Source organism: Rutilus rutilus, assembly GCF_951802725.1.
Source record: "Rutilus rutilus genome assembly, chromosome: 10".
Classification (NCBI taxonomy): domain Eukaryota; kingdom Metazoa; phylum Chordata; class Actinopteri; order Cypriniformes; family Leuciscidae; genus Rutilus; species Rutilus rutilus.
Window position 1 is genome coordinate 41,584,774 of NC_140215.1, and position 72,089 is coordinate 41,656,862.

The following is a 72,089-nucleotide window of genomic DNA, read 5'->3' on the forward strand; positions in this document are numbered from 1 at the left end:
ACCTAGTGGTGAATTTATTTTTTCAAATGCTTATAACTTTGGGTGTGGTCAACTTATTTTCACGAGACTCATCTAATTAGACTCCTGAAACCTTGCCGAGTCCTACGATACCAAACATGCTAGGTTTTGCCTTACGGTTTGTGTAGCGTTGTGATTTAGCGCTTAAAAAACATTTGGCTATATCTTCGAAACCGCTAGTCCGATCGAGACGAAACCACCGTCAGAAGTTTGGAAACATAGGTCGATAGCTATACGTCAATGCCCAAATGCGAAAATATTGATGTTTAGGGGTAGTAAATTCCAAACAAAGTCATGTGTCTGTCATTTTTTACGTGTTTTTTCATATAAATGCCTATAACTCTGAAGCAAATTGAGATTTTTTCACCAAAACTGACACACATATGTATGGGCTCACTCTGAGGACACGTAAAAAAAATTGTGAGACTGAGCCTCTTGGTGGCGCTATAATAGAACAAAACATAAAATTCCCATTGACTTCAATACAGTTTTGTGAAATAAAATGCTATTTTCATTAAAAACCTACTTTTTCGAACTCCTCCTACACCGTTTGTCCGATTTTCACCAAAATCGAATCATATCATCTCCAGACCGTGCCGACTGAAAGTTATGGATTTCGTGTCGATTGACGAAACCGTTTTCGTATAGCGCAGCAGCAAATTTGAGGCATGATGCTAAAAGCATTATTCAGGCTTTATGTCTGCAATGCCTTGACATATTGACACCAAACTTTGCATGTGTCATTGTCACTTCACTCTGACCACATCACATCAGTTTTGTAACTGCACCACCTATTGGTCGAAAGTGATAATCCATTACATCATATTTTTAATTATTGTTTCTATGATTTTTCAGCCATTTTGCCTAAAATCCTCTTTAAATGTCTTTAATTGCTCATTGTTGCAGTTGGTCTGACACTTTCAAACATGTCGAAATGTCTTGTCGTCTTATTCTGCTTGGCCCCGGTAATTGCTGCTTGCAGCTATATTTATTATTATTATTCTTCTTCCGACTGGGCGTCTATGGCAGCCCATAGAACCGATTGCGGGAAAGTTGTTTTGGTTTGACATTCTGATAGAGGACAGTCCCAACATTAAATACACCAATTTTTGTGTTTCTAAATCATTCCCTCTAGCGCCACCACCTGTCCAAAGTTTCACTTTTATTTTGCTAATAACTTTTGAACCGTAAGGCCAATCAACAAAATTCTTTTTTCCTCTTATTTCTGAGCTCATGCCGATTTGATTGCACCCTATGATGTCATTTTCCGTCATATAAATATGGCCGCCATTTTTAATTTTCTGAAAAAGCTACTTTTTCGAACTCGTCCTAGACGGTTTGTCCGATTTGCACGAAAATTGAACCAGATCATCTTCAGGCAGTGTTGACCAAAAGTTATGGAATTCAAATTGATTCGTCAAACCGTTTTTGATAAACGCACGAATACATTTTACGTAGCTCTAGCAAAAACAGTCGTAAGGCTGTATCTCCGCAACGGTTTATCGTATTCAGACCAAACTTGGTACATGTACTCACAAGCATGACCTGAGGCTACATGCTGCGTTTCGGCGCAGCGCCACCTACTGGTCCGGAGATATGAAAAATGGCTATTTTTGCTTATAACTTCTGAACAGTTTGTCCAAAAATCATAAAATTGGTATCGTTACATTCAGGGAAATATGCCGATTCGTATGATATCCAGTTTTACCATATCGGCCCTTTTGACTGTCGGCCATTTTGAATTTTGTGCTAAAATACTGTATTTTAAGAATGCATGAACGAATTGTTACGAAACTTGGTATGGGTCATCAGCACGTTGTCCTGAAGGAGCGTGAGAAGTTTCGAAACAGCGCCACCTAGTGGTGAATTTTTTTTTTCAAATGCTTATAACTTTGGGTGTGGTCAACTTATTTTCACGAGACTCTTCTAATTAGACTCCTGAAACCTTGCCGAGTCCTACGATACCAAACATGCTAGGTTTTGCCTTACGGTTTGTGTAGCGTTGTGATTTAGCGCTTAAAAAACATTTGGCTATATCTTCGAAACCGCTAGTCCGATCGAGACGAAACCACCGTCAGAAGTTTGGAAACATAGGTCGATAGCTATACGCCAATGCCCAAATGCGAAAATATTGATGTTTAGGGGTAGTAAATTCCAAACAAAGTCATGTGTCAGTCATTTTTTACGTGTTTTTTCATATAAATGCCTATAACTCTGAAGCAAATTGAGATTTTTTCACCAAAACTGACACACATATGTATGGGCTCACTCTGAGGACACGTAAAAAAAATTGTGAGACTGAGCCTCTTGGTGGCGCTATAATAGAACAAAACATAAAATTCCCATTGACTTCAATACAGTTTTGTGAAATAAAATGCTATTTTCATTAAAAACCTACTTTTTCGAACTCCTCCTACACCGTTTGTCCGATTTTCACCAAAATCGAATCATATCATCTCCAGACCGTGCCGACTGAAAGTTATGGATTTCGTGTCGATTGACGAAACCGTTTTCGTATAGCGCAGCAGCAAATTTGAGGCATGATGCTAAAAGCATTATTCAGGCTTTATGTCTGCAATGCCTTGACATATTGACACCAAACTTTGCATGTGTCATTGTCACTTCACTCTGACCACATCACATCAGTTTTGTAACTGCACCACCTATTGGTCGAAAGTGATAATCCATTACATCATATTTTTAATTATTGTTTCTATGATTTTTCAGCCATTTTGCCTAAAATCCTCTTTAAATGTCTTTAATTGCTCATTGTTGCAGTTGGTCTGACACTTTCAAACATGTCGAAATGTCTTGTCGTCTTATTCTGCTTGGCCCCGGTAATTGCTGCTTGCAGCTATATTTAGGGGCCAAGCACCGAAGGTGCGGAGGCACCTATTGTATCCGTTCGCGTTCTTATTATTAGGGGCCAAGCACCGAAGGTGCGGAGGCACCTATTGTTTTCGTTCGCGTTCTTATTATTATTATTATTATTATTATTATTCTTCATTGTTCCGACTGGGAGTCTATGGCAGCCCATAGAACCGATTGCGGGAAAGTTGTAATGGTTTGACATTCTGATAGAGGACAGTCCCAACATTAAATACACCAATTTTGGTGTGTCTAAGTCATTCCCTCTAGCGCCACCAACTGTCCAAACTTTCACTCATGTTTCTGCTAATAACTTTTGAACCACAAGGGCTAGAAACAAAATTCTTTTTCCCTCTGATTCGTGAGCTCATGGCGATTCGATTGCACCCTATGACGTAATTTTTCGTCATAAAAATTTTCCGCCATTTTGAATTTTCCGAAAAACCTACTTTTTCGAACTCCTCCTAGGCCGTTGGTCCAATTTCCACGAAAATTGAATCAGATCATCTTCAGACCATGCCGAAAAAAAGTTATGGAATTCGTGTTGATTCATCAAACCGTTCTCGAATACCGCGCAAACAAATTTTACGTAGCGCTTGTGAAAACAGTCGTAGGGCTGTATCTCCGCAACGGTTTATCGTATTCAGACCAAACTTGGTACATCTCATCACAAGCATGACCTGAGGCAGCATGCTGCGTTTCGGCGCAGTGCCACCTACTGGTCCGGAGATATGAAAAATGGCTATTTTTGCTTATAACTTCTGAATGGTTTGTCCAAAAATCATAAAAGTGGTCTCGTTAGATTCAGGGCGTCATGCTGAGTCGACTGATATCCAATTTTCCCCGATCAGCCATTTTGACTGTCGGCCATTTTGAATTATGTGCTAAAATGCTGTATTTTATGAGCGCGTGAACGTATCGTTACAAAACTTGGAATGGATCATCAGCACGATGCCCTGAAGGAGCCTGAGAAGTTTCGAAACAGTGCCACCTAGTGGTGAATTTTTTTCACCAAATGCTTTCAAATGCTTATAACTTTGGGTGTGGTCGACTTATTTTCACGAGACTCATCTCATTAGAGTCCTGAATCGTTGCCGAGTCCCACGATACCAAACATGCTAGGTTTTGCCTTACGGTTTGTGTAGCGTTGTGATTTAGTGCTTAAAAAACATTTGGCTATATCTTCGAAACCGCTAGTCCGATCGAGACGAAACCACCGCCAGAAGTTTGGAAACATAGGTCGATAGCTATACGCTAATGCCCAAATGCGAAAATATTGATGTTTAGGGGTAGTAAATTCCAATCAAAGTCATGTGTCAGTCATTTTTTACGTGTTTTTTCATTTAAATGTCTATAACTCCGAAGCGAATTGAGATATTTTCACCAAAATCGACACACATATGTATGAGCTCACTCTGAGGACATGTAAAAAAAATGGTGGGACTCAGCCTCTTGGTGGCGCTATAATAGAACAAAACATGAAATTCCCATTGACTTCAATACAGTTTTGTGAAATAAAATGCTATACTAAACAAATGCATTGGTGTAATATTAGGAAACTCATAATGTGCCATCAGCACCATCCCCTGAAGGTACCCAAAATATTTCGAGACAACGACACCTAGTGGTCAAAAGTTATAACAAAATTTCCAAAACTGCTAATAACTTTTGAATACAGTGGCCTATTGTAATGCAACTGGTCTTAATAGATTCCTTGGGTCAAGCTGAGAACATAGATACCAAGTTTTCCTTATTTGGCCAAACTTCCTGTCCGCCATCTTGATTTTCATTCAAAACCTACTTTTTCGAACTCCTCCTAGACCATTTGTCTGATTTTCACCAAAATCGAATCGTATCATCTCCAGACCATGCCGACTGAAAGTTATGGATTTCGTGTGGATAGACCAAACCGTTTTCGTATAGCGCAGCAGCGAAGTTGAGGCATGATGCTAATAGCACTATTCAGGCTTTATCTCTGCAATGCCTTGACATATTGACACCAAACTTTGTATATGTCATTGTCACTTCACTCTGACCACATCACATCAGTTTTGCAACTGCGCCACCTATTGGTCGAAAGTGATAATCCATTAAATCATATTTTTAATTACTCTTTATATGATTTTTCAGGCATTTCGCCTAAAATCTTCTTTAAATGTCTTTAATTGCTCATTGTTGCAGTTGATCTGACACTTTCAGCAATGTTGGCATGTCTTGTCGTCTTATTCTGCTTGGCCCCGGTAATTGCTGCTTGCAGCTATATTTATTATTCTTCTTCTTCTTCTTCTTCCGCTCTTGGAGTCTATGGCAGCCCATAGAACCGATTGCGGGAAAGTTGTTTTGGTTTGACATTCTGATAGAGCACAGTCCCAACATTAAATACACCAATTTTGGTGTTTCTAAGTCATTCCCTCTAGCGCCACCACCTGTCCAAAGTTTCACTTTTATTTTGCTAATAACTTTTGAACTGTAAGGCCAATCAACAAAATTATTTTTTCCTCTGATTCCTGAGCTCATGCCGATTCGATTGCATCCTATGACTTTATTTTCTGTAATAAAAATATGGCCGCCATTTTGATTCATTCGAAAAACCTACTTTTTCGAACTCGTCCTAGACGGTTTGTCCGATTTGCACGAAAATTGAACCAGATCATCTTCAGGCAGTGCTGACCAAAAGTTATGGAATTCAAATTGATCCGTCAAACCGTTTTCAATAAACGCACGAACAAATTTTACGTAGCGCCTGCAAAAACAGTCGTAAGGCTGTATCTCTGCAACGGTTTATCGTATTCAGACCAAACTTGGTACATGTCATCACAAGCATGACCTGAGGCTACATGCTGTGTTTCGGCGCAGCGCCACCTACTGGTCCGGAGATATGAAAAATGGCTATTTTTGCTTATAACTTCTGAACAGTTTGTCCAAAAATCATAAAATTGGTCTCGTTAGATTCAGGGCGACATGCCGAGTCGACTGATATCCAATTTTACCATATCGGCAATTTTGACTGTCGGCCATTTTGAATTATGTGCTAAAATGCTGTATTTTATGAACGCATGAACGGATTGTTACGAAACTTGGCATGGGTCATCAGCACGATGTCCTGAAGGAGTGTGAGAAGTTTCGAAACAGCGCCACCTAGTGGGGAATTTTTTTTTTCAAATGCTTATAACTTTGGGTGCGGTCGACTTATTTTCACGAGACTCATCTAATTAGACTCCTGAAACCTTGCCGAGTCCTACGATACCAAACATGCTAGGTTTCGCCTTACGGTTTGTGTAGCGTTGTGATTTAGCGCTTAAAAAACATTAGGCTATATCTTCGAAACCGCTTGTCCGATCGAGACGAAACCACCGTCAGAAGTTTGGAAACATAGGTCGATAGCTATACGCCAATGCCCAAATGCGAAAATATTGATGTTTAGGGGTAGTAAAATTCAAACAAAGTCATGTGTCAGTCATTTTTTACGTGTTTTTTCATATAAATGTTTATAACTCTAAAGCAAATTGAGATATTTTCACCAAAACTGACACACATATGTATGGGCTCACTCTGAGGACACGTAAAAAAAATTGTGGGACTGAGCCTCTTGGTGGCGCTATAATAGAACAAAACATGAAATTCCCATTGACTTCAATACAGTTTTGTGAGATAAAATGCTATTTTCATTCAAAACCTACTTTTTCGAACTCCTCCCACACCGTTTGTCCGATTTTCACCAAAATCGAATCGTATCATCCCCAGACTGTGCCGACTAAAAGTTATGGATTTCGTGTCAATTGACGAAACCGTTTTCGTATAGCGCAGCAGCAAATTTGAGGCATGATGCTAATAGCACTATTCAGGCTTTATCTCTGCAATGCCTTGACATATTGACACCAAACTTTGTATGTGTCATTGTCTCCTCACTCTGACCACATCACATCAGTTTTGTAACTGCGCCACCTATTTGTCGAAAGTGATAATCCATTAAATCATATTTTTAATTACTGTTTCTATGATTTTTCAGCCATTTCGTCTAAAATCCTCTTTAAATGTCTTTAATTGCTCATTGTTGCAGTTGGTCTGACACTTTCAGACATGTCGGCATGTCTTGTCGTCTTATTCTGCTTGGCCCCGGTAATTGCTGCTTGCAGCTATATTTATTATTATTATTCTTCCTTCTTCCGACTGGGAGTCTATGGCAGCCCATAGAACCGATCGCGGGAAAGTTGTAATGGTTTGACATTCTGATAGAGGATAGTCCCAACATTAAATACACCAATTTTGGTGTGTCTAAGTCATTCCCTCTAGCGCCACCACCTGTCCAAAGTTGCAGTCATGTTTATGCTAATAACTTTTGAACCACAAGGGCTAGAAACAAAATTCTTTTTTCCTCTAATTCCTGAGCTCATGACGATTCGATTGCACCATATGACGTCATTTTCCGTCATTATAATTTTTCCGCCATTTTGAATTTTTCAAAAAACCTACTTTTTCGAACTCCTCCTAGGCCGTTGCTCCAATTTCCACGAAAATTGAATCAGATCATCTTCAGACCATGCCGACAAAAAGTTATGCAATTCGTGTTGATTTGTCAAACCGTTCTCGAATACCGCGCAAACAAATTTTATGTAGCGCTTCCGAAAACAGACACAAGCCTGTATCTCCGCAACACTTTATCGTATTCAGACCAAACTAAACACATATCATCACAAGCATGACCTGAGCCTACATGCTGCGTTTCGGCGCAGTGCCACCTACTGGTCCGGAGATATGAAAAATGGCTGTTTTTGCTTATAACTTCTGAATGGTTTGTCCAAAAATCATAAAAGTGGTCTTGTTAGATTCAGGGCATCATGCTGAGTCGACTGATATCCAATTTTCCCAGATCAGCCATTTTGGCTGTCGGCCATTTTGAATTATGTGCTAAAATGCTGTATTTTAGGAATGCATGAACCTATCGTTACGAAACTCGGTATGGGTCATCAGCATGATGTCCTGAAGGAGCCTGAGAAGTTTCGAAACAGTGCCATCTAGTGGTGAATTTTTTTCCCCAAATGCTTCCAAATGCTTATAACTTTGGGTGTGGTCAACTTATTTTCACGAGACTCATCTCATTAGAGTCCTGAATCGTTGCCGAGTCCCACGATACCAAACATGCTAGGTTTCGCCTTACGGTTTGTGTAGCGTTGTGATTTAGCGCTTAAAAAACATTTGGCTATATCTTCGAAACCGCTAGTCCGATCGAGACGAAACCACCGTCAGAAGTTTGGAAACATAGGTCGATAGCTATACGTCAATGCCCAAATGCAAAAATATTGATGTTTAGGGGTAGTAAATTCCAATCAAAGTCATGTGTCAGTCATTTTTTACGTGTTTTTTCATATAAATGTCTATAACTCCGAAGCGAATTGAGATATCTTCACCAAAATTGACACACATATGTATGGGCTCACTCTGAGGACACATAAAAAAAATGGTGTGACTGAGCCTCTTGGTGGCGCTATAACAGAACAAAACATGAAATTCCCATTGACTTCAATACAGTTTTGTGAAATAAAATGCTATACTAAACAAATACATTGGTGTAAAATTACGAAACTCAGAATGTGCCATCAGCTCCATCCCCTGAAGGTACCCAAAATATTTCGAGACAGCGCCACCTAGTGGTCAAAAGTTATAACAAAATTTACAAAAAGGCTAATAACTTTTGAATACATTAGGCTATTGAAATGCCACTGGTCTTAATAGATTCCCTGGGTCAAGCCGAGAACATAGATACCAAGTTTTCCTTATTTGGCCAAACTTCCTGTCCGCCATCTTGATTTTCATTCAAAACCTACTTTTTCGAACTCCTCCTAGACCGTTTGTCCGATTTTCACCAAAATCAAATCATATCATCTCCAGACGGTGCCAACTAAAAGTTATGGATTTCGTGTCGATTGACGAAACCGTTTTCGTATAGCGCAGCAGCAAAGTTGAGGCATGATGCCAAAAGCACTATTCAGGCGTTATCTCTGCAATCCGTTGAAATATTGACACCAAAATTTGAATGTGTCATTGTCACTTCACTCTGACCACATCACATCAGTTTTGTAACTGCTCCACCTATTGGTCGAAAGTGATAATCCATTAAATCATATTCTGAATTACTTTTTATATGATTTTTCAGCCATTTCGCCTAAAATCCTCTCTAAATGTCTTTAATTGCTCATTGTTGCAGTTGGTCTGACACCTTCAGCCATGTTGGCATATCCTGTCATCTGCTTGCGCTTGGCCCCGATAATTGCTGCTTGCAGCTATATTTATTATTCTTCCGCTTCCGACTGGGAGTCTATGGCAGTCCATAGAACCGATTGCGGGAAAGTTGTTTTGGTTTGACATTCTGATAGAGGACAGTCCCAACATGAAGTACACCAATTTTGGTGTGTCTAAGTTATTCCCTCTAGCGCCACCACCTGTCCAAAGTTTCACTTTTATTTTGCTACTAACTTTTGAACCGTAAGGCCAATCAACAAAATTCCTGTTACCTCTGATTCCTGAGCTGATGACAATTCGATTGCACCCTATGACGTAATTTTCCCTCATAAAACCATGGCCGCCATTTTGAATTTTCCTAAAAAGCTACTTTTTCGAACTCGTCCTAGACGGTTTGTCCGATTTGCACGAAAATTGAACCAGATCATCTTCAGGCAGTGCTGACCAAAAGTTATTAAAAGAAAGTTGATTCGTCAAACCGTTTTTGATAAACGCTCGAACAAATTTTATGAAGCGCTTGCAAAAACAGTCGTAAGGCTGTATCTCCGCAACGCTTTATCGTATTCAGACCAAACTTGGTACATATCATCACAAGCATGACCTGAGGCTACATGCTGTGTTTCGGCGCAGCGCCACCTACTGGTCCGGAGATATGAAAAATGGCTATTTTTGCTAATAACTTTTGAACAGTTTATCCAAAAATCAAAAAATTGATCTCGTTAGATTCAGGGCAACATGTCGAGTCGACTGATATCAAATTTTACCATATTGGCCATTGTGGCTGTCGGCCATTTTGAATTTTGTGCTAAAATGCTGTATTTTAACAACACATGAACGGATTGTTACGAAACTTGGCATGGGTCATCAGCACGATGCCCTGAAGGAGCCTGAGAAGTTTCGAAACAGCGCCACCTAGTGGTGAATTTTTTTTTCCAAATGCTTATAACTTTGGTTGTGGTCGACATATTTTCACGAAACTCATGTCATTAGACTCCTGAATCGTTGCCGAGTCCTACGATACCAAACATGCTAGGTTTCGCCTTATGGTTTGTGTAGCAATGTGATTTAGCGCTTAAAAAACATTTGGCTATATCTTTGAAACCGCTAGTCCGATCGAGACGAAACCACCTTCAGAAGTTTGGAAACATAGGTCGATAGCTATATGTCAATGCCCAAATGCAAAAATATTGATGTTTAGGGGTAGTAATTTCCAATCAAAGTCATGTGTCAGTCATTTTTTTCATGTTTTTTCATATAAATGTCTCTAACTCCGACGCGAATTGAGATATTTTCACCAAAATTGACACACATATCTATGGGGTCACTCTGAGGACATGTAAAAAAAATGGTGGGACTGAGCCTTTTGGTGGCGCTATAATAGAACAAAACATGAAATTCCCATAGACTTCAATACAGTTTTGTGAAATGAAATGCTATACTAAACAAATGCATTGGCTTAATATTATGAAACTCAGTATGTGCCATCAGCACCATACCCTGAAGGTACCCAAAATATTTCGCGACAGCGCCACCTTGTGGTCAAAAGTTATAACAAAATTTACAAAAAGGCTAATAACTTTTGATAACATCTGCCTTTTGAAATGCCATTGGTCTTCTTACATTCCTTGGGTCAAGCCGAGAACATAGATACCAAGTTTTTCTTATTTGGCCTATTTTCCTGTCCGCTATCTTGATTTTTATTCAAAAACTACTTTTTCGAACTCCTCCTAGACCGTTTGTCCGATTTTCACCAAAATCGAATCGTATCATCTCCAGACCGTACCGACTAAAAGTTATTGATTTCGTGTCGATTGACGAAACCGTTTTCGTATACCGCAGCAGCAAAGTTGAGGCATGATGCCAAAGGCACTATTCAGGCTTTATCTCTGCAATGCCTTGACATATTGACACCAAACTTTGTATGTGTCTTTGTCACTTCACTCTGACCGCATCACATCAGGTTTGTAACTGCGCCACCTATTGGTCGAAAGTGATAATCCATTAAATCATATTTTTATTTACTGTTTCTATGATTTTTCAGGCATTTGGCCTAAAATCCTCTTTAATGTCTTTAATTGCTCATTGTTGCAGTTGGTCTGACACTTTCAGCAATGTTGGCATGTATTGTCATCTGATTGTGCTTGGCCCCGGTAATGGCTGCTTGCAGCTATATTTATTATTATTATTATTCTTCCGCCATGGGAGTCTATGGCAGCCCATAGAACCGATTGCGGGAAAGTTGTTTTGGTTTGACATTCTGATAGAGGACCGTCTCAACATTAAATACACCAATTTTGGTGTTTCTAAGTCATTCCCTCTAGCGCCACCACCTGTCCAAAGTTTCACTTTTATTTTGCTAATAACTTTTGAACCGTAAGGCCAATCAGCGAAATTCTTTTTTCCTCTGATTCCTGAGCTCATGGCGATTCGATTGCACCCTATGACGTCATTTGACGTCATAAAAATATGGCCGCCATCTTGAATTTTCAAAAAAAGCTACTTTTTCGAACTCGTCCTAGACGGTTTGTCCGATTTGCACGAAAATTGAACCAGATCATCTTCAGGTAGTGCTGACAAAAAGTTATGGAATTCAAATGGATTCGTCAAACCGTTTTCAATAAACGCACAAATACATTTTACGTAGCGCTAGCAAAAACAGTCGTAAGGCCGTATCTCCGCAACGGTTTATCGTATTCAGACCAAACTTGGTACTTGTACTCACAAGCATGACCTGAGGCTACATGCTGTGTTTCGGCGCAGCGCCACCTACTGGTCCGGAGTTATGAAAAATGGCTATTTTTGCTTATAACTTCTGAACAGTTTGTCCAAAAATCATACAATTGGTCTCGTTAGATTCAGGGCATCATGCCGAGTCGACTGATATCCAATTTGACCATATCGGTCATTTTGGCTGTCGGCCATTTTGAATTTTGTGCTAAAATTCTGTATTTTATGAACGCATGAACAGATTGTTACGAAACGTGGTATGGGTCATCAGCACAATGCCCTGAATGAGCCTGAGAAGTTTCGAAACAGCGCCACCTAGTGGTGAATTTTTTTTTTCAAACGCTTATAACTTTGGGTGTGGTCGACTTATTTTCACGAGACTCATCTAATTAGTATCCTGAAACCTTGCCGAGTCCTACGATACCAAACATGCTAGGTTTCGCCTTACGGTTTGTGTAGCGTTGTGATTTAGCGCTTAAAAAACATTTGGCTATATCTTCGAAACCGATTGTCCGATCGAGACGAAACCTCCGTCAGAAGTTTGGAAACATAGGTCGATAGCTATACGCCAATGCCCAAATGCGAAAATATTGATGTTTAGGGGTAGTAAATTTCAATCAAAGTCATGTGTCAGTCATTTTTTACGTGTTTTTTCATATAAATGTCTATAACTCCGAAGCGAATTGAGATATCTTCACCAAAATTGACACACATATGTATGGGCTCAATCTGAGGACACATAAAAAAAATGGTGTGACTGAGCCTCTTGGTGGCGCTATAACAGAACAAAACATGAAATTCCCATTGACTTCAATACAGTTTTGTGAAATAAAATGCTATACTAAACAAATGCATTGGTGTAATATTACGAAACTCAGAATTTGCCATCAGCTCCATCCCCTGAAGGTACCCAAAATATTTCGAGACAGCGCCACCTAGTGGTCAAAAGTTATAACAAAATTTCCAAAAAGGCTAATAACTTTTGAATAAATCTGGCTATTGAAATGCCACTCGTCTTAATAGATTCCCTGGGTCAAGCCGAGAACATAGATACCAAGTTTTCCTTATTTGGCCAAACTTACTGTTCGCCATCTTGATTTTCATTCAAAACCTACTTTTTCGAACTCCTCCTAGACTGTTTGTCCGATTTTCACCAAAATCGAATCGTATCATCTCCAGACTGTGCCGACTAAAAGTTATGGATTTCGTGTCGATAGACGAAACCGTTTTCGTATAGCGCAGCAGCAAAGTTGAGGCATGATGCCAAAAGCACTATTCAGGCTTTATCTCTGCAATCCCTTGAAATATTGACACCAAACTTTGTATGTGTCATTGTCACTTCACTCTGACCACATCACATCAGTTTTGTAACTGCTCCACCTATTGGTCGAAAGTGATAATCCATTAAATCATATTCTGAATTACTTTTTATATGATTTTTCAGCCATTTCGCCTAAAATCCTCTCTAAATGTCTTTAATTGCTCATTGTTGCAGTTGGTCTGACACCTTCAGCCATGTTGGCATATCCTGTCATCTGCTTGCGCTTGGCCCCGATAATTGCTGCTTGCAGCTATATTTATTATTATTCTTCTTCCGCCATGGGAGTCTATGGCAGCCCATAGAACCGATTGCGGGAAAGTTATGAAATTTGGCACAATGATAGAGGACAGTCCAAAAAGTCACCATACCAAATTTGGTGTCTTAAAACCAATCCCTCTAGCGCCACCACCTGTCCAAAATTTCACTTTTATTTTGCTAATAACTTTTGAACCGTTTGGCCAATCAACAAAATTCTTTTTTCCTCTGATTCCCGAGCTCATGCCGATTCGATTGCACCCTATGACGTCATTTTCCGGCTTATAAATATGGCCGCCATTTTGAATGGGCTGAAAAAGCTACTTTTTCGAACTCGTCCTAGACGGTTTGTCCGATTTGCACGAAAATTGAACCAGATCATCTTCAGGCAGTGCTGACAAAAAGTTATGGAATTCAAATTGATTCGTCAAACCGTTTTCGATTAACGCTCGAACACATTTTACGTAGCGCTTGCGAAAACAGTCGTAGGGCTGTATCTCCGCAACGCTTTATCGGATTCAGACCAAAATTGGTACATGTCATCACAAGCATGACCTGAGGCTACATGCTGCGTTTCGGCGCAGCGCCACCTACTGGTCCGGAGATATGAAAAATGGCTATTTTTGCTTATAACTTCTGAACATTTTGTCCAAAAATCATAAAATTGGTCTCGTTAGATTCAGGGCAACATGCCGAGTCGACTGATATAAAATTTTACCATATCGGCCATTTTGACTTTCGGCCATTTTGAATTTTGTGCTAAAATGCTGTATTTTAAGAACGCATGAACGGATTGTTACGAAACTCGGTATGGGTCATCAGCACGATGTTCTGAAGGAGCGTGAGAAGTTTCGAAACAGCGCCACCTAGTGGTGAATTTTATTTTTCAAATGCTTATAACTTTGGGTGTGGTCGACTTATTTTCACCAAACTCATCTCATTAGACTCCTGAATCCTTGCCGAGTCCAACGATACCAAATATGCTAGGTTTCGCCTTACGGTTTGTGTAGCGTTGTGATTTAGCACTTAAAAAACATTAGGCGATATCTTCGAAACCGTTTGTCCGATCGAGACGAAACCACCGTCAGAAGTTTGGAATCATAGCTTGTTAACTAAAAGTAAAAGCCCAAATGCGAAAATATTGATGTCTAGAGGTAGTAAATTCCAATTAAAGTCATGTGTCAGTCATTTTTTACGTGTTTTTTCATATAAATGTCTATAACTCCGAAGATAATTGAGATATTTTCACCAAAATCGACACACATATGTATGGGCTCACTCTGAGGACACATACAAAAAATGGTGGGACTGAGCCTCTTGGTGGCGCTATAATAGAACAAAACATGAAATTCCCATTGACTTCCATACAATTTTGTGAAATAAAATGCTATACTAAACAAATGCATTGGTTTAATATTACGAAACTCAGATTGTGTCATCAGCACCATCCCCTGAAGGTACCCAAAATATTTCGAGACAGCGCCACCTAGTGGTCAAAAGTTCTAACAATTTCCAAAAAGGCTAATAACTTTTGAATAAATCTGGCTATTGAAATGCTTAATAGATTCCTTGGGTCAAGCCGAGAACATAGATACCAAGTTTTCCTTATTTGGCCAAACTTCCTGTCCGCCATCTTGATTTTCAGTCAAAACCTACTTTTTCAAACTCCTCCTAGACCGTTTGTCCGATTTTCACCAAAATCTAATCGTATCATCTCCAGACCGTGCCGACTAAAAGTTATGGATTTCTTGTCGATAGACGAAACCATTTTCGTATAGCGCAGCAGCAAAGTTGAGGCATGATGCCAATAGCACTATTCAGGCTTTATCTCTGCAATGCCTTGACATATTGACAACAAACTTTGTATGTGACATTGTCACTTCACTCTGACCACATCAGTTTTGTAACTGCGCCACCTACTTGTCGAAAGTGATAATCAATTAAATTATATTTTTAATTACTGTTTCTATGATTTTTCAGCCATTTCGTCTAAAATCCTCTTTAAATGTCTGTAATTGCTCATTGTTGCAGTTGATCTGACACCTTCAGCCATGTCTTGTCGTCTTATTCTGCTTGGCCCCGGTAATGGCTGCTTGCAGCTATATTTATTATTCTTCTTCTTCTTCTTCTTCTTCTTCCGCTCTTGGAGTCTATGGCAGCCCATAGAACCGATTGCGGGAAAGTTGTTTTGGTTTGACATTCTGATAGAGCACAGTCCCAACATTAAATACACCAATTTTGGTGTTTCTAAGTCATTCCCTCTAGCGCCACCACCTGTCCAAATTTTCACTTTTATTTTGCTAATAACTTTTGAACCGTAAGGCCAATCAACAAAATTCTTTTTTCCTCTGATTCCTGAGCTCATGCCGATTCGATTGCACCCTATGACGTCATTTTCCGGCTTATAAATATGGCCGACATTTTGAATGTGCTGAAAAAGCTACTTTTTCGAACTCGTCCTAGACGGTTTGTCCGATTTGCACGAAAATTGAACCAGATCATCTTCAGGCAGTGCTGACAAAAAGTTATGGAATTCAAATTGATTCGTCAAACCGTTTTCAATAAGCGCACGAACAAATTTTACGTAGCGCTTGCGAAAACAGTCGTAGGGCTGTATCTCCGCAACGCTTTATCGGATTCAGACCAAACTTGGTACATGTCATCACAAGCATGACCTGAGGCAACATGCTGCGTTTCGGCGCAGCGCCACCTACTGGTCCGGAGATATGAAAAATGGCTATTTTTGCTTATAACTTCTGAACAGTTTGTCCAAAAATCATAAAATTGGTCTCGTTAGATTCAGGGCAACATGCCGAGTCGACTGATATCAAATTTTACCATATCGGCCATTTTGACTGTCGGCCATTTTGAATTTTGTGCTAAAATACTGTATTTTAAGAACGCATGAACGGATTGTTACGAAACTTGGTATGGGTCATCAGCACGATGTCCTGAAGAAGCGTGAGAAGTTTCGAAACAGCGCCACCTAGTGGGGAATTTTTTTTTTCAAATGCTTATAACTTTGGGTGCGGTCGACTTATTTTCACGAGACTCATCTAATTAGACTCCTGAAACCTTGCCGAGTCCTACGATACCAAACATGCTAGGTTTCGCCTTACGGTTTGTGTAGCGTTGTGATTTAGCGCTTAAAAAACATTAGGCTATATCTTCGAAACCGCTTGTCCGATCGAGACGAAACCACCGTCAGAAGTTTGGAAACATAGGTCGATAGCTATACGCTAATGCCCAAATGCGAAAATATTGATGTTTAGGGGTAGTAAATTCCAATCAAAGTCATGTGTCAGTCATTTTTTACGTGTTTTTTCATATAAATGTCTATAACTCCGAAGCGAATTGAGATATTTTCACCAAAATCGACACACATATGTATGGGCTCACTCTGAAGACACGTAAAAAAAATGGTGGGACTCAGCCTCTTGGTGGCGCTATAATAGAACAAAACATGAAATTCCCATTGACTTCAATACAGTTTTGTGAAATAAAATGCTATACTAAACAAATGCATTGGTGTAATATTACGAAACTCAGAATGTGCCATCAGCACCATCCCCTGAAAGTACTCAAAATATTTCAAGACAGCGCCACCTATTGGTCAAAACTTATAATACATTTCCAAAAAGGCTAATAACTTTTGAATACATCTGGCTACTGAAATGCCACTGGTCTTAATAGATTCCTTGGGTCAAACCGAGAACATAGATACCAAATTTACCTTATTTGGCCGAACTTCCTGTCCGCCATCTTGATTTTCATTCAAAACCTACTTTTTCGAACTGCTCCTAGACCGTTTGTCCGATTTTCACCAAAATCGAATCGTATCATCTCCAGACCGTGCCGACTAAAAGTTATGGATTTCGTGTCGATAGACAAAACCGTTTTCGTATAGCGCAGCAGCAAAGTTGAGGCATGATGCTAATAGCACTATTCAGGCTTTATCTCTGCAATGCCTTGACATATTGACACCAAACTTTGTATGTGTCATTGTCACTTCACTCTGACCACATCACATCAGTTTTGTAACTGCACCACCTATTGGTCGAAAGTGATAATCCATAAAATCATATTTTTAATTATTGTTTCTATAATTTTTCAGGCATTTTGCATAAAATCCTCTTTAAAGTCTATAATTGCTCATTGTTGCAGTTGGTCTGACACTTTCAGACATTTTGGCATGTCTTGTCGTCTTATTCTGCTTGGCCCCGGTAATTGCTGCTTGCAGCTATATTTATTATTCTTCTTCTTCTTCCGCTCTGGGAGTCTATGGCAGCCCATAGAACCGATTGCGGGAAAGTTGTTTTGGTTTGACATTCTGATAGAGGACAGTCCCAACATTAAGTACACCAATTTTGGTGTGTCTAAGTCATTCCCTCTAGCGCCACCACCTGTCCAAAGTTTCACTTTTACTTTGCTAATAACTTTTGAACCGTAAGGCCAATCAGCAAAATCCTTTTTTCCTCTGATTCCTGAGCTCATGACGATTCGATTGCTCCCTATATCGTCATTTTCCGTCATAAAAACATGGCCGCCATTTTGAATTTTCCTAAAAAGGTACTTTTTCGAACTCGTCCTAGACGGTTTGTCCGATTTGCACGAAAATTGAATCGGATCATCTTCAGGCAGTGGTGACAAAAAGTTATTAAAATCTTGTTGATTCGTCAAACCGTTTTCGATAAACGCTCGAACAAATTTTACGTAGCGCTTGCAAAAACAGTCGTAAGGCTGTATCTCCGCAACGGTTTATCGTATTCAGACCAAACTTGGTACATGTACTCACAAGCATGACCTGAGGCTACATGCTGCGTTTCGGCACAGCGCCACCTACAGGTCCGGAGATATGAAAAATGGCAATTTTTGCTTATAACTTCTGAACAGTTTGTCCAAAAATCATAAAATTGGTCTTGATAGATTCAGGGCGTCATGCCGAGTCGACTGATATCCAATTTTGCCATATCGGCCAATTTGACTGTCGGCCATTTTGAATTTTGTGCTAAAATGCTGTATTTTAACAACGCATGAACGGATTGTTACGAAACTTGGTATGGGTCATCAGCACGATGTCCTGAAGGAGTGTGAGAAGTTTCGAAACAGCGCCACCTAGTGGTGAATTTTTTTTTTCAAATGCTTATAACTTTGGGTGTGATCGACTTATTTTCACGAAACTCATCTCATTGGACTCCTGAATCGTTGCCGAGTCCAACGATACCAAACATGTTAGGTTTCGCCTAACGGTTTGTGTAGCATTGTGATTTAGCGCTTAAAAAACATTAGGCTATATCTTCGAAACCGTTTGTCCGATTGAGACGAAACCACCGTCAGAAGTTTGGAAACATAGGCCGATAGCTAAACGCCAATGCCCAAATGCGAAAATATTGATGTTTAGGGGTAGTAATATTCAATCAAAGTCATGTGTCAGTCATTTTTTACGTGTTTTTTCATATAAATGTCTATAACTCCGAAGCAAATTGAGATTTTTGCACCAAAATCGACACATATATGTATGGGCTCACTCTGATGACACATAAAAAAAATGGTGGGACTGAGCCTCTTGGTGGCGCTATAATAGAACAAAACATGAAATTCCCATTGATTTCAATAGAGTTTTGTGAAATAAAATGCTATACTAAACAAATGCATTGGTGTAATATTACGAAACTCAGAATGTGCCTTCAGCACCATCCCCTGAAGGTACTCAAAATATTTCGAAACAGCGCCACCTAGTGGTCAAAAGTTATAACAAAATTTCCAAAAAGGCTAATAACTTTTGAATAAATCTGTCTATTGAAATGCCACTGGTCTTAATAGATTCCTTGGGTCAAGCCGAGAACATAGATACCAAGTTTTCCTTATTTGGCCGAACTTCCTGTCCGCCATCTTGATGTTCAGTCAAAACCTACTTTTTCGAACTCCTCCTAGACCGTTTGTCCGATTTTCACCAAAATCGAATCGTATCATCTCCAGACCGTGCCGACTAAAAGTTATGGATTTCGTGTGGATAGACCAAACCGTTTTCGTATAGCGCAGCAGCAAAGTTGAGGCATGATGCTAATAGCACTATTCAGGCTTTATCTCTGCAATGCCTTGACATATTGACACCAAACTTTGTATGTGTCATTGTCACTTCACTCTGACCACATCACATCAGTTTTGTAACTGCGCCACCTATTGGTCGAAAGTGATAATCCATAAAATCATATTTTTAATTATTGTTTCTATGATTTTTCAGGCATTTTGCATAAAATCCTCTTTAAAGTCTATAATTGCTCATTGTTGCAGTTGGTCTGACACTTTCAGACATGTTGGCATGTCTTGTCGTCTTATTCTGCTTGGCCCCGGTAATGGCTGCTTGCAGCTATATTTAGGGGCCAAGCACCGAAGGTGCGGAGGCACCTATTGTTTTTGTTCGCGTTCTTATTATTATTATTAGGGGCCAAGCACCGAAGGTGCGGAGGCACCTATTGTTTTTGTTCGCGTTCTTATTATTAGGGGCCAAGCACCGAAGGTGCGGAGGCACCTATTGTTTTTGTTCGCGTTCTTATTATTAGGGGCCAAGCACCGAAGGTGCGTAGGCACCTATTGTATCTGTTCCCGTTCTTATTATTATTCTTCCTTCTTCCGACTGGGCGTCTATGGCAGCCCATAGAACCGATTGCGGGAAAGTTGTAATGGTTTGACATTCTGATAGAGGACAGTCCCATCATTAAATACACCAATTTTGGTGTGTCTAAGTCATTCCCTCTAGCGCCACCACCTGTCCAAAATTTCACTTTTATTTTGCTAATAACTTTTGAACCGTAAGGCCAATCAGCGAAATTATTTTTTCCTCTGATTCCTGAGCTCATGCCGATTCGATTGCACCGTATGACGTCATTTTCCGGCATATAAATATGGCCGCCATTTTGAATGTGCTGAAAAAGCTACTTTTTCGAACTCGTCCTAGACGGTTTGTCCGATTTGCACGAAAATTGAACCAGATCATCTTCAGGCAGTGCTGAGAAAAAGTTATGGAATTCAAATTGATTCGTCAAACCGTTTTCGAATAACGCTCGAACAAATTTTACGTAGCTCTTGCGAAAACAGTCGTAGGGCTGTATCTCCGCAACGCTTTATCGGATTCAGACCAAAATTGGTACATGTCATCACAAACATGACCTGAGGCTACATGCTGCGTTTCGGCGCAGCGCCACCTACTGGTCTGGAGATATGAAAAATGGCTATTTTTGCTTATAACTTCTGAACAGTTTGTCCAAAAATCATAAAATTGGTATCGTTAGATTCAGGGCAACATGCCGAGTCGACTGATATCCAATTTTACCATATCGGAAATTTTGACTGTCGGCCATTTTGAATTTTGTGCTAAAATGCTGTATTTTAAGAACGCATGAACGGATTGTTACGAAACTTGGTATGGGTCATCAGCACGATATCCTGAAGGAGCGTGAGAAGTTTCGAAACAGCGCCACCTAGTGGTGAATTTTTTTTTTCAAATGCTTATAACTTTGGATGCGGTCGACTTATTTTCACGAGACTCATCAAATTAGACTCCTGAAACCTTGCCGAGTCCTATGATACCAAACATGCTAGGTTTTGCCTTACGGTTTGTGTAGCGTTGTGATTTAGCGCTTAAAAAACATTTGGCTATATCTTCGAAACCGTTTGTCCGATCGAGACGAAACCACCGTCAGAAGTTTGGAAACATAGGTCGATAGCTATACGCCAATGCCCAAATCCAAAAATATTGATGTTTAGGGGTAGTAAATTCCAATCAAAGTCATGTGTCAGTCATTTTTTACGTGTTTTTTCATATAAATGTCTATAACTCTGAAGCGAATTGAGATATTTTCACCAAAATTGACACACATATGTATCGGCTCACTCTGAGGACACGTAAAAAAAATTGTGTGACTGAGCCTCTTGGTGGCGCTATAATAGAACAAAACATGAAATTCCCATTGACTTCAATACAGTTTTGTGAAATAAAATGCTATACTAAACAAATGCATTGGTGTAATATTACAAAACTCAGAATGTGCCATCTGCACCATCCCCTGAAGGTACCCAACATATTTAGAAACAGCGCCACCTAGTGGTCAAAAGTTATAACAAAATTTCCAAAACTGCTAATAACTTTTGAATAAATTGGCCTATTGTAATGCAACTCATCTTAGTAGATTCCTTGGGTCAAGCTGAGAACATAGATACCAAGTTTACCTTATTTGGCCTAACTTCCTGTCCGCCATCTTGATTTTCATTCAAAACCTACTTTTTCGAACTCCTCCTAGACCGTTTGTCCGATTTTCACCAAAATCGAATCGTATCATCTCCAGACCGTGCCGACTAAAAGTTATGGATTTCGTGTCGATTGACGAAACCGTTTTCTTATACCGCAGCAGCAAATTTAAGGCATGATGCCAAAAGGACTATTCAGGCTTTATCTCTGCAATGCCTTGACATATTGACACCAAACTTTGTATGTGTCATTGTCACTTCACTCTGACCACATCACATCAGTTTTGTAACTGCGCCACCTATTGGTCAAAATTGATAAGCCATTAAATCATATTTTTCATTACTGTTTCTATGATTTTTTTCAGGCATTTTGCCTAAAATCCTCTTTAAATGTCTTTAATTTCTCATTGTTGCAGTTGGTCTGACACGTCTTGTTGTCTTATTCTGCTTGGCCCCGGTAATGGCTGCTTGCAGCTATATTTATTATTATTATTATTCTTCTTCCGCCATGGGAGTCTATGGCAGCCCATAGAACCGATTGCGGGAAAGTTATGAAATTTGGCACAATGATAGAGGACAGTCCAAAAAGTCACCATACCAAATTTGGTGTCTTAAAACCAATCCCTCTAGCGCCACCACCTGTCCAAAATTTCACTTTTATTTTGCTAATAACTTTTGAACCGTTTGGCCAATCAACAAAATTCTTTTTTCCTCTGATTCCCGAGCTCATGCCGATTCGATTGCACCCTATGACGTCATTTTCCGGCTTATAAATATGGCCGCCAATTTTAATGGGCTGAAAAAGCTACTTTTTCGAACTCGTCCTAGACGGTTTGTCCGATTTGCACGAAAATTGAACCAGATCATCTTCAGGCAGTGCTGACAAAAAGTTATGGAATTCAAATTGATTCGTCAAACCGTTTTCGAATAACGCTCGAACACATTTTACGTAGCGCTTGCGAAAACAGTCGTAGGGCTGTATCTCCGCAACGCTTTATCGGATTCAGACCAAAATTGGTACATGTCATCACAAGCATGACCTGAGGCTACATGCTGCGTTTCGGCGCAGCGCCACCTACTGGTCCGGAGATATGAAAAATGGCTATTTTTGCTTATAACTTCTGAACATTTTGTCCAAAAATCATAAAATTGGTCTCGTTAGATTCAGGGCAACATGCCGAGTCGACTGATATCAAATTTTACCATATCGGCCGTTTTGACTTTCGGCCATTTTGAATTTTGTGCTAAAATGCTGTATTTTAAGAACGCATGAACGGATTGTTACAAAACTCGGTATGGGTCATCAGCACGATGTTCTGAAGGAGCGTGAGAAGTTTTGAAACAGCGCCACCTAGTAGTGAATTTTATTTTTCAAATGCTTATAACTTTGGGTGTGGTCGACTTATTTTCACCAAACTCATCTCATTACACTCCTGAATCCTTGCCGAGTCCAACGATACCAAATATGCTAGGTTTCGCCTTACGGTTTGTGTAGCGTTGTGATTTAGCACTTAAAAAACATTAGGCGATATCTTCGAAACCGTTTGTCCGATCGAGACGAAACCACCGTCAGAAGTTTGGAATCATAGCTTGTTAACTAAACGTTAAAGCCCAAATGCGAAAATATTGATGTCTAGAGGTAGTAAATTCCAATTAAAGTCATGTGTCAGTCATTTTTTACGTGTTTTTTCATATAAATGTCTATAACTCCGAAGATAATTGAGATATTTTCACCAAAATCGACACACATATGTATGGGCTCACTCTGAGGACACATACAAAAAATGGTGGGACTGAGCCTCTTGGTGGCGCTATAATAGAACAAAACATGAAATTCCCATTGACTTCCATACAATTTTGTGAAATAAAATGCTATACTAAACAAATGCATTGGTTTAATATTACGAAACTCAGATTGTGTCATCAGCACCATCCCCTGAAGGTACCCAAAATATTTCGAGACAGCGCCACCTAGTGGTCAAAAGTTGTAACAAAATTTCCAAAAAGGCTAATAACTTTTGAATAAATCTGGCTATTGAAATGCTTAATAGATTCCTTGGGTCAAGCCGAGAACATAGATACCAAGTTTTCCTTATTTGGCCAAACTTCCTGTCCGCCATCTTGATTTTCAGTCAAAACCTACTTTTTCAAACTCCTCCTAGACCGTTTGTCCGATTTTCACCAAAATCTAATCGTATCATCTCCAGACCGTGCCGACTAAAAGTTATGGATTTCTTGTCGATAGACGAAACCATTTTCGTATAGCGCAGCAGCAAAGTTGAGGCATGATGCCAATAGCACTATTCAGGCTTTATCTCTGCAATGCCTTGACATATTGACAACAAACTTTGTATGTGACATTGTCACTTCACTCTGACCACATCAGTTTTGTAACTGCGCCACCTACTTGTCGAAAGGGATAATCAATTAAATTATATTTTTAATTACTGTTTCTATGATTTTTCAGCCATTTCGTCTAAAATCCTCTTTAAATGTCTGTAATTGCTCATTGTTGCAGTTGATCTGACACCTTCAGCCATGTCTTGTCGTCTTATTCTGCTTGGCCCCGGTAATGGCTGCTTGCAGCTATATTTAGGGGCCAAGCACCGAAGGTGCGGAGGCACCTATTGTATCTGTTCCGTTTCTTATTATTATTATTATTATTAGGGGCCAAGCACCGAAGGTGCGGAGCCACCTATTGTTTTTGTTCGCGTTCTTATTATTATTATTATTATTATTATTCTTCTTCCGCCATGGGAGTCTATGGCAGCCCATAGAACCGATTGCGGGAAAGTTATGAAATTTGGCACAATGATAGAGGACAGTCCAAAAAGTCACCATACCAAATTTGGTGTCTTAAAACCAATCCCTCTAGCGCCACCACCTGTCCAAAATTTCACTTTTATTTTGCTAATAACTTTTGAACCGTTTGGCCAATCAACAAAATTCTTTTTTCCTCTGATTCCCGAGCTCATGCCGATTCGATTGCACCCTATGACGTCATTTTCCGGCTTATAAATATGGCCGCCAATTTTAATGGGCTGAAAAAGCTACTTTTTCGAACTCGTCCTAGACGGTTTGTCCGATTTGCACGAAAATTGAACCAGATCATCTTCAGGCAGTGCTGACAAAAAGTTATGGAATTCAAATTGATTCGTCAAACCGTTTTCGAATAACGCTCGAACACATTTTACGTAGCGCTTGCGAAAACAGTCGTAGGGCTGTATCTCCGCAACGCTTTATCGGATTCAGACCAAAATTGGTACATGTCATCACAAGCATGACCTGAGGCTACATGCTGCGTTTCGGCGCAGCGCCACCTACTGGTCCGGAGATATGAAAAATGGCTATTTTTGCTTATAACTTCTGAACATTTTGTCCAAAAATCATAAAATTGGTCTCGTTAGATTCAGGGCAACATGCCGAGTCGACTGATATCAAATTTTACCATATCGGCCGTTTTGACTTTCGGCCATTTTGAATTTTGTGCTAAAATGCTGTATTTTAAGAACGCATGAACGGATTGTTACAAAACTCGGTATGGGTCATCAGCACGATGTTCTGAAGGAGCGTGAGAAGTTTTGAAACAGCGCCACCTAGTAGTGAATTTTATTTTTCAAATGCTTATAACTTTGGGTGTGGTCGACTTATTTTCACCAAACTCATCTCATTACACTCCTGAATCCTTGCCGAGTCCAACGATACCAAATATGCTAGGTTTCGCCTTACGGTTTGTGTAGCGTTGTGATTTAGCACTTAAAAAACATTAGGCGATATCTTCGAAACCGTTTGTCCGATCGAGACGAAACCACCGTCAGAAGTTTGGAATCATAGCTTGTTAACTAAACGTTAAAGCCCAAATGCGAAAATATTGATGTCTAGAGGTAGTAAATTCCAATTAAAGTCATGTGTCAGTCATTTTTTACGTGTTTTTTCATATAAATGTCTATAACTCCGAAGATAATTGAGATATTTTCACCAAAATCGACACACATATGTATGGGCTCACTCTGAGGACACATACAAAAAATGGTGGGACTGAGCCTCTTGGTGGCGCTATAATAGAACAAAACATGAAATTCCCATTGACTTCCATACAATTTTGTGAAATAAAATGCTATACTAAACAAATGCATTGGTTTAATATTACGAAACTCAGATTGTGTCATCAGCACCATCCCCTGAAGGTACCCAAAATATTTCGAGACAGCGCCACCTAGTGGTCAAAAGTTGTAACAAAATTTCCAAAAAGGCTAATAACTTTTGAATAAATCTGGCTATTGAAATGCTTAATAGATTCCTTGGGTCAAGCCGAGAACATAGATACCAAGTTTTCCTTATTTGGCCAAACTTCCTGTCCGCCATCTTGATTTTCAGTCAAAACCTACTTTTTCAAACTCCTCCTAGACCGTTTGTCCGATTTTCACCAAAATCTAATCGTATCATCTCCAGACCGTGCCGACTAAAAGTTATGGATTTCTTGTCGATAGACGAAACCATTTTCGTATAGCGCAGCAGCAAAGTTGAGGCATGATGCCAATAGCACTATTCAGGCTTTATCTCTGCAATGCCTTGACATATTGACAACAAACTTTGTATGTGACATTGTCACTTCACTCTGACCACATCAGTTTTGTAACTGCGCCACCTACTTGTCGAAAGGGATAATCAATTAAATTATATTTTTAATTACTGTTTCTATGATTTTTCAGCCATTTCGTCTAAAATCCTCTTTAAATGTCTGTAATTGCTCATTGTTGCAGTTGATCTGACACCTTCAGCCATGTCTTGTCGTCTTATTCTGCTTGGCCCCGGTAATGGCTGCTTGCAGCTATATTTAGGGGCCAAGCACCGAAGGTGCGGAGGCACCTATTGTATCTGTTCCGTTTCTTATTATTATTATTATTATTAGGGGCCAAGCACCGAAGGTGCGGAGCCACCTATTGTTTTTGTTCGCGTTCTTATTATTATTATTATTATTATTATTCTTCTTCCGCCATGGGAGTCTATGGCAGCCCATAGAACCGATTGCGGGAAAGTTATGAAATTTGGCACAATGATAGAGGACAGTCCAAAAAGTCACCATACCAAATTTGGTGTCTTAAAACCAATCCCTCTAGCGCCACCACCTGTCCAAAATTTCACTTTTATTTTGCTAATAACTTTTGAACCGTTTGGCCAATCAACAAAATTATTTTTTCCTCTGATTCCCGAGCTCATGCCGATTCGATTGCACCCTATGACGTCATTTTCCGGCTTATAAATATGGCCGCCATTTTTAGTGGGCTGAAAAAGCTACTTTTTCGAACTCGTCCTAGACGGTTTGTCCGATTTGCACGAAAATTGAACCAGATCATCTTCAGGCAGTGCTGACAAAAAGTTATGGAATTCAAATTGATTCGTCAAACCGTTTTCGAATAACGCTCGAACACATTTTACGTAGCGCTTGCGAAAACAGTCGTAGGGCTGTATCTCCGCAACGCTTTATCATATTCAGACCAAAATTGGTACATGTCATCACAAGCATGACCTGAGGCTACATGCTGCGTTTCGGCGCAGCGCCACCTACTGGTCCGGAGATATGAAAAATGGCTATTTTTGCTTATAACTTCTGAACATTTTGTCCAAAAATCATAAAATTGGTCTCGTTAGATTCAGGGCAACATGCCGAGTCGAATGATATAAAATTTTACCATATCGGCCATTTTGACTGTCGGCCATTTTGAATTTTGTGCTAAAATGCTGTATTTTAAGAACGCATGAACGGATTGTTACGAAACTCGGTATGGGTCATCAGCACGATGTTCTGAAGGAGCGTGAGAAGTTTCGAAACAGCGCCACCTAGTGGTGAATTTTATTTTTCAAATGCTTATAACTTTGGGTGTGGTCGACTTATTTTCACCAAACTCATCTCATTAGACTCCTGAATCCTTGCCAAGTCCAACGATACCAAATATGCTAGGTTTCGCCTTACGGTTTGTGTAGCGTTGTGATTTAGCACTTAAAAAACATTAGGCGATATCTTCGAAACCGTTTGTCCGATCGAGACGAAACCACCGTCAGAAGTTTGGAATCATAGCTTGTTAACTAAACGTTAATACCCAAATGCGAAAATATTGATGTTTAGGGGTACTAATTTCCAATCAAAGTCATGTGTCAGTCATTTTTTTCGTGTTTTTTCATATAAATGTCTATAACTCCGAAGTGAATTGAGATATTTTCACCAAAATTGACACACATATGTATGGGCTCACTCTGAGGACACGTAAAAAAAATTGTGGGACTGAGCCTCTTGGTGGCGCTATAATTGAACAAAATATGAAATTCCCATTGACTTCAATACAGTTTTGTGAAATAAAATGCTATACTAAACAAATGCATTGGTGTAATATTACGAAACTCAGATTGTGTCATCAGCACCATCCCCTGAAGGCAACCAAAATATTTCAAGACAGCGCCACCTAGTGGTCAAAAGTTATAACAAAATTTCCAAAAAGGCTAATAACTTTTGAATAAATCTGGCTATTGAAATGCCACGGGTCTTAATAGATTCCTTGGGTCAAGCCGAGAACATAGATACCAAGTTTTCCTTATTTGGCCAAACTTCCTGTCCGCCATCTTGATTTTCATTCAAAACCTACTTTTTCGAACTCCTCCTAGACCGTTTGTCCGATTTTCACCAAAATCGAATCGTATCATCTCCAGACCGTGCCGACTAAAAGTTATGGATTTCGTGTCGATAGACGAAACCGTTTTCGTATAGCGCAGCAGCAAAGTTGAGGCATGATGCTAATAGCAATAATTAAGGCTTTATCTCTGCAATGCCTTGATATATTGACACCAATCTTTGTATGTGTCATTGTCACTTCACTCTGACCACATCACATCAGTTTTGTAACTGCGCCACCTATTGGTCGAAAGTGATAATCCATCAAATCATATTTTTAATTATTGTTTCTATGATTTTTCAGGCATTTTGCCTAAAATCCTCTTTAAATGTCTTTAATTGCTCATTGTTGCAGTTGGTCTGACACTTTCAGACATGTTGGCATGTCTTGTCGTCTTATTCTGCTTGGCCCCGGTAATGGCTGCTTGCAGCTATATTTATTATTATTATTCTTCCGCCATGGGAGTCTATGGCAGCCCATAGAACCGATTGCGGGAAAGTTGTTTTGGTTTGACATTCTGATAGAGGACCGTCTCAACATTAAATACACCAATTTTGGTGTTTCTAAGTCATTCCCTCTAGCGCCACCACCTGTCCAAAGTTTCACTTTTATTTTGCTAATAACTTTTGAACCGTAAGGCCAATCAGCGAAATTCTTTTTTCCTCTGATTCCTGAGCTCATGGCGATTCGATTGCACCCTATGACGTCATTTGACGTCATAAAAATATGGCCGCCATCTTGAATTTTCAAAAAAAGCTACTTTTTCGAACTCGTCCTAGACGGTTTGTCCGATTTGCACGAAAATTGAACCAGATCATCTTCAGGTAGTGCTGACAAAAAGTTATGGAATTCAAATGGATTCGTCAAACCGTTTTCAATAAACGCACAAATACATTTTACGTAGCGCTAGCAAAAACAGTCGTAAGGCCGTATCTCCGCAACGGTTTATCGTATTCAGACCAAACTTGGTACTTGTACTCACAAGCATGACCTGAGGCTACATGCTGTGTTTCGGCGCAGCGCCACCTACTGGTCCGGAGTTATGAAAAATGGCTATTTTTGCTTATAACTTCTGAACAGTTTGTCCAAAAATCATACAATTGGTCTCGTTAGATTCAGGGCAACATGCCGAGTCGACTGATATCCAATTTGACCATATCGGTCATTTTGGCTGTCGGCCATTTTGAATTTTGTGCTAAAATTCTGTATTTTATGAACGCATGAACAGATTGTTACGAAACGTGGTATGGGTCATCAGCACAATGCCCTGAATGAGCCTGAGAAGTTTCGAAACAGCGCCACCTAGTGGTGAATTTTTTTTTTCAAACGCTTATAACTTTGGGTGTGGTCGACTTATTTTCACGAGACTCATCTAATTAGTATCCTGAAACCTTGCCGAGTCCTACGATACCAAACATGCTAGGTTTCGCCTTACGGTTTGTGTAGCGTTGTGATTTAGCGCTTAAAAAACATTTGGCTATATCTTCGAAACCGATTGTCCGATCGAGACGAAACCTCCGTCAGAAGTTTGGAAACATAGGTCGATAGCTATACGCCAATGCCCAAATGCGAAAATATTGATGTTTAGGGGTAGTAAAATTCAAACAAAGTCTTGTGTCAGTCATTTTTTACGTGTTTTTTCATATAAATGTCTATAACTCTAAAGCAAATTGAGATATTTTCACCAAAACTGACACACATATGTATGGGCTCACTCTGAGGACACGTAAAAAAAATTGTGGGACTGAGCCTCTTGGTGGCGCTATAATAGAACAAAACATGAAATTCCCATTGACTTCAATACAGTTTTGTGATATAAAATGCTATTTTCATTCAAAATCTACTTTTTCGAACTCCTCCCACACCGTTTGTCCGATTTTCACCAAAATCGAATTGTATCATCTCCAGACTGTGCCGACTAAAAGTTATGGATTTCGTGTCAATTGACGAAACCGTTTTCGTATAGCGCAGCAGCAAATTTGAGGCATGATGCTAAAAGCATTATTCAGGCTTTATGTCTGCAATGCCTTGACATATTGACACCAAACTTTGCATGTGTCATTGTCACTTCACTCTGACCACATCACATCAGTTTTGAAACTGCACCACCTATTGGTTGAAAGTGATAATCCATTACAAATTATTTTTAATTATTGTTTCTATGATTTTTCAGCCATTTTGCCTAAAATCCTCTTTAAATGTCTTTAATTGCTCATTGTTGCAGTTGGTCTGACACTTTCAAACATGTCGAAATGTCTTGTCGTCTTATTCTGCTTGGCCCCGGTAATTGCTGCTTGCAGCTATATTTATTAGGGGCCAAGCACCGAAGGTGCGGAGGCACCTATTGTATCTGTTCCCGTTCTTATTATTCTTCTTCTTCCGCCATGGGAGTCTATGGCAGCCCATAGAACCGATTGCGGGAAAGTTGTTTTGGTTTGACATTCTGATAGAGGACAGTCCCAACATTAAGTACACCAATTTTTGTGTTTCTAAGTCATTCCCTCTAGCGCCACCACCTGTCCAAAGTTTCACTTTTACTTTGCTAATAACTTTTGAACCGTAAGGCCAATCAGCAAAATCCTTTTTTCCTCTGATTCCTGAGCTCATGACGATTCGATTGCACCCTATATCGTCATTTTCCGTCATAAAAACATGGCCGCCATTTTGAATTTTCCTAAAAAGGTACTTTTTCGAACTCGTCCTAGACGGTTTGTCCGATTTGCACGAAAATTGAATCGGATCATCTTCAGGCAGGGGTGACAAAAAGTTATTAAAATCTTGTTGATTCGTCAAACCGTTTTCGATAAACGCTCGAACAAATTTTACGTAGCGCTTGCAAAAACAGTCGTAAGGCCGTATCTCCGCAACGGTTTATCGTATTCAGACCAAACTTGGTACATGTACTCACAAGCATGACCTGAGGCTACATGCTGCGTTTCGGCACAGCGCCACCTACAGGTCCGGAGATATGAAAAATGGCTATTTTTGCTTATAACTTCTGAACAGTTTGTCCAAAAATCATAAAATTGGTCTTGATAGATTCAGGGCGTCATGCCGAGTCGACTGATATCCAATTTTGCCATATCGGCCAATTTGACTGTCGGCCATTTTGAAATTTGTGCTAAAATGCTGTATTTTAACAACGCATGAACTGATTGTTACGAAACTTGGTATGGGTCATCAGCACGATGTCCTGAAGGAGTGTGAGAAGTTTCGAAACAGCGCCACCTAGTGGTGAATTTTTTTTTTCAAATGCTTATAACTTTGGGTGTGATCGACTTATTTTCACGAAACTCATCTTTTTAGACTCCTGAATCGTTGCCGAGTCCTACGATACCAAACATGCTAGGTTTCGCCTTACGGTTTGTGTAGCGTTGTGATTTAGCGCTTAAAAAACATTTGGCTATATCTTTGAAACCGCTAGTCCGATCGAGACGAAACCACCGTCAGAAGTTTGGAAACATAGGTCGATAGCTATACGCCAATGCCCAAATGCGAAAATATTGATGTTTAGGGGTACTAATTTCCAATCAAAGTCATGTGTCAGTCATTTTTTTCGTGTTTTTTCATATAAATGTCTATAACTCCGAAGTGAATTGAGATATTTTCACCAAAATTGAGACACATATGTATGGGCTCACTCTGAGGACACGTAAAAAAAATTGTGGGACTGAGCCTCTTGGTGGCGCTATAATTGAACAAAACATGAAATTCCCATTGACTTCAATACAGTTTTGTGAAATAAAATGCTATACTAAACAAATGCATTGGTGTAATATTACGAAACTCAGATTGTGTCATCAGCACCATCCCCTGAAGGCAACCAAAATATTTCAAGACAGCGCCACCTAGTGGTCAAAAGTTATAACAAAATTTCCAAAAAGGCTAATAACTTTTGAATAAATCTGGCTATTGAAATGCCACGGGTCTTAATAGATTCCTTGGGTCAAGCCGAGAACATAGATACCAAGTTTTCCTTATTTGGCCAAACTTCCTGTCCGCCATCTTGATTTTCAGTCAAAACCTACTTTTTCGAACTCCTCCTAGACCGTTAGTCCGATTTTCACCAAAATCGAATAGTACCATCTCCAGACCGTGCCGACTAAAAGTTATGGATTTCGTGTCGATAGACGAAACCGTTTTCGTATAGCGCAGCAGCAAAGTTGAGGCATGATGCTAATAGCAATAATTAAGGCTTTATATCTGCAATGCCTTGATATATTGACACCAATCTTTGTATGTGTCATTGTCACTTCACTCTGACCACATCACATCAGTTTTGTAACTGCGCCACCTATTGGTCGAAAGTGATAATCCATCAAATCATATTTTTAATTATTGTTTCTATGATTTTTCAGGCATTTTGCCTAAAATCCTCTTTAAATGTCTTTAATTGCTCATTGTTGCAGTTGGTCTGACACTTTCAGACATGTTGGCATGTCTTGTCGTCTTATTCTGCTTGGCCCCGGTAATGGCTGCTTGCAGCTATATTTATTATTATTATTATTCTTCTTCCGCCATGGGAGTCTATGGCAGCCCATAGAACCGATTGCGGGAAAGTTATGAAATTTGGCACAATGATAGAGGACAGTCCAAAAAGTCACCATACCAAATTTGGTGTCTTAAAACCAATCCCTCTAGCGCCACCACCTGTCCAAAATTTCACTTTTATTTTGCTAATAACTTTTGAACCGTTTGGCCAATCAACAAAATTCTTTTTTCCTCTGATTCCCGAGCTCATGCCGATTCGATTGCACCCTATGACGTCATTTTCCGGCTTATAAATATGGCCGCCATTTTGAATGGGCTGAAAAAGCTACTTTTTCGAACTCGTCCTAGACGGTTTGTCCGATTTGCACGAAAATTGAACCAGATCATCTTCAGGCAGTGCTGACAAAAAGTTATGGAATTCAAATTGATTCGTCAAACCGTTTTCGATTAACGCTCGAACACATTTTACGTAGCGCTTGCGAAAACAGTCGTAGGGCTGTATCTCCGCAACGCTTTATCGGATTCAGACCAAAATTGGTACATGTCATCACAAGCATGACCTGAGGCTACATGCTGCGTTTCGGCGCAGCGCCACCTACTGGTCCGGAGATATGAAAAATGGCTATTTTTGCTTATAACTTCTGAACATTTTGTCCAAAAATCATAAAATTGGTCTCGTTAGATTCAGGGCAACATGCCGAGTCGACTGATATAAAATTTTACCATATCGGCCATTTTGACTTTCGGCCATTTTGAATTTTGTGCTAAAATGCTGTATTTTAAGAACGCATGAACGGATTGTTACGAAACTCGGTATGGGTCATCAGCACGATGTTCTGAAGGAGCGTGAGAAGTTTCGAAACAGCGCCACCTAGTGGTGAATTTTATTTTTCAAATGCTTATAACTTTGGGTGTGGTCGACTTATTTTCACCAAACTCATCTCATTAGACTCCTGAATCCTTGCCGAGTCCAACGATACCAAATATGCTAGGTTTCGCCTTACGGTTTGTGTAGCGTTGTGATTTAGCACTTAAAAAACATTAGGCGATATCTTCGAAACCGTTTGTCCGATCGAGACGAAACCACCGTCAGAAGTTTGGAATCATAGCTTGTTAACTAAACATAAAAGCCCAAATGCGAAAATATTGATGTCTAGAGGTAGTAAATTCCAATTAAAGTCATGTGTCAGTCATTTTTTACGTGTTTTTTCATATAAATGTCTATAACTCCGAAGATAATTGAGATATTTTCACCAAAATCGACACACATATGTATGGGCTCACTCTGAGGACACATACAAAAAATGGTGGGACTGAGCCTCTTGGTGGCGCTATAATAGAACAAAACATGAAATTCCCATTGACTTCCATACAATTTTGTGAAATAAAATGCTATACTAAACAAATGCATTGGTTTAATATTACGAAACTCAGATTGTGTCATCAGCACCATCCCCTGAAGGTACCCAAAATATTTCGAGACAGCGCCACCTAGTGGTCAAAAGTTCTAACAATTTCCAAAAAGGCTAATAACTTTTGAATAAATCTGGCTATTGAAATGCTTAATAGATTCCTTGGGTCAAGCCGAGAACATAGATACCAAGTTTTCCTTATTTGGCCAAACTTCCTGTCCGCCATCTTGATTTTCAGTCAAAACCTACTTTTTCAAACTCCTCCTAGACCGTTTGTCCAATTTTCACCAAAATCTAATCGTATCATCTCCAGACCGTGCCGACTAAAAGTTATGGATTTCTTGTCGATAGACGAAACCATTTTCGTATAGCGCAGCAGCAAAGTTGAGGCATGATGCCAATAGCACTATTCAGGCTTTATCTCTGCAATGCCTTGACATATTGACAACAAACTTTGTATGTGACATTGTCACTTCACTCTGACCACATCAGTTTTGTAACTGCGCCACCTACTTGTCGAAAGTGATAATCAATTAAATTATATTTTTAATTACTGTTTCTATGATTTTTCAGCCATTTCGTCTAAAATCCTCTTTAAATGTCTGTAATTGCTCATTGTTGCAGTTGATCTGACACCTTCAGCCATGTCTTGTCGTCTTATTCTGCTTGGCCCCGGTAATGGCTGCTTGCAGCTATATTTAGGGGCCAAGCACCGAAGGTGCGGAGGCACCTATTGTATCTGTTCCGTTTCTTATTATTATTAGGGGCCAAGCACCGAAGGTGCGGAGGCACCTATTGTTTTCGTTCGCGTTCTTATTAGGGGCCAAGCACCGAAGGTGCGGAGGCACCTATTGTTTTCGTTCGCGTTCTTATTAGGGGCCAAGCACCGAAGGTGCGTAGGCACCTATTGTATCTGTTCCCGTTCTTATTATTATTCTTCCTTCTTCCGACTGGGCGTCTATGGCAGCCCATAGAACCGATTGCGGGAAAGTTGTAATGGTTTGACATTCTGATAGAGGACAGTCCCATCATTAAATACACCAATTTTGGTGTGTCTAAGTCATTCCCTCTAGCGCCACCACCTGTCCAAAATTTCACTTTTATTTTGCTAATAACTTTTGAACCGTAAGGCCAATCAGCGAAATTATTTTTTCCTCTGATTCCTGAGCTCATGCCGATTCGATTGCACCATATGACGTCATTTTCCGGAATATAAATATGGCCGCCATTTTGAATGTGCTGAAAAAGCTACTTTTTCGAACTCGTCCTAGACGGTTTGTCCGATTTGCACGAAAATTGAACCAGATCATCTTCAGGCAGTGCTGAGAAAAAGTTATGGAATTCAAATTGATTCGTCAAACCGTTTTCGAATAACGCTCGAACAAATTTTACGTAGCTCTTGCGAAAACAGTCGTAGGGCTGTATCTCCGCAACGCTTTATCGGATTCAGACCAAAATTGGTACATGTCATCACAAACATGACCTGAGGCTACATGCTGCGTTTCGGCGCAGCGCCACCTACTGGTCCGGAGATATGAAAAATGGCTATTTTTGCTTATAACTTCTGAACAGTTTGTCCAAAAATCATAAAATTGGTCTTGTTAGATTCAGGGCAACATGCCGAGTCGACTGATATCCAATTTTACCAAATCGGCCATTTTGGCTGTCGGCCATTTTGAATTATGTGCTAAAATGCTGTATTTTAAGAACTCATGAACGGATTGTTACGAAACTTGGTATGGGTCATCAGCACGATGTCCTGAAGGAGCCTGAGAAGTTTCGGAACAGCGCCACCTAGTGGTGATTTTTTTTTTTCAAATGCTTATAACTTTGGGTGTGTTCTACTTATTTTCACGAGACTCATCAAATTAGACTCCTGAAACCTTGCCGAGTCCTACGATACCAAACATGCTAGGTTTCGCCTTACGGTTTGTGTAGCGTTGTGATTTAGCGCTTAAAAAACATTTGGCTATATCTTCGAAACCATTTGTCCGATCGAGACGAAACCACCGTCAGAAGTTTGGAAACATAGGTCGATAGCTATACGCCAATGCCCAAATGCGAAAATATTGATGTTTAGGGGTAGTAAATTCCAATCAAAGTCATGTGTCAGTCATTTTTTACGTGTTTTTTCATATAAATGTCTATAACTCCGAAGCGAATTGAGATATTTTCACCAAAATCGACATACATATGTATGGGATCACTCTGAGAACACGTAAAAAAAATGGTGGGACTCAGCCTCTTGGTGGCGCTATAATAGAACAAAACATGAAATTCCCATTGACTTCAATACAGTTTTGTGAAATAAAATGCTATACTAAACAAATGCATTGGTGTAATATTACAAAACTCAGAATGTGCCATCAGCACCATCCCCTAAAGGTATTCAAAATATTTCGAAACAGCACCACCTAGTGGTCAAAAGTTATAACAACATTTCCAAAAAGGCTAATAACTTTTGAATAAATCTGGCTATTGAAATGCCACTGGTCTTAATAGATTCCTTGGGTCAAGCCGAGAACATAGATACCAAGTTTACCTTATTTGGCAGAACTTCCTGTCCGCCATCTTGATTTTCAGTCAAAACCTACTTTTTCGAACTCCTCCTAGACCGTTTGTCCGATTTTCACCAAAATCGAATCGTATCATCTCCAGACCGTGCCGACTAAAAGTTATGGATTTCGTGTCGATAGACGAAACCGTTTTCGTATAGCGCAGCAGCAAAGTTGAGGCATGATGCTAAAAGCACTATTCAGGCTTTATCTCTGCAATGCCTTGACATATTGACACCAAACTTTGTATGTGTCATTGTCACTTCACTCTGACCACATCACATCACTTTTGTAACTGCGCCACCTATTGGTCGAAAGTGATAATCCATTAAATCATATTTTAAATGACTTTTTATATGATTTTTCAGCCATTTCATCTAAAATCCTCTTTAAATGTATTTAATTGCTCATTGTTCCAGTTGGTCTGACACCTTCAGCCATGTTGGCATATCCTGTCATCTGCTTGCGCTTGGCCCCGATAATTGCTGCTTGCAGCTATATTTATTATTATTATTATTATTATTATTCTTCATTGTTCCGACTGGGAGTCTATGGCAGCCCATAGAACCGATTGCGGGAAAGTTGTAATGGTTTGACATTCTGATAGAGGACAGTCCCAACATTAAATACACCAATTTTGGTGTGTCTAAGTCATTCCCTCTAGCGCCACCAACTGTCCAAACTTTCACTCATGTTTCTGCTAATAACTTTTGAACCACAAGGGCTAGAAACAAAATTCTTTTTCCCTCTGATTCGTGAGCTCATGGCGATTCGATTGCACCCTATGACGTAATTTTTCGTCATAAAAATTTTCCGCCATTTTGAATTTTCCGAAAAACCTACTTTTTCGAACTCCTCCTAGGCCGTTGGTCCAATTTCCACGAAAATTGAATCAGATCATCTTCAGACCATGCCGAAAAAAAGTTATGGAATTCGTGTTGATTCATCAAACCGTTCTCGAATACCGCGCAAACAAATTTTACGTAGCGCTTGTGAAAACAGTCGTAGGGCTGTATCTCCGCAACGGTTTATCGTATTCAGACCAAACTTGGTACATCTCATCACAAGCATGACCTGAGGCAGCATGCTGCGTTTCGGCGCAGTGCCACCTACTGGTCCGGAGATATGAAAAATGGCTATTTTTGCTTATAACTTCTGAATGGTTTGTCCAAAAATCATAAAAGTGGTCTCGTTAGATTCAGGGCGTCATGCTGAGTCGACTGATATCCAATTTTCCCCGATCAGCCATTTTGACTGTCGGCCATTTTGAATTATGTGCTAAAATGCTGTATTTTATGAGCGCGTGAACGTATCGTTACAAAACTTGGAATGGATCATCAGCACGATGCCCTGAAGGAGCCTGAGAAGTTTCGAAACAGTGCCACCTAGTGGTGAATTTTTTTCACCAAATGCTTTCAAATGCTTATAACTTTGGGTGTGGTCGACTTATTTTCACGAGACTCATCTCATTAGAGTCCTGAATCGTTGCCGAGTCCCACGATACCAAACATGCTAGGTTTTGCCTTACGGTTTGTGTAGCGTTGTGATTTAGTGCTTAAAAAACATTTGGCTATATCTTCAAAACCGCTAGTCCGATCGAGACGAAACCACCGCCAGAAGTTTGGAAACATAGGTCGATAGCTATACGCTAATGCCCAAATGCGAAAATATTGATGTTTAGGGGTAGTAAATTCCAATCAAAGTCATGTGTCAGTCATTTTTTACGTGTTTTTTCATTTAAATGTCTATAACTCCGAAGCGAATTGAGATATTTTCACCAAAATCGACACACATATGTATGAGCTCACTCTGAGGACATGTAAAAAAAATGGTGGGACTCAGCCTCTTGGTGGCGCTATAATAGAACAAAACATGAAATTCCCATTGACTTCAATACAGTTTTGTGAAATAAAATGCTATACTAAACAAATGCATTGGTGTAATATTAGGAAACTCATAATGTGCCATCAGCACCATCCCCTGAAGGTACCCAAAATATTTCGAGACAACGACACCTAGTGGTCAAAAGTTATAACAAAATTTCCAAAACTGCTAATAACTTTTGAATACAGTGGCCTATTGTAATGCAACTGGTCTTAATAGATTCCTTGGGTCAAGCTGAGAACATAGATACCAAGTTTTCCTTATTTGGCCAAACTTCCTGTCCGCCATCTTGATTTTCATTCAAAACCTACTTTTTCGAACTCCTCCTAGACCATTTGTCTGATTTTCACCAAAATCGAATCGTATCATCTCCAGACCATGCCGACTGAAAGTTATGGATTTCGTGTGGATAGACCAAACCGTTTTCGTATAGCGCAGCAGCGAAGTTGAGGCATGATGCTAATAGCACTATTCAGGCTTTATCTCTGCAATGCCTTGACATATTGACACCAAACTTTGTATATGTCATTGTCACTTCACTCTGACCACATCACATCAGTTTTGCAACTGCGCCACCTATTGGTCGAAAGTGATAATCCATTAAATCATATTTTTAATTACTCTTTATATGATTTTTCAGGCATTTCGCCTAAAATCTTCTTTAAATGTCTTTAATTGCTCATTGTTGCAGTTGATCTGACACTTTCAGCAATGTTGGCATGTCTTGTCGTCTTATTCTGCTTGGCCCCGGTAATTGCTGCTTGCAGCTATATTTATTATTATTATTATTATTATTATTCTTCATTGTTCCGACTGGGAGTCTATGGCAGCCCATAGAACCGATTGCGGGAAAGTTGTAATGGTTTGACATTCTGATAGAGGACAGTCCCAACATTAAATACACCAATTTTGGTGTGTCTAAGTCATTCCCTCTAGCGCCACCAACTGTCCAAAGTTTCACTCATGTTTATGCTAATAACTTTTGAACCACAAGGGCTAGAAACAAAATTCTTTTTTCCTCTGATTTCTGAGCTCAGGGCGATTCGATTGCACCCTATGACGTCATTTTTCGTCATAATAATTTTTCCGCCATTTTGAATTTTCCGAAAAACCTACTTTTTCAAACTCCTCCTAGGCCGTTGCTCCAATTTCCACGAAAATTGAATCAGATCATCTTCAGACCATGCCGACAAAAAGTTATGGAATTCGTGTTGATTCATCAAACCGTTCTCGAATACCGCGCAAACAAATTTTACGTAGCGCTTGCGAAAACAGACACAAGCCAGTATCTCCTCAACACTTTATCATATTAAGACCAAACTTGGTACATCTCATCACAAGCATGACCTGAGGCAACATGCTGCGTTTCGGCACAGTGCCACCTACTGGTCCGGAGATATGAAAAATGGCTATTTTTGCTTATAACTTCTGAATGGTTTGTCCAAAAATCATAAAAGTGGTCTCGTTAGATTCAGGGCATCATGCTGAGTCGACTGATATCCAATTTTCCCCGATCAGCCATTTTGGCTGTCGGCCATTTTGAATTATGTGCTAAAATGCTGTATTTTATGAACGCGTGAACATATCGTTACAAAACTCGGAAAGGATCATCAGCACGATGCCCTGAAGGAGCCTGAGAAGTTTCGAAACAGTGCCACCTAGTGGTGAATTTTTTTTCCCAAATGCTTCCAAATGCTTATAACTTTGGGTGTGGTCGACTTATTTTCAAGAGACTCATCTCATTAGAGTCCTGAATCGTTGCCGAGTCCCACGATACAAAACATGCTAGGTTTTGCCTTACGGTTTGTGTAGCGTTGTGATTTAGCGCTTAAAAAACATTTGGCTATATCTTCGAAACCGCTAGTCCGATCGAGACGAAACCACCTTCAGAAGTTTGGAAACATAGGTCGATAGCTATACGCCAATGCCCAAATGCGAAAATATTGATGTTTAGGGGTAGTAAATTCCAATCAAAGTCATGTGTCAGTCATTTTTTACGTGTTTTTTCATATAAATGTCTATAACTCCGAAGCGAATTGATATATTTTCACCAAAATCGACACACATATGTACGAGCTCACTCTGAGGACATGTAAAAAAAATGGTGGGACTCAGCCTCTTGGTAGCGCTATAATAGAACAAAACATGAAATTCCCATTGACTTCAATACAGTTTTGTGAAATAAAATGCTATACTAAACAAATGCATTGGTGTAATATTACAAAACTCAAAATGTGCCATCAGCACCATTCCCTGAAGGTACCCAAAATATTTCAAGACAGTGCCACCTAGTGGTCAAAAGTTATAACAACATTTCCAAAAAGGCTAATAACTTTTGAATAAATCTGGCTACGGAAATGCCACTGGTCTTAATAGATTCCTTGGGTCAAGCCGAGAACATATATACCAAGTTTTCCTTATTTGGCCAAACTTCCTGTCCGCCATCTTGATTTTCATTCAAAACCTACTTTTTCGAACTCCTCCTAGACCGTTTGTCCGATTTTCACCAAAATCGAATCGTATCATCTCCAGACTGTGCTGACTAAAAGTTATGGATTTCGTGTCTATAGACGAAACCGTTTTCGTATAGCGTAGCAGCAAACTTGAGGCATGATGCTAAAAGCACTATTCAGGCTTTATCTCTGCAATGCCTTGACATATTGACACCAAACTTTGTATGTGTCATTGTCACTTCACTCTGACCACATCACATCACATTTGTAACTGCGCCACCTATTGGTCGAAAGTGATAATCCATTAAATCATATTTTGAATGACTTTTTATATGATTTTTCAGCCATTTCGCCTAAAATCCTCTTTAAATGTATTTAATTGCTCATTGTTGCAGATGGTCTGACACCTTCAGCCATGTTGGCATATCCTGTCATCTGCTTGCGCTTGGCCCCGATAATTGCTGCTTGCAGCTATATTTATTATTATTATTATTATTATTCTTCCGCCATGGGAGTCTATGGCAGCCCATAGAACCGATTGCGGGAAAGTTGTTTTGGTTTGACATTCTGATAGAGGACCGTCTCAACATTAAATACACCAATTTTGGTGTTTCTAAGTCATTCCCTCTAGCGCCACCACCTGTCCAAAGTTTCACTTTTATTTTGCTAATAACTTTTGAACCGTAAGGCCAATCAGCGAAATTCTTTTTTCCTCTGATTCCTGAGCTCATGGCGATTCGATTGCACCCTATGACGTCATTTGACGTCATAAAAATATGGCCGCCATCTTGAATTTTCAAAAAAAGCTACTTTTTCGAACTCGTCCTAGACGGTTTGTCCGATTTGCACGAAAATTGAACCAGATCATCTTCAGGTAGTGCTGACAAAAAGTTATGGAATTCAAATGGATTCGTCAAACCGTTTTCAATAAACGCACAAATACATTTTACGTAGCGCTAGCAAAAACAGTCGTAAGGCCGTATCTCCGCAACGGTTTATCGTATTCAGACCAAACTTGGTACTTGTACTCACAAGCATGACCTGAGGCTACATGCTGTGTTTCGGCGCAGCGCCACCTACTGGTCCGGAGTTATGAAAAATGGCTATTTTTGCTTATAACTTCTGAACAGTTTGTCCAAAAATCATACAATTGGTCTCGTTAGATTCAGGGCAACATGCCGAGTCGACTGATATCCAATTTGACCATATCGGTCATTTTGGCTGTCGGCCATTTTGAATTTTGTGCTAAAATTCTGTATTTTATGAACGCATGAACAGATTGTTACGAAACGTGGTATGGGTCATCAGCACAATGCCCTGAATGAGCCTGAGAAGTTTCGAAACAGCGCCACCTAGTGGTGAATTTTTTTTTTCAAACGCTTATAACTTTGGGTGTGGTCGACTTATTTTCACGAGACTCATCTAATTAGTATCCTGAAACCTTGCCGAGTCCTACGATACCAAACATGCTAGGTTTCGCCTTACGGTTTGTGTAGCGTTGTGATTTAGCGCTTAAAAAACATTTGGCTATATCTTCGAAACCGATTGTCCGATCGAGACGAAACCTCCGTCAGAAGTTTGGAAACATAGGTCGATAGCTATACGCCAATGCCCAAATGCGAAAATATTGATGTTTAGGGGTAGTAAAATTCAAACAAAGTCTTGTGTCAGTCATTTTTTACGTGTTTTTTCATATAAATGTCTATAACTCTAAAGCAAATTGAGATATTTTCACCAAAACTGACACACATATGTATGGGCTCACTCTGAGGACACGTAAAAAAAATTGTGGGACTGAGCCTCTTGGTGGCGCTATAATAGAACAAAACATGAAATTCCCATTGACTTCAATACAGTTTTGTGATATAAAATGCTATTTTCATTCAAAATCTACTTTTTCGAACTCCTCCCACACCGTTTGTCCGATTTTCACCAAAATCGAATTGTATCATCTCCAGACTGTGCCGACTAAAAGTTATGGATTTCGTGTCAATTGACGAAACCGTTTTCGTATAGCGCAGCAGCAAATTTGAGGCATGATGCTAAAAGCATTATTCAGGCTTTATGTCTGCAATGCCTTGACATATTGACACCAAACTTTGCATGTGTCATTGTCACTTCACTCTGACCACATCACATCAGTTTTGAAACTGCACCACCTATTGGTTGAAAGTGATAATCCATTACAAATTATTTTTAATTATTGTTTCTATGATTTTTCAGCCATTTTGCCTAAAATCCTCTTTAAATGTCTTTAATTGCTCATTGTTGCAGTTGGTCTGACACTTTCAAACATGTCGAAATGTCTTGTCGTCTTATTCTGCTTGGCCCCGGTAATTGCTGCTTGCAGCTATATTTATTATTATTCTTCTTCCGCCATGGGAGTCTATGGCAGCCCATAGAACCGATTGCGGGAAAGTTATGAAATTTGGCACAATGATAGAGGACAGTCCAAAAAGTCACCATACCAAATTTGGTGTCTTAAAACCAATCCCTCTAGCGCCACCACCTGTCCAAAATTTCACTTTTATTTTGCTAATAACTTTTGAACCGTTTGGCCAATCAACAAAATTCTTTTTTCCTCTGATTCCCGAGCTCATGCCGATTCGATTGCACCCTATGACGTCATTTTCCGGCTTATAAATATGGCCGCCATTTTTAATGGGCTGAAAAAGCTACTTTTTCAAACTCGTCCTAGACGGTTTGTCCGATTTGCACGAAAATTGAACCAGATCATCTTCAGGCAGTGCTGACAAAAAGTTATGGAATTCAAATTGATTCGTCAAACCGTTTTCGAATAACGCTCGAACACATTTTACGTAGCGCTTGCGAAAACAGTCGTAGGGCTGTATCTCCGCAACGCTTTATCGGATTCAGACCAAAATTGGTACATGTCATCACAAGCATGACCTGAGGCTACATGCTGCGTTTCGGCGCAGCGCCACCTACTGGTCCGGAGATATGTAAAATGGCTATTTTTGCTTATAACTTCTGAACATTTTGTCCAAAAATCATAAAATTGGTCTCGTTAGATTCAGGGCAACATGCCGAGTCGACTGATATAAAATTTTACCATATCGGCCATTTTGACTTTCGGCCATTTTGAATTTTGTGCTAAAATGCTGTATTTTAAGAACGCATGAACGGATTGTTACGAAACTCGGTATGGGTCATCAGCACGATGTTCTGAAGGAGCGTGAGAAGTTTCGAAACAGCGCCACCTAGTGGTGAATTTTATTTTTCAAATGCTTATAACTTTGGGTGTGGTCGACTTATTTTCACCAAACTCATCTCATTAGACTCCTGAATCCTTGCCGAGTCCAACGATACCAAATATGCTAGGTTTCGCCTTACGGTTTGTGTAGCGTTGTGATTTAGCACTTAAAAAACATTAGGCGATATCTTCGAAACCGTTTGTCCGATCGAGACGAAACCACCGTCAGAAGTTTGGAATCATAGCTTGTTAACTAAACGTTAAAGCCCAAATGCGAAAATATTGATGTCTAGAGGTAGTAAATTCCAATTAAAGTCATGTGTCAGTAATTTTTTACGTGTTTTTTCATATAAATGTCTATAACTCCGAAGATAATTGAGATATTTTCACCAAAATCGACACACATATGTATGGGCTCACTCTGAGGACACATACAAAAAATGGTGGGAATGAGCCTCTTGGTGGCGCTATAATAGAACAAAACATGAAATTCCCATTGACTTCAATACAATTTTGTGAAATACAATGCTATACTAAACAAATGCATTGGTTTAATATTACGAAACTCAGATTGTGTCATCAGCACCATCCCCTGAAGGTACCCAAAATATTTCGAGACAGCGCCACCTAGTGGTCAAAAGTTGTAACAAAATTTCCAAAAAGGCTAATAACTTTTGAATAAATCTGGCTATTGAAATGCTTAATAGATTCCTTGGGTCAAGCCGAGAACATAGATACCAAGTTTTCCTTATTTGGCCAAACTTCCTGTCCGCCATCTTGATTTTCAGTCAAAACCTACTTTTTCAAACTCCTCCTAGACCGTTTGTCCGATTTTCACCAAAATCTAATCGTATCATCTCCAGACCGTGCCGACTAAAAGTTATGGATTTCTTGTCGATAGACGAAACCATTTTTGTATAGCGCAGCAGCAAAGTTGAGGCATGATGCCAATAGCACTATTCAGGCTTTATCTCTGCAATGCCTTGACATATTGACAACAAACTTTGTATGTGACATTGTCACTTCACTCTGACCACATCAGTTTTGTAACTGCGCCACCTACTTGTCGAAAGTGATAATCAATTAAATTATATTTTTAATTACTGTTTCTATGATTTTTCAGCCATTTCGTCTAAAATCCTCTTTAAATGTCTGTAATTGCTCATTGTTGCAGTTGATCTGACACCTTCAGCCATGTCTTGTCGTCTTATTCTGCTTGGCCCCGGTAATGGCTGCTTGCAGCTATATTTATTATTATTATTCTTCCGCTTCCGACTGGGAGTCTATGGCAGCCCATAGAACCGATTGCGGGAAAGTTGTTTTGGTTTGACATTCTGATAGAGGACAGTCCCAACATGAAGTACACCAATTTTGGTGTGTCTAAGTTATTCCCTCTAGCGCCACCACCTGTCCAAAGTTTCACTTTTATTTTGCTACTAACTTTTGAACCGTAAGGCCAATCAACAAAATTCCTGTTACCTCTGATTCCTGAGCTGATGACAATTCGATTGCACCCTATGACGTAATTTTCCCTCATAAAACCATGGCCGCCATTTTGAATTTTCCTAAAAAGCTACTTTTTCGAACTCGTCCTAGACGGTTTGTCCGATTTGCACGAAAATTGAACCAGATCATCTTCAGGCAGTGCTGATCAAAAGTTATTAAAAGAAAGTTGATTCGTCAAACCGTTTTTGATAAACGCTCGAACAAATTTTATGAAGCGCCTGCAAAAACAGTCGTAAGGCTGTATCTCCGCAACGCTTTATCGTATTCAGACCAAACTTGGTACATGTCATCACAAGCATGACCTGAGGCTACATGCTGTGTTTCGGCGCAGCGCCACCTACTGGTCCGGAGATATGAAAAATGGCTATTTTTGCTAATAACTTTTGAACAGTTTATCCAAAAATCAAAAAATTGATCTCGTTAGATTCAGGGCAACATGTCGAGTCGACTGATATCAAATTTTACCATATTGGCCATTGTGGCTGTCGGCCATTTTGAATTTTGTGCTAAAATGCTGTATTTTAACAACACATGAACGGATTGTTACGAAACTTGGCATGGGTCATCAGCACGATGCCCTGAAGGAGCCTGAGAAGTTTCGAAACAGCGCCACCTAGTGGTGAATTTTTTTTTTCAAATGCTTATAACTTTGGTTGTGGTCGACATATTTTCACAAAACTCATGTCATTAGACTCCTGAATCGTTGCCGAGTCCTACGATACCAAACATGCTAGGTTTCGCCTTATGGTTTGTGTAGCGTTGTGATTTAGCGCTTAAAAAACATTTGGCTATATCTTTGAAACCGCTAGTCCGATCGAGACGAAACCACCGTCAGAAGTTTGGAAACATAGGTCGATAGCTATACGCCAATGCCCAAATGCAAAAATATTGATGTTTAGGGGTAGTAATTTCCAATCAAAGTCATGTGTCAGTTATTTTTTTCATGTTTTTTCATATAAATGTCTCTAACTCCGACGCGAATTGAGATATTTTCACCAAAATTGACACACATATCTATGGGGTCACTCTGAGGACATGTAAAAAAAATTGTGGGACTGAGCCTTTTGGTGGCGCTATAATAGAACAAAACATGAAATTCCCATAGACTTCAATACAGTTTTGTGAAATGAAATGCTATACTAAACAAATGCATTGGCTTAATATTATGAAACTCAGTATGTGCCATCAGCACCATACCCTGAAGGTACCCAAAATATTTCGCGACAGCGCCACCTTGTGGTCAAAAGTTATAACAAAATTTACAAAAAGGCTAATAACTTTTGATAACATCTGCCTTTTGAAATGCCATTGGTCTTCTTACATTCCTTGGGTCAAGCCGAGAACATAGATACCAAGTTTTTCTTATTTGGCCTATTTTCCTGTCCGCTATCTTGATTTTTATTCAAAAACTACTTTTTCGAACTCCTCCTAGACCGTTTGTCCGATTTTCACCAAAATCGAATCGTATCATCTCCAGACCGTACCGACTAAAAGTTATTGATTTCGTGTCGATTGACGAAACCGTTTTCGTATACCGCAGCAGCAAAGTTGAGGCATGATGCCAAAGGCACTATTCAGGCTTTATCTCTGCAATGCCTTGACATGTTGACACCAAACTTTGTATGTGTCTTTGTCACTTCACTCTGACCGCATCACATCAGGTTTGTAACTGCGCCACCTATTGGTCGAAAGTGATAATCCATTAAATCATATTTTTATTTACTGTTTCTATGATTTTTCAGGCATTTGGCCTAAAATCCTCTTTAATGTCTTTAATTGCTCATTGTTGCAGTTGGTCTGACACTTTCAGCAATGTTGGCATGTATTCTCATCTGATTGTGCTTGGCCCCGGTAATGGCTGCTTGCAGCTATATTTATTCTTCTTCTTCCGCCATGGGAGTCTATGGCAGCCCATAGAACCGATTGCGGGAAAGTTGTTTTGGTTTGAGATTCTGATAGAGGACAGTCCCAACATTAAGTACACCAATTTTGGTGTGTCTAAGTCATTCCCTCTAGCGCCACCACCTGTCCAAAGTTTCACTTTTACTTTGCTAATAACTTTTGAACCGTAAGGCCAATCAGCGAAATCCTTTTTTCCTCTGATTCCTGAGCTCATGACGATTCGATTGCACCCTATATCGTCATTTTCCGTCATAAAAACATGGCCGCCATTTTGAATTTTCCTAAAAAGGTACTTTTTCGAACTCGTCCTAGACGGTTTGTCCGATTTGCACGAAAATTGAATCGGATCATCTTCAGGCAGGGGTGACAAAAAGTTATTAAAATCTTGTTGATTCGTCAAACCGTTTTCGATAAACGCTCGAACAAATTTTACGAAGCGCTTGCAAAAACAGTCGTAAGGCCGTATCTCCGCAACGGTTTATCGTATTCAGACCAAACTTGGTACATGTACTCACAAGCATGACCTGAGGCTACATGCTGCGTTTCGGCACAGCGCCACCTACAGGTCCGGAGATATGAAAAATGGCTATTTTTGCTTATAACTTCTGAACAGTTTGTCCAAAAATCATAAAATTGGTCTTGATAGATTCAGGGCGTCATGCCGAGTCGACTGATATCCAATTTTGCCATATCGGCCAATTTGACTGTCGGCCATTTTGAATTTTGTGCTAAAATGCTGTATTTTAACAACGCATGAACGGATTGTTACGAAACTTGGTATGGGTCATCAGCACGATGTCCTGAAGGAGTGTGAGAAGTTTCGAAACAGCGCCACCTAGTGGTGAATTTTTTTTTTCAAATGCTTATAACTTTGGGTGTGATCGACTTATTTTCACGAAACTCATCTTTTTAGACTCCTGAATCGTTGCCGAGTCCTACGATACCAAACATGCTAGGTTTCGCCTTACGGTTTGTGTAGCGTTGTGATTTAGCGCTTAAAAAACATTTGGCTATATCTTTGAAACCGCTAGTCCGATCGAGACGAAACCACCGTCAGAAGTTTGGAAACATAGGTCGATAGCTATACGCCAATGCCCAAATGCGAAAATATAGATGTTTAGGGGTACTAATTTCCAATCAAAGTCATGTGTCAGTCATTTTTTTCGTGTTTTTTCATATAAATGTCTATAACTCCGAAGTGAATTGAGATATTTTCACCAAAATTGACACACATATGTATGGGCTCACTCTGAGGACACGTAAAAAAAATTGTGGGACTGAGCCTCTTGGTGGCGCTATAATTGAACAAAATATGAAATTCCCATTGACTTCAATACAGTTTTGTGAAATAAAATGCTATACTAAACAAATGCATTGGTGTAATGTTACGAAACTCAGATTGTGTCATCAGCACCATCCCCTGAAGGCAACCAAAATATTTCAAGACAGCGCCACCTAGTGGTCAAAAGTTATAACAAAATTTCCAAAAAGGCTAATAACTTTTGAATAAATCTGGCTATTGAAATGCCACGGGTCTTAATAGATTCCTTGGGTCAAGCCGAGAACATAGATACCAAGTTTTCCTTATTTGGCCAAACTTCCTGTCCGCCATCTTGATTTTCAGTCAAAACCTACTTTTTCGAACTCCTCCTAGACCGTTAGTCCGATTTTCACCAAAATCGAATCGTATCATCTCCAGACCGTGCCGACTAAAAGTTATGGATTTCGTGTCGATAGACGAAACCGTTTTCGTATAGCGCAGCAGCAAAGTTGAGGCATGATGCTAATAGAAATAATTAAGGCTTTATCTCTGCAATGCCTTGATATATTGACACCAATCTTTGTATGTGTCATTGTCACTTCACTCTGACCACATCACATCAGTTTTGTAACTGCGCCACCTATTGGTCGAAAGTGATAATCCATCAAATCATATTTTTAATTATTGTTTCTATGATTTTTCAGGCATTTTGCCTAAAATCCTCTTTAAATGTCTTTAATTGCTCATTGTTGCAGTTGGTCTGACACTTTCAGACATGTTGGCATGTCTTGTCGTCTTATTCTGCTTGGCCCCGGTAATGGCTGCTTGTTATTATTATTATTATTCTTCTTCTTCTTCCCGAATGGGAGTCAATGGCAGCCCTATCAACTGAACATAGGAAAATGATGAAATTTGGTACACTTCTAGTGATGCTAATGAATAGTAATTGGACCAATTTTTGAGTCTCTAGGACCAACTCCATAGCGCCACCACCAGTTCAAAAATTCAACATTGAAATGGTTATAACTTTTGAACCCTTTGATCTAGAGAAATGAAACTTAGATTAGATTAGATTAGATTCAACTTTATTGTCATTACACAAGTACAGGTACAAGGCAACGAAATGCAGTTTAGGTCTAACCAGAAGTGCAATAGCAGCAAGTGCAGGATATACAGTGGTTCATAAGTGCAGAACATGGATATGTACTGAATAAATATAGAGTTGAATACTATTATAAACAAAAATTTACAGATAGATTGTCCTATGAATATAATATACAGATAACTATTACTGTGAACAGAATTTACAGCTAGATATGTACTGAATATAATAATATACAGATGGCTATTACTATAAACAGAATGTTTACAGATAGATATGTACTGAATATAATATACAGATGGCTGTTACTATAAACATAATTTTACAGATAGATATGTACTATGAATATATATACAGATGGCTGTTACTATAAACAGAATGTGAGCATAATATACAGATGGATATTACTATAAACAGAATTTTACAAATAGATATATGTATAAGTTAGGCTAATGAGCAGTATAACAATGGATTTAAAGTAGTGCAAATAAAGTTTGGACAGAAGCTATCCGAGTGAGTGCAGTGGAAAGTAATTGCATATTACAGTTAGGGTACGATATTGCAATGTATATATAACAGTCGGTACTGTAAATAAACAGTCGGCAGTGCAAATGAGCATATTCCAGTCAAGGTAGTAGTGCAAGATGCATATGTAAACAGTTGTTACTGTAATAACAGTCAGCAGTGCAAATGAACATTATAGTATTGCAAATAACAAAATGGAGGCAGGTGTGAGGAGGGAGAGGAGAGTCAATCAGTATATGAGGGGAGTGGGATCAATGAGGGTTAGAGTTTAATAAAGAGACAGCTCTGGGGAAAAAACTGTTCTTTAGTCTGCTGGTCCTGGTCCGGAGGCACCTGAAACGCCTGCCGGAAGGCAGGAGAGAAAACAGTCTGTGGGCTGGGTGAGAGGAGTCCTTAAGGATGCTGCGAGCTCGATGCAGACAGCGTTTCCTCTGGATGTGCTCGATGGCAGGTAGTGGAGTCCCAGTGATGCGCTGGGCGGTTTTCACCACCCGCTGCAGTGCCTTGCGCTCTGCAACAGAACAGCTCCCATACCACACTGTAGCACAGTTGGTCAGGATGCTTTCTATTGCACAGCGATAGAAGTTCACCAGGATAGTGGAGGAAAGCTGATTCTTCCTCAGTGTCCTCAGGAAGAAGAGGCGCTGGTGAGCCTTCTTGACCAGGCTGGAGGTGTTGGTTGTCCAGGTCATGTCCGCCGAGATGTGGGTCCCCAGGAACTTGAAACTGGAGACACGCTCAACAGCCATTCCATTGATGTGGATGGTGTCGTGTGTGCCTCTTGACACTTTCCTGAAGTCCACGATGAGCTCCTTCGTTTTGGTGGTGTTGAGGAGCTGGTTATTTTCGGTGCACCATGTGGCCAGGTGCTTGATCTCCTCCCTATAGGCAGTCTCATCGTTGTTGCTGATGAGACCAATCACCGTAGTGTCGTCCGCAAACTTGACGATGGAATTAGATCCGTACACAGGCTTGCAGTCGGAGGTGAAGAGGGAGTAGAGGAACGGGCTTAGCACACAGCCCTGTGGTACACCAGTGTTGAGTGTGATGGATGTGGAGCAGTTGGAGCCTGATCGAACATTCTGGGGTCTGTTGGTCAAGAAGTCCAAAATCCAGTTGCACATGGAGGTGTTGAAGCCCAGGTCTCCAAGTTTGGCTATTAACTTAGTTGGGATGACAGTGTTGAATGCTGAGCTGAAGTCAACAAACACCTGATTCCTCTCATCATTCTGATCACAACCAATACATTACATTAAGACTCCGCCCATTACAGTAGTGGCCATTTTGAAAAGTACAGTATGCAGTTTTTTTGCTACTCCTCCTTCAAAATTGGTCTAATTTTGTCCAAACATGTCCTCAAATGATCTTCGGACTGAGCCGCATAAAAGTACTGTCCCCGATTTTTTTGCTATACTAGAAAAAAAAAAGTTATGATGTCGCAAACTTAACGAGGTTGACCCAAAATTGGTTCAAAAGCTATAGATCAACCAAACTTTGATCAATCGAAACGAAAATTGGTACACTTCATCGGAAGCATGATCTGAGGTTCCATGCCAAAGTTGGGAACAGCGCCACCTACGGGTCATGAGATATGGAAAATGCATATTTTGGCCAATAACTTGTGAACAGTTTGTCAGAAAATTATAAACTTGGTGTCTATCGATTCCTTGGATCATAACGAATCCGTGGATATCGATTTTGCCATGATGGGAAGTACCACGTGTCCGCCATTTTAAATTTTGTCATAATTTGCAATATCTTTTAAACTATTTGAAATTTCTTCACCAAATTTGGTATGGATCGTCATTAGCATGGCCCGAAGGTACCTGAGAAGTTTGATCACAGCGCCACCTAGTGTTCCATAGATATCATTGTTTTTTGAAAAAACGCTTATAACTTTTGCTAACATTACTTGAAATTTGATTTCTTTATGTCAATATATTCCTTGGCTTATGCCGATTTCAACGATATCTCATATGTTATTTTTCAACAATGTGACTGGCCGCCATATTGGAGCGAATGTAAAACAGTTTTTTCGCTACTCCTCCTTCAAAATTGGTCTAATTTTGTCCAAAGATGTACTCAAATGATCTTCAGACTGAGCCACATAAAAGTACTGTCCCCGTTTTTTTTGCTATACTGAAAAAAAAAAGTTATGATGTCGCAAACTTAATGAGGTCGACCCATAATTGGTTCAGAGGCGGTAACTTGTGAACAGTTTGTCACAAAATCATAAAATTGGTGTCTATCGATTTCTTGCATCATGTCGAATCTGAGGATATCTATTTTGCCAGGATTGGATGTACCACATCATAAGCTACATTAGCATTAAGTTAGCTTAGCATGCTAATCTGGTTAACTTGCTTTTGTGTGCTCATTCTTACACTGAAGCCTCTCCTCTGCAGTCTGTGATTGTACATCCTCTGAGTGGCGCAATCTGCTAAACCATGTGTCATGAATCCTTAACCAATATGGTTATGGGTTCGAGTCCTGTGTAGGGCAACTTTAAAATTTTGTATAAAGTTGTCATTTCAATTCCTTCTGGCTCTGCACTGCTGTTGGTGCTTAAATGCTTCCTGCACTGCTGTGCTTGGTGTACATTTACATGTATATTCAATTTCTGCTCTTTTTGTTCTTCTGGCTCCGCACTGCTGTTGTTGCTTAAATGCTTGCTGCGCTGCTGTGCTTACAGTACTTGTAAATTGCTGTATTTTGTCTGCTTGCTGTGCCTTGCAGGGCTTGGCCCCGTATTGCTGCTTGCAGCTATATTTAGGGGCCAAGCCCCGAAGGGGCAAGGCACCTATTGTATCTGTTAGTTTTCTTATTATTATTCTTCTTCTTCTTCTTCTTCTTCTTCCGCCAATGGAAGTCTATGGCAGCCCTATGAACCGTACATAGGAAAATTATGAAATTTGGCACAGTTGTAGAGACAGCCATGAATAGTAATTGGACCAAATTTGGTGTCTCTAGGACCAACTCTATAGCGCCACCACCAGTTCAAAAATTCAACATTGAAATGGTTATAACTTTTGAACCCTTTGATCTAGAGAAATAAAACTTAGTACACTTGATTCCGATCATCATGCTGATCAAAATCAATAGCTTACATTAAGACTCCGCCCATTACAGTAGTAGCCATTTTGTAAAGTACAGTATTCCGTTTTTTCGCTACTCCTCCTTCAAAATTTGTCCAATTTTGTCCAAAATTTGCTCAAATGATCTTTGGACTGAGCCGCATAGAAATGACTGAACAGGTTTTTTTATTCATCTTTGTTCAAAAGTTATGATGTCGCAAACTTAAAGATGTTGACCCAAAATTGGTGTAAAGGCTGTATCTCGGCCAAAGTTTGATCAATCGAAACGAAAATTGGTACACTTGTTTGGAAGCAATGTCTGAGGGTCCATGCCAAAGTTGGGAACAGCGCCACCTATGGGTCATGAGATATGGAAAATAGCTATTTTGGTCAATAACTTTTGAACAGTTTGTCAGAAAATCATAAATGTGGCATCTATGGATTCATTGGGTCATGCCAAATCCGTGGATACCAATTTTGCCAGGATTGGATGTACCACGTGTCCGCCATTTTGAATTTTGTCATAATTTGCAATAACTTTTAAACTATTTGACATATCTTCACAAAATTTAGTATGAATTATCGACACAATGTCCTGAAGGTACATGAGAAGATTGAACGCAGCGCCACCTAGTGTTCCAGAGATATAGGGTATTTTTCAAAAACGCTTATAACTTTTGAAAACATTGTTCAAATTTTGATTTCTTTACGTCATTATGTTTCTTGGCTTATGCCGAGTCTGTCGATATCTCATTTGTCATTTTCCAACAATGTGACTATCCGCCATATTGGAACAAATGAAAAACAGTTTTTTCACTACTCCTCCTTCAAATCTTGCTCAATTTTGTCCAAAATTTGATCAGATGTTCTTTGGACCGAGCCGCACAGAAATGACTGAACAGATTTTTGATATTTGCTACCGTTCCCGAGATATTCATCTCCGAAGTTGACCTAGCCTGTGTTTGTTGCCTTATGCTAGTTACCTTAGCATAATAATTGGTTAGCATGCTAACCAGATGCCATTCTTTCTAATGTGGCTCTTCAGCTATCAGGATAACCATAAACTACATTAGCATTAAGCTAGCTTAGCATGCTAATCTCGTTAACATGTTTTTGTGTGCTTATTCTTACACTGAAGCCTCTCCTCTGCAGCTTTGAAATTTACGTCCTCTGAGTGGCGCAAGTTGTTAAACCACGTGTCATGAATCCCGAACCATTACGGTCGTGGGTTCGATTCCTGTGTGGCACATGTCCAGACTGAAGAAGTACGGTGGCCTTAAGTGGTGGAAAAGTTGTTTTAGTTCCACACATGATGTGTATCTGAGAAAGGATCTCCATAAATATAACATGCAGCAAATTTATATAAAACATCTTCATATTGAGTTCATTTTCACTTGTACTACTAAAACAGCTGTTTTTTTTCAAATTTAGCACACTTGTAGTGATTGTAATGAATAGTAATTGAACCAATTTTAGAGTCTCTAGGACCACCTCTATAGCGCCACCACCAGTTCAAAAATTCAAGGAAGGGCAGGAGAGGGGCAGAGGGGGCAGGAGAGGGGCAGGGGTCAGGAGAGGGGCAGGGAGGGCAGGGAGGGCAGGGAGGGCAGGGAGGGCAGGGAGGGCAGGGGAGGGGAGGGATGGGGAGAGTTGCTGCTGCTTCAGGGCTTGGCCCCTGTATTGCTGCTTGCAGCTATATTAGCAATTGTTATTGTCAGAATAACAATTCTTCTTCTTCCGCCAATGGATGTCTATGGCAGCCCTATGAACCGTACATAGGAAAATGATGAAATTTGGCACACTTGTAGTGATGGCCATGAATAGTAAATGTAGCAATTTTTGAGTCTCTAGGACCAACTCTATAGCGCCACCAGCAGTTCAAAAATCCAACATTGAAATGCTTATAACTTTTGAACCCTTTGATCTAGAAAAATGAAACTTAGTACACCTGATTCAACTCATCATGCTGATCAAAACCAATATCTTACATTAAGACTCCACCCATTACAGTAGTGGCCATTTTGAAAAGTACAGTATGCAGTTTTTTTGCTACTCCTCCTTCAAAATTGGTCTAATTTTGTCCAAACATGTGCTCAAATGATCTTCGGACTGAGCCGCATAAAAGTACTGTCCCCGATTTTTTTGCTATACTGGAAAAAAAAAAGTTATGATGTCGCAAACTTAACGAGGTCGACCCAAAATTGGTTCAGAAGCTATAGTTCGGCCAAACTTTGATCAATCGAAACGAAAATTGGTACACTTCATCGGAAACATGATCTGAGGTACCATGCCAAAGTTGGGAACAGCGCCACCTACGGGTCATGAGATATGGAAAATGCATATTTTGGCCACTAACTTATCAACGGTTTGTCAGAAAATTATAAACTTGGTGTCTATCGATTCCTTGGGTCATGACAAATCTGTGGATATCGATTTTGCCATGATGGGATGTACCACGTGTCCGCCATTTTGAATTATGTCATAATTTGCAATATCTTTAAAACTGTTTGAAATTTCTTCACCAAATTTGGTATGGATCATCATTAGCATGGCCCGAAGGTACCTGATAAGTTTGATCACAGCGCCACCTAGTGTTCCAGAGATATCATTGTTTTTTGAAAAAAACGCTTATAACTTTTGCTAACATTGCTTGAAATTTGATTTCTTTATGTCAATATATTCCTTGGCTTATGCTGATTTCAACGATATCTCATATGTTATTTTTCAACAATCTGACTGGCCGCCATATTGGAGCGAATGTAAAACAGTTTTTTCGCTACTCCTCCTTCAAAATTGGTCTAATTTTGTCCAAACATGTACTCAAATGATCTTCGGACTGAGCCGCATAAAAGTACTGTCCCCGATTTTTTTGCTATACTGGAAAAAAAAAAGTTATGATGTCGCAAACTTAATGAGGTCGACCCATAATTGGTTCAGAGGCTGTAACTTGTGAACAGTTTGTCACAAAATCATAAAATTGGTGTCTATCGATTCCTTGCATCATGTCGAATCTGAGGATATCTATTTTGCCAGGATTGGATGTACCACATCATAAGCTACATTAGCATTAAGTTAGCTTAGCATGCTAATCTGGTTAACTTGCTTTTGTGTGCTCATTCTTACACTGAAGCCTCTCCTCTGCAGTCTGTGATTGTACATCCTCTGAGTGGCGCAATGTGCTAAACCATGTGTCATGAATCCTTAACCAATATGGTTGTGGGTTCGAATCCTGTGTAGGGCAACTTTAAAATTTTGTATAAAGTTGTCATTTCAATTCCTTCTGGCTCTGCACTGCTGTTGGTGCTTAAATGCTCGCTGCACTGCTGTGCTTGGTGTACATTTACATGTATATTCAATTTCTGCTCTTTTTGTTCTTCCGGCTCCACACTGCTGTTGTTGCTTAAATGCTTGCTGCGCTGCTGTGCTTACAGTACTTGTAGATTGCTGTATTTTGTCTGCTTGCTGTGCCTTGCAGGGCTTGGCCCCGTATTGCTGCTTGCAGCTATATTTATTCTTATTTCTTTTGATTATTTTAATTTCTTCTATGTAAAGCACTTTGAATTGCCATTGTGTATGAAATGTGCTATATAAATAAACTTGCCTTGCCTATTTTTGGGTGAACTATCCCCTTAACATTCATATGCTGTTGGAATGCTAATCCAAGATCAGCATAGATTAATAAGAATAAAGTGCAACCTCTTATGTACTTGTGAACTATGTTTGTTTTAATCTAGAGGAAATTGAAATATTTGCTAGTTTATATTAAAATAAATCAGGTGTCTGAAGATCAAGATCCCAGTCATTCAAAGGTGATGTGTCTGAACAAAGTAAGATTATTGTCTGAAAGGGACAGTGGATCTCAGGTTCTATCACTCCATCCTCTGTGTCAGCATCAGAATTTTGTTTATGGAAAAGTTGCTCCACTTCCTGGAAAATGAGAGAGGAAATGTATTATAATCTAAATATACAAACTGCTTTGAACTCCCCATACAGTAAAAAGTTGTAGACTTAAAATATTTATTATATATATATATATATATATATATATATATATATATATTTAAGGGATTTTACAGTACTAAATATTTACCTCGGAGTCAAGCAGCATTTATCCTCTGTAATACGGTTGTGTAACCAGTAGATGGCTGTATAGCTGTCACGATACCACACACGAGAAACAGGGAGATCCAATAGCGGTAAGTATTTATTAAAGCCCCACTAGGTAAGATTTCCGTTTTGGTCAAACAACGACCCCTAGAGTCGCTGTGGACTACTTGTATTTAACGTTACTGTCGTAAATACCACTCACGCAGAGCAGTCTCTTCACTCACGGCCTGATCCCCTCCCCCCTGTATACCGGTCCCTGTTCAGTCGGATGGAAGCTGTAACGAGTGGAAATAAGGTGTGGCCCCTTTAAGAGCTGCGCGCGCCCTGTTTAACTGTCGGCAGTCTGTATTGTATGTGTGCCTCGAACACCCCGTAAGCTGGTTGTTTCTATTTGATGCTCATTCTTGTCCTATTTTTGTCTATCAAGTAATGCTGTGGACGGTAGAACGTGTGACAGACAGTTACACGAGTTCGATTGGGGAATAAACACAACGCGTTACAAATCGTCGGACATCGAACAAGCACAGCTAGCCTCCGAAGATGTCTAAGTTACTAATCCATCAACAAGAACGCCAGGTGCTTTTTAGCTCACACCAACGAGTGAAAGCTTGTCCGAGTGATATACAATATAAGCAATATACTTACAAGTCCAACAGCATGTGAGGACGTGTTGGGGGAAGTGAGGTAGCCTATGCCGTAAAGCAGTCGAATTTTGTAGTTCTTTTTGTGCGCGGGGGTTACTACCCGAACCCCGAAGTTTAAAAGTACGATTAAAAACGATACAGACCCCGTCAGGCTATGGCAGACATGTCATTCAACCTATTGTAAGTCGATGTACCACCACAAGAGTCTTGGAAATATATTATGAAGGTTGAAAAGTTACCTAGTGCTGCTTTAAAGGGAAATCCAAAATCAGTAGTCAAATCCAGGCATGGGTCAAAATCCAGTATAGCAATCCAAAAAACAAAAGACAAGAGCAGACTAGAAACAGACACTGAAGTGGCGTGATAAATACAAGGACTCCGTGACACATACTAAAACAGACAGGGTTATATACACAGGGAAATGACAATGCTAATGGGGAATTGGCTGAGTGCAATGATTAATGACAAGGGACAGCTGAGTGCAATGAAGAAACAAGGATTGTGGGGAATGTAGTTCAGAAAGTGACAGACACCGTGGGGAAGGAGGACATCTAGTGGTTACCCAGGGAACACAAACCAAACACTGTGACAATAGCCCTATATATAAACATATGGATGTGTATTCCCTAGTTGCTGGATGTTTTCAGTCATAATTACTTGCATGTATTACGTTTTTAATTTGGACATATATTTATTATTAAAGACTATTAAAGATTAAAAAAAATTCTCAGAAATATTCATTTGAAGTGCACTTTTTTTCATTATTATTAGTCAAATATTGACACAGAAAAAGCATTTTGTTACTCATACTAGATACATATAATAGCTTTATCAGTCATCTTTATCACACAAAAGTAATCAGAATAAATATTGCAACCAGGGCGATACTTCAAAATAATTGAGAGTTTACATATTACGAACAGAGACGTGGTCTGTGGTCAAGTCGTGTCTCTCCTCTTTCAAAAACTCAAAGCTTTACATTGCCAAAGTTGAATAAGGCAGTGATTGACAGCGCTCTGGTCCTATGGCATCGGCCCAATGTTGTTTGGGGTGGCTGGGGGGAAATATGATCTAATCGAAGCAAAATTATCTAATCGAAGACTGTAACCGAATGTAGATAAACAAGTCATGTAATGATTGGGCTAACAGTTAAATCAAGACAACACAGCTCAGCTGTATAATGATATGGGCTCTCACTGAGCTCTAAAATGCCTCTCCACCTGAAAAAAAGCCAGTACTGTATTATAAATAGTATTAGTATAGTATTAAAAAAAATCAGACTTACCACGAGTAGGCTAACGTTATCCAGTATCCTCCTGATATAGCGACGATGACTATGATAAATATCATTTGTCTGTACTATTCCTTCTATAAGAAATCATCTCAACAATATAGTGTAGCAGCAAATAAATACAGATATAAACTTAATATCACTAAAATGAAATAGAAAGCTGCGAATACAGACACTCACATCCACACATAAACACACCACTGACGTCTTCACTTCCAGGTCACGAAGCTGTCAATCAAAAACTCAGTAACCAATAGGGGTGTGCATTGGCACTGCCCTCACGATTCGATTCGATTACGATTCACCAGGTAACGATTCGATTCAATTCGATTCTACGATGCATTGCGATGCATCAAAATTCTACTGCACACAACAAGGCAAAATTTTCATCAGTCATGAGGCAATACAAGCAGTCAGATATTGAACAACAGATTTTATTGGCTGCTATGTGTGTATTATCACTCTCCTGTATCTTTGACATAAATGTCATTAAATAAAATAAAATTGAATGGTACAGGGTATTGGATATGGCATTTTCAAACCTGAAAAAGAAAGCATAAATCACTGCTTTCAGTGCTTTGAATGAGAAATGTTTCTCTTCTCTCTGCTTGAGAACCATTTGAAATTAAATTTCAACTTTATTGTCCAACTCAAGGCCAGAAAATAAACAGTGTAGGGTGTAACGGTTCACAAAATTCATGGTTCGGTTCAATACGATACACTTGTGTCACGGTTCGGTACGTTTTCGATACAGCACAAAGAAAGAAATGCCAGAGAAATTTCCCTGATTTTTTTTTTTTGTATTCTTTTTTTATTAGAACTAACATCATAAAGTATGACTTTTTTTTTTCTTTGAGCAATGATGGAGCTATAATTGACTCTTCTTAGGAGCATATAAAACAAAACAGCTCCTTGGAAAAAATTAAATGTAATATTTTGTGCTTATAAACAAATGTTTATTTTAGTTCAGATTAACATTTGAGGGCAGCAATGTTATTCATAATGTCGAAATAAATCCGACATAACGTTACTTGAAAGCATTATAGTCTACTACTGTATTCCTGCCAAACTTCCAAAGTTGCAGTTAGTGTTACTACAGTAAATCCATGGTGAATGTTGCTGATCTGTGGACACTGGATAGTTCATTCATGTCACAATGTTTCTTCCTGGTTTCCACGTCAGCGCTGTTTGATCCGTTAATAACGGAGAAATGTGAATGTTTCTAACTAGATCTCGCAGCGATGTTATTACTTTAGTGGCGAGTTCAAATGCTTTCTTTACTGGATCTCTTAGCGTTGTGTAGTATAAGATCGGCTCGCGCTGCGTTGGTCCAAACTGATAAACAGTCCGTCACGAGTTGCTCAGTTTCGTTCCGCTTACATTGCGTTTGCCATTTGATGTTGTGGTCGCGCCAGCGTCTACATTATGAGCGCGCTCGCGACGCGCTTACATTTGAAATAACCGTTCGGTTTGAAAATGCGTGCCTTGTACCGAACGGTTTAGTACGAATACGCGTACCGTTACACCCCTAAAACAGTGACATAATCGATTATGGCACTTTGCCGCATCGATGCTGAATCGTGCATGCCCCGCATTGCGATGCATCGCCGAATCGATTATTGTTGACACCACTAGTAACCAATGAGAACACACTGCTACTAGCCCCGCCCCCACGAGAGAAATGTGTCAGAACGGCGAACGAAAACTCAGGGAGCTTAAACGAAAACTTCAGAAGCGTAAATGAAAACTCTGGAAGCGCATTTGTAAGTTCAGATCAGTGATTGAAATATGAGAAATAGTTAGCAAAACATGCAGTGTATTAAAGACGAAGTCAAAAAATTTGCCTGCGATTTATTCTTTTTCAGTTTCAGAGATAATTTATTTAGTTTCAATTTATATTTTCATTAGTTTCTTGAAAAGCTACGTTCATTTTTATTGGCACAAGAATAACTCCATACAAGTCTAACATCAGAAGAATAACAGCTTTAGCATGATTAACTTCATTACTATATTATCGGTAACACTTTACAATAAGGTTCATTAGTTAACATTAATGTATTTAATTAATATGAGCTTTACATTTGTTACAGTATTTCTTAATCTTTGTTAATGTTAGTTAATATAAATCATTGTTAGGTCACAGTGCATTAACTAATGTTAACAAGATTTTAATCGACTATTAGTAAATGTTGAAATTAATACTAACTAAGATTAATAAATGCTGTAGAAGTTTTGTTTATTATTAGTTCATGTTTACTAATGAACCTTACTGTAAGCTGTTTCCAATATTATCAATACAATTTTGAAATATATGGACCTGCAGTTTTTATTTCTGTCATGGACAAGATTTAACATCGGGAAGTAAAATAATTCTTATTAAAATCCACGTTTATAACATTATAACATGAATTATATGAAAACCTCACATTAATTATTTAGTATATATTTTTTTTGCGACATACAAATAATATTGTTATTGTCAATGTGGTTTTTGTTGTTCATTATTTCAGAGCTTTTAAATGCTTTATGACACAAACCTCCCGGACTCTTGTCCTCGAGATGTGTTTGTGGGGAATACGGCCGAGTCTTTATGCATGATGGGACACTCTGAAACACATTAAAGGATATGGTTATCATTTATAACAGACATAAATTCAACAGACATCTTCTAAACATTATAAACCACATCAATTTAAAATGAAAATCTAAATTTAGCTAACAGAACCGGTTTCAGTGATGCTACAGTAATATGGCAATGACCATTTTTGAGATGTGGGAATTCCCACAACACACACACACACACACTTGTGTTTAAGTCTGTTTTTATTGTCTTTTACATGCTCATGATAAAGTAGAGATCTATTTTTCCTGAAGTTACATCTTAGATTCATGTTTTTGAAACACTTAATTTCATATTTCATGGTTCATATGAATACGGGGAATGATTAAAGCAACACACAAATATGTCCAGTTTAAATACACACACATATTTAACTTTGTATATATAACCATTCATTCCTTCAGTGCGTTTGACTTCCAGACTCATTGGCTTCCTGTACAGAAGCAGTCGGTGTGCAAACCTTTAACAGTCATCACGTTATATCATAACGTCATCATCATCAAGCACACTGGCTCAGAGCACATGTAGAAATAAATCGGAAGTCTCGCATATTCAAAGAAAATAGCTACAAAAATGTTGCAAAATGAGATGGATCCTAAATCTTCATTTTTAGTATTTATTTATTTAGCAGACGCTTTTATCCAAAGCGACTTACAAACGAGGAGAACAATAGATTCAGATCAACAGGACAACGCTCAGGCACCGTATGATCATTACACGGAAGAGCTTGCTGTCAAAAACATTACAAATATTGGTTACACTTTATAATAAGGGTCATTAGTTAACATGAACTACTAATGAACAATACTTCAACAGCATTTATTAATCTTAGTTAATATTAATTTCAACATTTACTAATACGTTATTAAAATCAAAGGTTGTATTTGTTAACATTAGTTAAAGCACTGTGAACTAACGTGAACAGCTGGATTTATATTAACTAACATTAACAAAGATGAATAAATACAGTAACAGATGTATTGTTAATTGTTAGTTCATGTTAGTAAATACATGAACTAATGTTAACCTTATTGGAAAGTTTTACCAAAATATTCACTTTCAGCTGACTAAAACTGTGTCACAGTGCAAAATAAAGATTAATGTAAAAAAATCTATATATTTAATAAAATCCACACATCCTCAAATGCACACACACCTTTAGGGTCTGCTTTCCTCTTTATTGGCCGTTTTCCCCGTGAGGAAGACACTGGGCCTGGACCTTCAGTGGAGCGTTCAGTTTGAGGAAGAGGAGAAGCCAGAGAAAAAGATGAAGGAGAGGAGATGAAAACAGGAGGAGCGAGGGAGGAGACTGGAGGAGTGATGGATGAAGATGGAGGGAAAAGAGTGTGCGACTCTGATGATGATGATGATGTTTGAGTCTCGGTCTGTGAACTCTCTCCCATGATGCTCGCTTCTCTGTCTGTTGGAACGATAACACTGTGATATGAGCCGTTGCATAAGCTGCTGTAATCAACACATCTATAAAACAGATCTTTAAACTTATTTAAAGTTATGGTCGTGATTTTCTTGCAGTTTTAGGGATGCTTTCACTCCTGCCTCATTTAGTTCGGTTGAATCGCACTAGAGTTCGTTTTCCCCATCGGTGCGGTGAGAATGCGGCAATCGCACTCGGTGTGCACAGGCTCAGCCCCCTACTACTTTCACTCACTCCTACGAGTCTACATCCCTACCAGACGCCTACGATCGGTCAACGAGCGACGTCTCGTGGTTCCATCACAGAAAGCCACAAAATCACTTTCCAGATCATTCTCATTCACAGCTCCATGCTGGTGGAACGCTCTCCCCGGCCTCATCCGGAATGCAGAATCACTGGCAACATTCAAAAAACAGCTGAAAACCCATCTCTTCCGTGAGCACTTAACCTCTTAAAAAAAAAAAAAAAAAACTTGCCCTTTGAAACATCACTTATCAGCCTTATGCTACTCTGAATAATGCCTGAACTTTGTATTCTGAGCACTTCTTGTGTTGTTGTTGTTTTTGCCTCTTCATGATGACTCGCTTAATTTAGTCCTAATTTGTAAGTCGCTTTGGATAAAAGCGTCTGCTAAATGACTAAATGTAAATGTAAAATGTGCACCAAACAAGCCTAGGTGGTCTCGGTACGCTTTCAAAAGAAACCAGGAGCGGTTCGTTTGTGTTGAGAACGTGATCCGACCTCGAACAGAACCAACTGCCAAAGAACTGCGCATTTTTGGACTAGTTGCCGTAGTCAGCTGCGCTGTGCATTATCAGAAGAGAAAAAAGTGTTTAATCTAAGTGACTTTGTCTTTGATTAAAAACAACTAAAAACAATAAAACAAATCATTGTGAACCACAAACTGAGCCTTCGTTTTAAAGGGCAATTTTCAAATATATTTTATTTATTTGTTATAATATGGGTATTTTATAATACAGCATACATAAAAACAAACACACGTAATATGTATGCCTATAGGCTAAACACCACAGTTTTTTGGTTTTGTTTGTGTGAACTTTTATCCCCAACCATATTTCTTCATGGGCTCCACTCCAGGGGTCACGCTCAGCACCCCTACTTCCCATGGTACTAACTGTAATGACAATGTATGCTGACCCAGTTTATATGTAAAATCTTTGGTATATGTAATCTATATGTAGGCTATTATCTAAAATCACTTTACAGTGTGATGGAAATAAACTTTTCTTAAAGCATGTTGTATATCACCACAGATTTATTGGCACCCTTCTATCTGTGTTGTATACTGTAATAGACAATTGTCCTGCAAAATGATGAGGTTTTTTGTAAGAAAAACATTGCGAGCAAATGTCGAATTCTTGTTTGAAATATAAATCAACAACATAAGAGGCTTTAGGCTTTTTTTTTTTTTTTACGAAAAAAAAAAAACGAATAAAGGGGCCGTTTTCTCGTTTGTGCTTATTTCATTTCAAATTGGAAAACAAACTATCAAAAAGGCAGATTAATCCCGTGTACGCACAAATGACTTCCTTTTACACTGAAAAGTTCAAGCACATCCACATATGAAATCACTCGCATACATATATACACAACTAAAGCACACATCCACGTTTTATTTTGTATGTATGCGCGAGTGTTTTATTGATGTGTATGCGCGCATCGAGTTTATATGTATGTGCGAGTGTTTATAGGTGTATATGCATGGGAGTTTATGGGTAATTCTTCAACTATGGTACTCTTTGAGCTAGACAGTTTCAGAAAATAAAAACATTTCTACAAACAGTTTTTTAGTATCAGTTGGTTTCTCAATCTGTCTAGAAACCTTCCCTTAAGTTGGCTGTGATGATTTGTATTGAATAATATATATATTTTGCCATTTTTATCTGACAGTCCAAGAAAACGGTCATTTCCATCACATAGCAAAACATGTGTTTTGAAGAGAAAATAATAAAATATATTCTGTTATAAATATATTTGATTAAATAGCACACAAATCTCTGATCAAATTTGTAATTTATTTATTTTTCAGAAATGTAATTGTAAAGATTTTACAATGTTTACACTAAAAAACACCAAAAACTAGATCACTGGAACATTTCATTTACTTATAGCTCAAAATCATGTATTTCTCAAAGTGTATACACATATCTTACCCCTAACTGCACAATTATCAACACCACTGAATATAATTGTTTTCATTGTATGTTTTTTATATGTTTTACTTTAAAATATGTGTTGTGGTGGAAATGACATGGCGTGGCGGAAGAGACAGTGTGTGGCGGAAATGACATAGATAGGCAACTTCCAATTAAAAACTATTTTTCTACTGCTCTATGTGGTGAACCAGAGCAAACCAATAAGCAACAGCATTAGTGAACAAAAAATATAATCAATATTTTTAAATGAAAAACAATCCAAAAAAAAAAAAAAAAAAGAAAAAAACCATAAATATGTGTTAAAAATCAGCAAACAATTTCTTCACTGCTTACATGCTGAACTAGGACAAACTAGAGCAAACCCTTTATGTCATCATTGCCTTAATATAACCTTAATATAACCAGTTGAATATAATGTTGAATAACAGATAAAATAGGCAATATTTTGAAATAAACACCTTGTTGCTTTATCTTCAGGTATCTTTCTCTGTCCTTCTTGAGGGACTCTGCATTTTTAAGTGAATCTGATTTTATTCTTTCTCTATATGATCTTGACCTCTGTGCTGTGGTATTGCTTGCCATCTTAAAGAAAGAGCCAAGACATCATGTCAAACTTACTTATCTATTGTTCTCTTATTTACCAACAATATTGTAACAATAATAAATAATAAAATATTTCCTTACTACCTTAATTTATCCTTTTCATGCATGAATTATGATAACCTCAGTCAGGATTTTTTTTTCCTATGGGTTTTTATTGCTCTTAGGGCATGAAAAACAAGAATTGTTTTTTTTTGTTGTTTTTTTTTACACATTTTTCAAAGAGATTTTCAGATGTCCACTTGGACAGCATGCGTTTATAGTTTAAACTGAAGAGATACTGTATTAAACATACCGTAATACAATAATCAAACAGATAAAGTATGTGTATTTAACAAACTAATCAATAAAATTATATCAAATCATGTGAAAACTATAAAATATGTACAAAAAATATAAATGTGAAATATTGCAAAGGCAATTGAACTTCATACAAGTTGCACTTGCGTGTCTTTTATATCAGAACATGAGGACGTGATTTCATCAGAGATCTCTACAAGGTACAACTGTGGAAACCACTCAGATGCTTCCTCCAGTGCACCAGAGTATGGAGATTTACCCTTATTAGCTGATCATTCTGATTATGTTCAAGACGGACCGACCTGATCTCACGGGAAAACGTACAAATTCTACGAGGTGGCTAATTCGTATGAATTCATACGACTTCAATTGTACCTCAATCGTACGATTTTTGCAAAATCGTACATATTTTACGAATTGAATTATACGAATTCATACAAATGACCTACCCCTGACCCCACGCCTTAATGTATAAACCTACCCATCACGTGGGTTTAGATAAATTAGCCACCTTTTTATCATTTGTACGAATTCGTATGAATTGGTCGTGAGATAGTGTTAGATGGACACATTTCTAGCATAGCCCTCCTCTGAGAAAACCTAGCGATACGTTTTTATCAATCTCATCTTGAATGAGCAGTGTTGGGGGTAATGTATTACATTTTGATGTTACAAGTAAAGTAATGTGTTACAAGTAACATGCATTACATAATCAGATTACTTTTTGATGTTACGAGTAAAGAAAGCATTACAATAACGTGCATTACGTAATCAGATCTAATTTTGATCTAATTACATTATGTAATTACATAACTTTTTGGATGTTAATGAAAATTACATTCTAATAATACAAATACATTTATTTACAGTCAAAAAAGTCACTGCAGATTATGTATTTTCAAAAACAATATTCGCAGTATAAGTATGAATTGTAGCTGAAATATAGCCATTGATGGATGAGGTTCACTAGTGGACAGATGATTAATCAGATTTTTCTCCCAATCTAAAATCAAAACTTGGAAAATTGAACTGTGATATGACTCATTAGATATTGCTTGATGCTGCAATATATATATATATATATATTTTTTTTTACCTACAAGAGTCTCCTAGGATAGAAGGAATGGGTGGATATTCCAGAGCAACTTGGCATGTCTGACAGACCATTGGCCATCTTGGTTTGGAGGGGGAAAAAAGCAAAATACAACTTCTTGCCACTTGGTTGCAATGTATAGGATGATGCATCAGGTCCAATGAAGAGGATGATGTGCAACTAAGCCATCAAAACCCGTGCAAATTTAGGAAAATGTTTTTTTTTTTATAGCTGTCCACTGTAGTGACCACTATGCATGAAAGGGTTAATTAATTATATGTTTTTTTATATTAAAGTTTTAGTATTATAGCCCAAATAATTTGCTGTTTAGCACGAACAATGTCATTTCCACCACAACCTGTCTTTACCACCACAATGAACACCGTGGTGGAAATGACATTTCCCCCCTTTTCTCTCTAAAATATCTCTCTAAAATATCATGCTAATATTAATTTTAGAGTTAGCATTAAATATATACAAATTACACATTATTAAATTAAATTGATCTAGTTATTTATACGTCCATGTGAAATATGAGCCGTTTGGAAATGACGACTAATAAACATACTCTCAGTTTTAGTCATATTTACCTTGATTTTTCTTCTTTTCATTACCTCCTAAAGAGGTCACCCCTTCACCCAGCCAAGTGGTCCACTGTGGTGTTTCTGTTGCTATGATTACTAAGTATGCAACCCTAAAACAATGATCCCAGGATTATATTTTGTACAGTGTGGTGGAAATGACAGTGAACCCAAGGGACAAGGGTTCTACTTATGAAAAATATAGGAAAATGTGAATAAATATTGCAATATATATTATGTATAATTGAATTAGACACTATTTTATCATTTGTACTTGAAATCTACATTATTTAAATATTTAATTTAGAATTAAGCGAGGTTGAAGGTACAAAGTCTGGCTTAGGGACAGAGGGAAAACAGTAAAAACCATGCATAAAAAGACTCATATATAATAAAAAAACGATTGAGCCATGATCAATTTTTTATAAGTTCCCCCTTCGGGTGAAGTAAGTGTGGCAAAAACAAAAAAGAAGAAATGTTTTTTAGTTTTTATTATTTCATCCAGGGACAAGAAAAGTACCATAGTTAAAGAGTCACCCTTATATGTATATGCGAGTGTTTATAGGTGTATATGCAAGGAAGTTTATATGTATATGCAAGTGTTTATAAGTGTATATGCATGTAAGTTAATATGTATATGCGAGTATGTATAGGTGTGTATGCATGGAAGTTTATATGTATGTGCGAATATTTATAGGTGTATGCGTGCGTCAAGTTTATATGTATGCAAGTTATTCACAAGTGTATGCATTCATGACTAACATAATGTGTATTGGTATGGATTTCATATTAGTGTGCACGTGTATTTCATATATGTATTTTGAACATCCAATAGTATACATGTATATGCGAGTAATTTATAGGTGTATATGCACGTGTGTTATGTATGTATTGATAAGCGAAGTTTGATTTAAATCCTACGTGGCGCCTCAAAGACTTTCCTCCATCTCGTCCATTCTGCTTTTCTCTTCCTGACCTCCATCTGAATTTTGCGCGTCGTCAGAATCACGTGTCGACAAACAAGCTATAGACGGAGTAACATAGAGCGCTTACTGAAGGCACAGAAGCTGACGATGCTTTCTTCAACGGTACACTATTATGTGTTTGAGCCAATACTACAAAACACAACAAAACCTTTTTCAATGCTTTTATTGATTGGAGAAATTAAAGTTAAGAGGTTGAAATTCAGATTTACATAATGTAGATGCTGTATGTTTCTATTACACTTAAATTGTCATCAATTAAGTAGGTTCCCTTTAAAAAATAAGATTTCTGTAGTAAAGATAAATTCAGAAAATGTTTTAATGCATGTTCAATCAATGAACTTGTGAGCAGAATGACTTTTATTCAAGAGGTCTTTCACAAATATAAGCAAGTTTGGCATCTTTGCTATTGTCATGCCAGCAGTGGTCACCTAGAATAAGATAAACAATAAATACATGATTATTTTTATGAATCAAAGACACTTTTATTAATGCAATTAACTTTATATTTAATTAGTTTGAAGAAATCTGTTATATTCATACCAAAGTTTATTTCCAGAACGTTCTCACTATTTGCATAATTGTCAGGTTGTCCACTGCACCAGTAGTTGTAATCAAAGGCAGATCCATCAGTCCACATCCACTGTCCGTCCTAAAGAGTGAATGGAGTGATTAGAAAGTTCTGAAACTCATTTCACAAGTTCATTTGTTGATTACACACTCACTTCTTGCAATTGATGAACATTTTTCCTTTTTATAAAATATTTGTGCCCAAATTCATATTGCGTCCATCTGTTTCGATCACCAGCTGGAGTGCCCTTGAGAGCCACCAGAGGGCACTCCACATCAGACTATTGTGACCCTCACAAACTACATTTCCCATAATTCTCTGCAGGGACTCATCAGCACTCATTGTTTTCAGCTGTGTCTCATTATCCTGTTTAGCTCACCCTATATAAGCCTGGTTCATTCTGTTATTCTCTGCAAAGCCTTGTACATTTAAATTATAAAAATAATTAAATGTTTTATCATCTGCATAACCACTTACTTTTACAGCATCATGACCACCAATCCAAGTTCGTGTCGTACCAGGCACCGTGTTCAGCAGAAGACTGTTTTCAGCTCTACTGTGCACCGATACAAGATTTCCACCAAAAGTTTGACAGGATTTCTGAAAAGGCAGATTGTTTTTAATATCATCAATCAAAACTAATTATTTTAGTAATTTATAACATTAATAATGGTAAATGTAGTATTCCTCAGCATTACAGATGTGTTTTTCCAAATGTGATCTGCACTGCAAAAAAAACAAAACTAAACAAACAAAACTAAACTAAAGGGACCTTTGCCATTTTTTAAAAAATGTACAGACTTTTGCATGCGCAGAAACTTTTCACTTTTATGTATACTATAACCTATTTCATTTGTGCGGCACTGCCATTTTACTATGAAGAAGACAGGAGTATGGATGCACATGAATTAATAACGCTATATTTGCTCAAAATGTGTCTTTCATTAGGGCAGTAGTATAGTCTATCTCTAATATCACGGCCTTATCTCTGCTTCATGATATGGGCTGATGGCACAATAGTGTACATTGGGCTTATATACAGTGTTTATCGCTGAATATTGTACGCCAAACACAGAGGTTTTTCAGATTTCCCATCATGCCGTTCTCTCTGTATTTATGATTCTTTGCAGCCTTTAAAAACTGTACAAATATAACATTAGAAGCACATCCTGAGAGGTGTCATGTATTGTCAGGACACGGACGTGTCACTAAACAGAGCTGAGGGCCACTGCCGTTTACATAGTGACATGCAGGACTCTTGCTCATGATGCATCACATGACCATACGAGCCAATACATCTCTGCATGTGCAATTCAATACAAAAAACATGTTTAAATTCTACAGATTTATTTTTCAGTGAACATTATTATGCAACAATCATTTCTATATAGACTGTATTTTTTAAATGAACTTATGAACATGTTAAGTGTGCACCAGAAGTGCGAGTGGCTCATTATTGTGAGTGTATTTAAAGATGAGATTTGCAGATTTGTGTTGCTTATTTAAATTATACTACTTATTATTATAAAGTATTATATTATATTATTATTATTATTTAAAACTTATTTCAATAAACAAAAATATCGAAATATTTATTCAATAATCAAATGAATTCTTAATATTGCTCTGTATAACTGCAGAAAATGACATTTCCACCACAAGTATAAAGAGGTGCATAAACATATGTCACGTAACTATAATAGTGCTGTCAGTTGCACATTACCTCTGCTGCCATCCAGTCAAGTGTTGTTGAGAAGAATTTGACACATTTCAGTCCAAATGCAGACCATCCAGTGGGGCAGCCATCAGCTGTATATATAATATTCAAGAAACAGTGAGAGTATTTACATACACAATCATTGATTATGCTTAATAACCCAACAACATGTCATGTAAACACTTTAAATAGGGTTATTATTGGGTAAATATCATAAACTGTTAAAGTTACTCAAATAAGTACATAA